Consider the following 72,089-nt stretch of genomic DNA (forward strand, 5'->3'; position numbering starts at 1 on the left):
ATATGAAAGCTGTATGTATGTTAAACTTGAATTTAACACCTGCAGATCAGGAAAATACAGTTTTTTGACAAAAAAGTGTGTTTTTCAAACCCCAGAAAATGATGGGTGTATTTCTAGCTTAAATTGCACACTGACTAATCCAGATGTTGTAGATTGCCCAAAATGTGTTTTTTTTGGTAACAGAATATGAAAGCTCTATGTATGTTAAACTTGAATTTAACACCTGCAGATCAGGAAAATACAGCCTTTCAAAAAGCGCCAAGAAAGCGCCGAACACTGAACCCGAACCCGAACTTTTACTTAAATGTTCGGGTTCGGGGTCCAAAAATCCTAAAGTTCGGTACGAACCCGAACTTTACAGTTCGGGTTCGCTCAACCCTAATTATATACAATATATTACCAGGGCGGCCATTGAGGGCAGACAGGCACTAAAGGAACTTAGGCAGCAGACGGAGTCACACAGGCCGGCGCTTTCTCCCCTGCATTAATCCCGCTGGGGAGGTCACATGACGTAGCAGCTACTACCCAGGCAGCCCCTGTGCTAGCCTTAAAGGACCCTTTCACCCTGACACTGCACTGGTGAGTGGACGGACTGGTGAATAAATTGTATCAGTGAATAAATTGTGCTGCCACCGGCGGGATGGAGGGGGGCGCGTGCGGACCCGCAGCGCTTGTAGTGGGTCGGCTTGGGCAGTGCTGTCTTTAATATTGATTGGACCCTGGGCGAGAATTTACTTGGGCCTCCTGGATCCCGCCTTCCCACACCCTAGCAGGCAATCACGCCCTCCACCACGATATATAATATAGCTTACAGTGAATGACTGTAAATACTTACAGTTCTGAAGACTCCAGCAGGATCAGTGGGCACCACTGTGCAGGAAGGAGACCGGGGCTTAGCTCACCCTAGCGTTACAGTGCACCCCAGCACCCCACAGTATGCAAGTATAGCACCCTATAGTATATAGCACCCCACAGTATGCAGTATAGCACCCTATAGTATACAGCACCCCACAGTATGCAGTATAGCATACAGTATAGCACCCCACAGTATACAGTAGAGCAGTATAGCACCCCACAATATACAGCACCCCACAATATACAGTAGAGCAGTATAGCACCCAGTATACAGCACCAGACAATATACAGCACCCCACAGTATACAGTAGAGCAGTATGGCACCCAGTATACAGCACCCCACAGTATACAGTAGAGCAGTATAGCACCAAAGTATACAGCACCCACAGTAAATAATCTCATATAGCAGCTCCCAGTATATAATCTCATACAGCAGCCCCCCAGTATATATGACCCTGGGTCAAGGTGGCCAGTTAAAGGTGAGCTCCTCTTTATTTCTGAGGCGTATAGTGGCCTTTTTGAAGACTTTGTAATGATTCCGCAACTGTAGCCTGAGATCAAACTTTTTACTGTATGGCTCATATTTGTCTTCTAGAATATTTTGAGATATGTTGAGTATTGTTATTCTTCTGTCTTAGCCAGTAAGGTGACCTATTTTTGTATTTTACTTCCGTTTCTTTTAGCCTCTTCCCGAGACTCACCATATATGTACAGAGCCAAATAATAGTAATAAACTTCCTCCACTACATAGTTGACTATGATTTTTAGTTCCAGCATCGGCTTCCAGCAATGGAGCTAAATCCAAACATCTGATCGGCGGGAGTACGAAGTGTTGGACACCCGCCAATAAGCTAGTGATGTCCGACCCTGAGGATAGGCCATCACTTACTAAAGGCTGGATAACTCTCGGACAATCCCTTAAATTATAGATCAATTTTAAGAGATGATAATGCTCCTTAAATGTAATTGAACTAATAAATATCACTTTCAGTTATCATAATTTTTTTTTATAATAATACCAAAAACAAACTAAATTTATTTAAAAAAAGCTATGAACACAAAATTTAAATATTTAAAGTTCAAAAAAATAATAATATATATATATATATATATATATATATATATAGTTACTGTAACCCTCTTGGATAAACAGCCATATTTACAGTGTTCAAATATATGTGAAGTCTCATATACACAATAAAAATTAAGAACAATGAAGAGAAAGTAAGGCTACTTCATTATAGGAATCTCAATTTTCTGAAAAGTAATATTTCCAGTTTTCTTTATCAGGGTGCCACTTGACTGTAAAAAGTTTGTAAAATAATTAAAATTTGATTTTTTTTTAACTTAATCTGTAGTAGGACACAGTTACAGTAAATGACAAAGCATTCTATTCTATGAAACAGTAGGTGAAGGCTAGCACAAAACAATTTTGAATTTTCCATGGAAAATAGTACTAGTGTAGTTTGCAAATATTTTGTGTAAGGGTACCACTTTAAAGGGAATGTGTCATCAGAAAATGACTATTGTTTAAATCAAGTTTTTATGTTAAATAGATTAAGGCTGAGAAGTCAGCCTGCATTTGTGGGAGTGGCGCAGGCACCCATAAAACAGAGGCACGCCCTCATCTTACTTGCGTTCGTTTCCGGTGCCATATTGCCTCCACGAACGTCACGTCCTTTGCAGCAGCGCAGCTCGTCAGGTAAGTAGGGCCCGTCGGGTCCCTCCGGTCCACCGTCTTCTTCATCCTACCTACCGGGTAAGTAACACCCACCTCCGCCTTCCTTCGTTCCCCCACCACGGCACAGTGTAACCTCAGTCACTCACCTACTCCCGGCTGGGCTCCACCATGGTTCTCGCTTCCGGCGCAGAGCGCAGGGGGGTCACATGGGATGTCAGGCCTGAGGATCGCCGTGTGGTGTCCCAGTTGCCTCGGCAACGAGGTTAGCGTACCGCCCTGCTGTCACGTGGCCCGGCTCCCTCTCTCAGCTCCGGTCTGCTCTTCATTCCGGCTCCCATCCCGTGCAGCGTCACCATAAAGTGGCCTGGGAAAACCATTGCGCTAATGTAGTGGTACAGCCTGACGCAACAACCACAGCATCACACAGTGGTCTGCACCTATTCTCCAGCAGTCCACCACCTCAACAGAAGGGAGTTGTGTTTCCTTACCAGCTCCTGCTCATCCTCCTCCTACTCATCGTCACTCGTTTCATGTGATTAAATTGTGAATGTAGTTTACTTCATTCTTTTTGCTGGTTTAGAATGTGTAAAATATATGAAAAGCTTCTTTGCCTATTGTGCTAAGGTGGTGTTTCTATTTAAACCATTAACTCATGGTTTTCCAAAATCTGTATCTATATTTTTTTTAAGAATGTTCTTGTGGTTATGTTGACCATGTAGGGTGTGACTGGCCACCAGCGTACCAGAGGATCCTCCAATTGGTCCAATCTCTCACATAGTAATAGGCCCCTTATAAAAATCCAGTGACTTGATGAAAAAATTCCCACGCCGGAAAAGTAGGTTCACTGCTTACTCATGGCCACTCTGCCATCCTGCTGGCTCAGCTGCTGACTCACGCGCAAGCTGTCATCCTCTTCTCCTGATGATGATGAGGCATTATGGGTGCTTCCTCGCTCCCCGGCTTCTTACTTCCTCATTCTAACATGTGCACTATCCATTTTCGAAAAAAAAAACGATCCATTACCACGAAGTGTGAGGAAATTAGACTTGAGGACTGTAATGGACCGTTTTAGCAGACAAGGGGTTAAAATCCGTTCAGGCGATGTGTCCCTTTCTGAGAGACAGGCCCAGCTACTGCAGGACACCAAATTCCTGAACTGGATACAAAGTAGCACTCCAAACTGGAACCTCACGAATAGCTGCTAGCAGACGAACAGGAATCAGCTTACACTCCTGGCAATCAGTCGCTAACAGCATACAGCGGATCCCCCCAATAACGAGACAAGGCTCCGTGTTGAGGGTCAAGCAGTGGTCTGAGGTTCTGGCACACCCAGCCTGGTTTTTATTACAGTTGTTGCAAATACAGGTCCGCCCACAGGGGTTTGAAATACAGCCAATCAATATGTTACAACACATACAATGTAAGTACACGCCCCTAGGGGACCAGAAGGAAGACTTGTGACATAGGACAGATATGCAGCACTGTAGGATACACAGAGACAATACATCCCCACAATGCATCATGGTTTCCTCCTCTCTGCCCTGGAGACACCCGAGGCGTAATCCAATTATCTCTCAAGACAAAGAGAAGTCACCAATACACATGTGCAGACAATAGGACAGACATCACCCTTTAAACACACAATGGGACAATGGCACAATAGAAACACACCCAGCATTTTCCTCCCAAGCTGACAAGTTACACTTATTATAAATTGTTACAACTTTGTGAGTTTACATTGGCCATACATATAACTTACATCAATTTAAACAGTATAACTTGGGGACAAACCTATCCAAAATTCACTTGAATAGGTTCAGGGGTTTAAAAGTTAGTATATGGCCCATAATCCTGGGGCAAGAGGCCAGCAGCCAGGCCTCTCCAAAACCCAGTGGCGAGGTTGGTTTCGCCACACATCTCCCCCCCCCCCAGGGAAGACTAACCAGATACCGGACCTCACGCCGGTCGGTACCTGAGTTAGTCTGGCAGCCCACCCACAACCCAATACTGGACCTGTTGGTAGCCTGTCTCTGTCCAGTGAGTCCACCAAAGTTATGTTGGAAGCTGGTACTCCCGGTCTCTGTGTTGCTCCCTGGCTTAGAGTCTGGTTGTTGGAGGGGGAGACCGACTGTCTCTACCCCCTGTGCTGTATGTGCAGAGACCACGGTCCCATCTGCACTGTTGTGGGGCTTACTGTCTCCCCCTGGTGCGTTAAGCTGCCGCTGGGGAGAGGGGGTAACGAGCTCCTCTCCCATACATACTTCCAGCCGCTGGGGAGGGCGACCGACCCTCTCCGCTCCCAATACAGTGTCCTGCTGCTGGGGAAAGGAGACTGGGCTCTCTATTCCCTGCTGGACACTCTGCCGCTGGGGGACAGGACCGACTGTCTCTGCCCTCTGTAACTCCGCCTGCCGCCTGGGAATGGAGACTGGGCTCCCAATTCCCTGTACATCACACGGCCGCTGGGGAATGGAGACTGGGCTCCCAATTCCCAAAAAATCATGCTTCTGCTGGGGGGCAGGAACAACTACCTCTGCCCCCTGTAACTCAGCCTGCCGCTGGGGAGGGAGAACGCTGCTCTCCTCTCCCTGCATTTCACACTGCCTTCCCGGCATATCACTCTGCTGCTGGGGGGCAGGAACAACTACCTCTGCCCCCTGTAACTCAGCCTGCTGCTGGGGAGGGAGGACGCTGCTCTCCTCTCCCTGCATTTCACACTGCCGCTGGGGAATGGAGACTGGGCTCCCAATTCCCTGCAGGACCGGTGGAGAGACCTCGGTCCCATCTCTACCGGCCACCTGGGGTCCTTCCCAGTAACACTCTACAATATCTGCCCAGCTGAATGGGTCTGGATCTGGGTCTGTCACCTTACCGTCCTGCTGAGCCTTCCCAATGGAGTGGAAGAGATCTCGGTAGTCCTGCTCCAGTTCCCACTCCAGGGTTGCTAGGTGAGCCAGGTCTTGCTCTACCTCATGGGGGTCATCCCACTCATGCCTAGCCTCCCTCTCATAGAAAATGTCCTGAAGTATGGACTGTGCAGGGCTCCCGAAGTCAGGCTCTGCAAAGGACTCCCATAACAAGCCAGGACCATCAAACGCCTCTCCCTCTGGCTTGTCATGTTCGGCTGTCCAGGGTATATACTGTGCCATATACCACCAAAGCGCCTGGTAGGCATCCTCCAGCCATAGCTCCTGCCATACCCGGTGCTCTAGATCCTTCACCCATTCCTCCAGGGGCTGCTCTCCCAGGAAGGGCATCCGCAGGGCCACTTGCTTCTGCAACCGCTGCTCTTCACTGGGGAGACTCTCACCCCGCTGGTATTGTACATTATCCAGGGCCTGGTACCAGATGCCTTTCCTTAATGCATCCCGGCCATCCAGGTCCTCCTCCTCGTATAACACTGCTGGTTCCATCCTGTTGCTTTTAGGGTCGCTGTACTAAGACATGCGTTGCCCTTAAGTTGTAAAATCCAAAGAAATGGTGTCTCCTGTAGCTGTCCTTCTGGCTGTAGGAACGATCCCGCTGCTTGCCACCAATGTAACAGACCGTTTCAGCAGACAAGGGGTTAAAATCCGTTCAGGCGATGTGCCCCTTTCTGAGAGACAGGCCCAGCTACTGCAGGACACCAAATTCCCGAACTGGATACAAAGTAGCACTCCAAACTGGAACCTCACGAATAGCTGCTAGCAGACGAACAGGAATCAGCTTACACTCCTGGCAATCAGTCGCTAACAGCATACAGCGGATCGCCCCAATAACGAGACAAGGCTCCGTGTTGAGGGTCAAGCAGTGGTCTGAGGTGCTGGCACACCCAGCCTGGTTTTTATTACAGTTGTTGCAAATACAGGTCCGCCCACAGGGGTTTGAAATACAGCCAATCAATATGTTACAACACATACAATGTAAGTACACGCCCCTAGGGGACCAGAAGGAAGACTTGTGACATAGGACAGATATGCAGCACTGTAGGATACACAGAGACAATACATCCCCACAATGCATCATGGTTTCCTCCTCTCTGCCCTGGAGACACCCGAGGCGTAATCCAATTATCTCTCAAGACAAAGAGAAGTCACCAATACACATGTGCAGACAATAGGACAGACATCACCCTTTAAACACACAATGGGACAATGGCACAATAGAAACACACCCAGCATTTTCCTCCCAAGCTGACAAGTTACACTTATTATAAATTGTTACAACTTTGTGAGTTTACATTGGCCATACATATAACTTACATCAATTTAAACAGTATAACTTGGGGACAAACCTATCCAAAATTCACTTGAATAGGTTCAGGGGTTTAAAAGTTAGTATATGGCCCATAATCCTGGGGCAAGAGGCCAGCAGCCAGGCCTCTCCAAAACCCAGTGGCGAGGTTGGTTTCGCCACAAGGACGAATCGAACTTTTCCTGAAATTCAAATTGAATTCCACTTCGTCAATGTCGATTCGCTCATCTCTAGAGGCATATGTCTTCATATGTCTTTATTCTCAGACTACGGGAGCTTTGGATATCACTAGGCTTCCATTAACCACCCAGACCCTTCACTGGTCACGTATACACAGCACTACTGGAAGAGTTTATAAAATACTCTATTAGTGACTCACCACAAAGAACTAATGACAGTGATGCAATTCGATATGTGAATGTCTGCCCCCTGCGCAGTGGGTAACAGCTGAACATACACTTGTGAAGGTGAGATATAGATAGTGTTTTTTTTTTTTGACAAGTACAGGTCCTTCTCAAAAAATTAGCATATTGTGATAAAGTTCATTATTTTCTGTAATGAACTGATAAACATTAGACTTTCATATATTTTAGATTCATTACACACAACTGAAGTAGTTCAAGCCTTTTCTTGTTTTAATATTGATGATTTTGGCATACAGCTCATGAAAACCCAAAATTCCTATCTCAAAAAATTAGCATATTTCATCCGACCAATAAAAGAAAAGTGTTTTTAATACAAAAAAAGTCAACCTTCAAATAATTAAGCTCAGTTATGCACTCAATACTTGGTCGGGAATCCTTTTGCAGAAATGACTGCTTCAATGCGGCGTGGCATGGAGGCAATCAGCCTGTGGCACTGCTGAGGTGTTATGGAGGCAGGGTAATGAGCCCCGTCCTCCACACCATAGAGCAAAGTGTGCAGATACTGCAGATGTCTGGAAAATGTAATAAAAAGTTTGTGAAAGGAAAAAAAAAAAGAAAACCTCCCTGAAATGAGATTTTGCAGGTTGGGATGTCTGTAAAAGCCAAGTCCAAAGATCAAAATTGAAAGTAAAAATACAAACATATACTGACCAATATAGAGTCCACAATCACAGCAACATCACCAGTCCACTCCCCGACGTGCGTTTCGCGGTTTGCTTCCTCAAGGGGTAGTGACTGGAATGGTGGTGGTACAAAATTTATATAGGGCAGAAATTGGGAGTAATCTGACCATGTGGTCAGTTGTTATCCAATAGACTTAGCTCATTTTGAAAATGATAGGTGGGATTTAATTGGTTGCTATGGGAAACTTGGGCAGTTCTCTTTTATAGCAGTTTAAGAAATCCCCCAACTACATTTCCTTATGCAGAAGCTGATACTACACTAGTACAAGACGTGTGAGGTAATAATACTTCCATATATGATGTAGAAGCTGATACTACACTAGTACAAGACGTGTGAGGTAATAATACTCCCATATATGATTTAGAAGCTGATACTACACCAGTAAATGATGTGTGAGGTAATAATACTGCCATGTATGATGTAGAAGCTGATACTACATTAGTACAAGACATGTGAGGTAATAATATCACCATATATGATGTAGAAGCTGATACTGCACCAGTTCATGATGTGTGAGGTAATAATATTCCCATATATGATGTAGAAGCTGATACTGCACCAGTACATGATGTGTGAGGTAATAATACTCCATATATGATGTAGAAGCTGATATCTCAAGGTTTAAAGGGTTCGGACGAGATATAGAGAATGTGAAGAGAACAAAATTAATGAACGTGAGGAAAGGTATCTTTAAAATAGAAGGGACCAACCGTGAATTTATAGACTAAGATTTAGGAAAACCCCCAAAATTATATGAACCAAAAATAAGTGTTATATAGGAAGATCAAACATGCTGCAGTGTCTCCGCAACGACAGCTGAATTGCCCACATTCTAACTTGTGCTGATTACTTGGTGGCCACGCTGCTGGATCCCCGTTACAAGGACAACGTACCTTTCATTAATTCCCTCACTGGAGCGTGATCATAAGATGCGCAAGTACAAGCGCACGCTGGTAGACGTGCTGCTGGTGGCATTCCAACCTGACAGCGGGGCCACAGTGGAAGCACAAGGCGAAGGCAAAGGATGAGGAAGAGGTCGCCGACGCATCTGGGGCACTGCCAGCACTTCAGAAGGCAGGGTTAGCATGGCCGAAATGTGGAAAAGCTTTGTCAGCACACCACAACAACCAGCACCACCAGCTGATATGGAACGTCTTAGCAGGAGGCAACATTTCACCAACATGGTGGAGCAGTATGTGTGCACACGCCTACACGTACTGAATGACGGGTCTGCCCCCTTCAACTTCTGGGTCTCCAAATTGGGCACATGGCCTGAGCTTGCCCTTTACGCCTTGGAGGTGCTGGCCTGCCATGCAGCCAGTGTGTTATCTGAACGTGTGTTTAGCACAGCAGGGGGCGTCATCAGAGACAATCGCAGCCGCCTGTCCACAGCCAATGTGGACAAGCTCACGTTCATTAAAATGAACCAGGCATGGATCCCACAAGACTTGTCTGTACCTTGTGCAGAATAGACATGTATACCGGCCTTAACCAGCCATTGTTATACTACAGCACAATTGCTCATTCTTGTATTTTGGATATCTCGCACTCTTTTAGAGTGTACCCTAATTTTTTAAAATTAAAACCAAAAACCAGTGTTGGCTAACTTGTCCTCCTCCAACGCTGCTTCCACATACAACGCTATGTCCACCACCTCCTCAAAATCCTACTCCATATGGACCTCAACCTCATAAATCAAATTTTATTTGTATGTATTTTATTATTTTTTATGTAATTTCACTACTTTGTCTGTTATACCTAGTAGACAGGTAAAAAAAAAATCACAAATTTATCTGTTACATTTTTTGGTGAAATTCACCAATTTTTAAGTGTAATATACCCCTCCTCTACCTAGTTGACAGCTTAATAAATTTCAATAATTTTCCTTTTACATTCTTGGGTTGACATTATACAATTTTATACGTGAATAAACCCCTGCTCTGCATAGGTGACAGGGAATAAAATTGTATAAATGATTCAGTAATTAATGCGCACCACATCCTTACATTCAATGCTTAAACTTTGAAAAGTTGTCACGTTTATGCTTTAATAATTTCTCCCATATTTCAACTCTAATTTTAAATTTGGTCTCTTTTTCTCACGCTCCCTCTCTGGCCTGGAACTCTGATTCCCCGCCACCCATAATCACCGTGGTAGGCACATAAAAGAACATCGAAAGTTGATAGATCAGATATCAAATTGGATCGAGAACATCACTGGGACGTGCGACATGGTGGGGCAGTAAGTGTGCACACGCCTACACGAACTGACTGACAGGGTCTCCAAATTGCAACTTCTGGGTCTCCAAATTGGGCACATAGCCTGAGCTTGCCTTTTACCCCTTGGAGGTGCTGGCCTGCCCTGCAGCCAGTGTATTGTCTGAACGTGTGTTTAGCATGACTGGAGAGGTTATCACAGGTTATATTTCACAGTGTTTTGGGGTGTACTCTAATTTTAAAAATAAAATGTAAAACCAAAAACCAGTGTAGGCTACCTCCTCCTCCACCGCCGCTTCCACTGACACTGCCACATCCACCGCCTCCTCAACCTACTACTCCATATGGACCTGGTCCTCCTAGATCAAGATTATAATTTTTTATTTTTACGTATTTTATGTTATTTAAAGTCATTTCCCTATCCATGTTTGTTTGCAGAGCACTTGCCATGCTCTTAACCACATTTTGACGCCATTTGCAGCCCTCTAGCCCTTTCCATGACATTTTTACAGCCATTTTAGTGCTCAAAAGTTCGGGTCCCCATTGACTTCAATGGGGTTCGGGTTCGGGGTCAAGTTCGGGTCCTGAACTTGCACTTTTTTCCGAAGTTCGGCTGAACCTGTCGAACCCGAAATATCCAGGTGTCCGCTCAACTCTACCTGTGAGTAATTAAGTCCATTGTGTTTGTTAAATATATCACAGGCTGAGTCCATTGTGTTTGTTAAATATGTCACAGGCAATGCCATTGTGTTGTTAATTGCATCACAGACAATGCCTATTCTGTTATTGATTGCGTCACAGGCAATGCCATGGTGTTTGTTGATTGCGTCACAGGCAATTCCATTGTGTTTGTTGAAAATATAGTTTTGTATTTAAACTGTAAAACTGTAAATGATTGGCTGCTATGTTATGTCCTTAGTTCCCAACCAGGTCCACGGGGGTGGTATCCTTGTTGGAAAATGTGTATAAAAGGCAATGCTTGTGTGGTCAATAAAGAGTTCCTGTTTTACATTCAACATAGAGCCTCGTCTCATGTGTGTGGGGATTGCTATACGCTGTATACTCCCCTGGCTATAACTCCTAGCTCTTGTAAGAGCTATTCATGTTCCTTGTTCCTGTGGTGGTTACGGTGTAGAGCGGAGTGCTTGGAGTCCTCTGGAAGCACAAGGAGCATTTATTAACGGAGGTACCCAGTCGGGGTGCCAGGAGATCCGTTACAGTTTGCAATACAACAGCTTCAACCAAATATTTATTAAGGTCTTTGATATACCAGCTTCCAGCAAAATCTCATTAAAGGGTTTCTATATACCTGTTTCCACAAAATGTTGATAGAGGGGATTGATATACCAACTTCCACCAAATATTGATTGAGGCCTGCGATAATCCGGCTTCCACCAAATATTGATTACGCAGTTTTATATACCAGCTTCCAGCAAATACTCATTAAAGGGGTTTTCTCATCTCAGACAATGGGGACATATCGTTAGGATATGCCCCCATTGTCTTATAGGTGCGGGTCCCACCTCTGGGACCCGCCCCGAAAGTGAAGAAGGGCGCACTGTGCATGCGGAGCGCACTCCATTCATTTCTATAGGGCCACTGAAAATGGCCGAGCACTAGCTCGGCTATTGCCGTCTGCCCTAGAGAAATGAATGGGAGCATGGGCCGCGCATGTGCGACACGCTCCCATTCACTTCTATGGGAGAGGCGGGGGTTAGCGCTTGGTGGTTGATGGACCACGGGAAATCTGGGGTCCTCCAGCCACAGCGCTCCCCGCTCCATTCTCGATATAGGTGTGGGTCCCAGCATTAGGACCCGCACCTATAAGACAATGGGGGCATATCACAGTGATATGCCCACATTGTCTAAGAAGGGAATACCTCTTTAAGCGGTTCTATATACCTGTTTCCACAAAATATTGATAGAGGGAATTGACATCCCGGCTTCCACCCAATATTGATTGAGGCCTGCGATAAACTGGCTTCCACTAAATATTGATTAAGGAGTTTGATATACCAGCTTCCAGCAAATACTCATTAAGGGGCTCTATATACATTTTTCCACAAAATGCTGATAGAGGGGATTAATATACCGGCTTCCACCAAAAATAGATTGAGGCCTACAATACACCTGCTTCCACCAAATATTGGTTAAGGGGTTTGATATAACTTCTTCCAGCAAATACTCATTAAGGGGTTCAATATACAGTACCTGTTTTTACAAAATATTGACAGAGAGGATTGATATACCGGCTTCCACCAAATATTCCACCAAGCCGTTGAGGAGCAGGAGCTGGAAGATGAGGAAGTCGCGATGCTGAATGAATTTTAGTGATGGCTACTCCATCTGAGACAAGTCATCAGGAGTCTGAAGAGGAGTCAGAGGAGGATGGTGGCTGGGGGGAGGAGGAGGAGGAGGAGGAGCAAGAAGCGTAGGCTTTGAGGGGGACTTTAAACTTTTCGGGAATCCCTGGAGTTGTCTGTGGATGGGGGGAGGAGACCGAGGATGACATTCTCCTGGGCGATGAGCAGGAGACAGGGCGCTCCACCGCTTCCAATTTAGTGCAAATGGGGGCCTTCATGCTCCATTGTTAAAGGGCAAGGACCAGTACTGGGCGACAATGCACTTAGACCCCCAATACAAACATAAAATGGCGGACATGTTACCAGCATCACAGAGGGCTGGCAGAGGAAGAGGGCGGTTTGAAGATGTGTTGGTCACTTCGAATATAAGATCATTCCTGCAATCAACCCTTCGACAGCTGCTGTCACGAGGGTATCAAGAGCCACGTCTGACTCCGTTATACCCGGGGTCAGGAAGTCGCAGCGGGTGGCTGCGCGCTCTATATCTAAAGATCACGTTGTTTCTCAGTGATTGTTTTCTGTGTTTGCCTTGCTATCCTTTTTGTCTCTCTCAGGGATCCGTAGCTTCTCCTCCTCAGCTGTTTCTTGTCTGCCACTCCCTACCTCCTTATAGTCTCCCCTCACACTTCTCTAGTTGCCAGTTATAGAGCTTCCTGCCTGGACATCTATACTGACCCACTGGAGTGGTTAATCCTGGTTGTCGTTCCTGAATGCTACCCTCCGGATCCCTGTTGGGCTTATTGTTGTCTCCTGTTGTCACCCACCTGGGAATATATGTTGAGTCTGTGTTGTCTGTCCTCCCCTTGGTGTTTTCCCTTAGAGTCAGTGGTGCGGACTAGTGTTCCCATCGCCCTGTTCACTACCTAGGGCTCAACTCAGGGAAAGCCAGGGCTTTAGGCACGTGATCGGCGTACGGGTGAGGAACCCGTCTAGGGACGTCAGGGCAGCCAGGTGCCAGCCGCCAGGTGAGTCAGGGGTCACCATCTTCCCTCTCACTTGGGCAGGGCCTTCCTCGTTCCCTCCCTCTGTGTCACGTATGTGATAGCCACGCCGACCGTGATAGCTGCCCTCCAGATCCAGCCGCAGGGACCGCCTAGACCAACAGGTCTCCGACTACATCTGGTTAACGGCCGATGTGGACGATCTGAGAAGAGAGGAACCCCTGGACTACTGGGTGTGCAGGCTTGACCTGTGGCCAGAGCTGGCACAATTTGCAATTAAACTCTTGGCTTGCCCCTCATCAAGGTTTTTGTCCGAAAGGACGTTCAGCATAGCAGGGGGGATCGTGACCGATAAGCGCACTCGCCTAGCTCACGATAGTGTGGACTACCTTACATTTCTAAAAATAAATGAGGCATGGATCTCGGAGGAATTCAACACTTATGACGATCACATATAATTGAATTTACTCATGCCAGCCAACACAAATCCGCCACAACCCAGAACAAAGAATTCTCCTCGTCTTATGTATACAGGGAGTGCAGAATTATTAGGCAAGTTGTATTTTTGAGGATTAATTTTATTATTGAACAACAACCATGTTCTCAATGAACCCAAAAAACTCATTAATATCAAAGCTGAATATTTTTGGAAGTAGTTTTTAGTTTGTTTTTAGTTTTAGCTATTTTAGGGGGATATCTGTGTGTGCAGGTGACTATTACTGTGCATAATTATTAGGCAACTTAACAAAAAACAAATATATACCCATTTCAATTATTTATTTTTACCAGTGAAACCAATATAACATCTCAACATTCACAAATATAAATTTCTGACATTCAAAAACAAAACAAAAACAAATCAGTGACCAATATAGCCACCTTTCTTTGCAAGGACACTCAAAAGCCTGCCATCCATGGATTCTGTCAGTGTTTTGATCTGTTCACCATCAACATTGCGTGCAGCAGCAACCACAGCCTCCCAGACACTGTTCAGAGAGGTGTACTGTTTTCCCTCCTTGTAAATCTCACATTTGATGATGGACCACAGGTTCTCAATGGGGCTCAGATCAGGTGAACAAGGAGGCCATGTCATTAGATTTTCTTCTTTTATACCCTTTCTTGCCAGCCACGCTGTGGAGTACTTGGACGCGTGTGATGGAGCATTGTCCTGCATGAAAATCATGTTTTTCTTGAAGGATGCAGACTTCTTCCTGTACCACTGCTTGAAGAAGGTGTCTTCCAGAAACTGGCAGTAGGACTGGGAGTTGAGCTTGACTCCATCCTCAACCCGAAAAGGCCCCACAAGCTCATCTTTGATGATACCAGCCCAAACCAGTACTCCACCTCCACCTTGCTGGCGTCTGAGTCGGACTGGAGCTCTCTGCCCTTTACCAATCCAGCCACGGGCCCATCCATCTGGCCCATCAAGACTCACTCTCATTTCATCAGTCCATAAAACCTTAGAAAAATCAGTCTTGAGATATTTCTTGGCCCAGTCTTGATGTTTCAGCTTGTTTGTCTTGTTCAGTGGTGGTCGTCTTTCAGCCTTTCTTACCTTGGCCATGTCTCTGAGTATTGCACACCTTGTGCTTTTGGGCACTCCAGTGATGTTGCAGCTCTGAAATATGGCCAAACTGGTGGCAAGTGGCATCTTGGCAGCTGCACGCTTGACTTTTCTCAGTTCAAGGGCAGTTATTTTGCGCCTTGGTTTTTCCACACGCTTCTTGCGACCCTGTTGACTATTTTGAATGAAACGCTTGATTGTTTGATGATCACGCTTCAGAAGCTTTGCAATTTTAAGAGTGCTGCATCCCTCTGCAAGATATCTCACTATTTTTGACTTTTCTGAGCCTGTCAAGTCCTTCTTTTGACCCATTTTGCCAAAGGAAAGGAAGTTGCCTAATAATTATGCACACCTAATATAGGGTGTTGATGTCATTAGACCACACCCCTTCTCATTACAGAGATGCACATCACCTAATATGCTTAATTGGTAGTAGGCTTTCGAGCCTATACAGCTTGGAGTAAGACAACATGCATAAAGAGGATGATGTGGTCAAAATACTCATTTGCCTAATAATTCTGCACGCAGTGTATACAGCAGCATAAAAGGCCTTTTCTGTTAGGTGAATGCCTAATTTTTGGGGCCTGTATTGGCCTACAATAAAATTGTTATTAAGTGAGCGCCTAATGTACCTCCAGCCACATAATCACTTGTTCTTTTCTGTCAGGTGAATGCCTAATTTTTGGGACCTGTACTCCACTGGCCTAAAATAAAATCTTTCTAGGCTCCAGCGGGAACATTTTTAAGTGTTTCCCTTTAAGACGCATAAAAATGGCCCCTGATTAAAATACATATTTTTTGTGTGGGAATTTTTGTTATTCATCCCCCTCTGGTATGTCACTGTCCATGTTGTGGGACTATTTGTGCACTTCTAGTAAGTATTTGGTGCCTGCAAATATGACCTGAAGGTTTTTCGGTTCGCCTGCCATTAAAGTCAATGTGGTCCGCCGCGAACGCGCGGTTCGCGAATATTTGAATCGTCCCGCCCAATGTTCGTCCATTACTAGAGTCCAGTGCTAGAAGCATAGGGGGCTCTTAAATCAAATTAATAAAGCATCTCATGCTGGCTGTCTTTCCAGACATAAAGCCAATTGTTCCAGATTTATCAAACTCAGGAGTCCAAATCAAGGAGTATAAAGGTATAAGCCTGATGTTCACTAAAACATAGGTTTTGCTATTTATTTTTTGGCTGGTTTAGGCAATATTATAAGTAGGACAGCCAGCATCTGATTTACAAATGTGCAATCTAAAATGCTCGAGTTATGTAAAGCACAAAAAATGGTAAAATAATTTGGTTAGTAAGTGTATCTGATGAAAATTTTTGGTGTTGTTACGATGGTGCCCATGTCCGCTGTTGCCTTGCGTCTCTTAAGCCACTCTGCATCTTGCCTGCTCTGCAGACCCATGTGCTCTCCTCTGGAGCGAGTCTGGATGCCAGTGGTCCATGTGCCCATTAACTCCCTACTCCTCTGTTGTAGGCCACAGCCTGTGCTTTCCTTTCAGGTCCTCTGCCTTAGGACTTACACCCAGGCTCTAAAAGGGACAGCGCACTTGCACGCTTAATCTTCCTGTGTTGTTGTAGGTAACTTTGGGGTATTTAAGTTGCCCTCCCCTAGAGAAGGATGCCTAAAGTTTAGGTTCCTAGCTTGCTATTCTTCCAGTGAAGGTGTGCTTATCTGTTTGCCTGTTCCAAGTCAAACAGGTTAGTTGGCACTGTGGGTCCACACCCATTGCCTGTTACAGGTGAATTAGAAATTTCATGGCTTTATCTGTTTCCTCAATGGTAAATTATACTGAACAATTATATACTTTTGTTTACTGAAAGCAGTCATTGAGTTTTAAAAAGCATTCATTGCCTCCCTTTAGGGCTGGGGAGGTACTGGTGTCATCAATTCATTGATATGTGGAGAATAGATGTGAGCTGGTAAATATATCCCTGCACTTGTTTATCATTCATTCATTTCATAGTGAATAATAGACTGTTTAGATCAGTGTGGAAAAGCAGGAGATTAGTTTTCTGGCCACAAGGAAGCTTTGTTCCCCTGGCCACGTTCTGTAAAATTCGAGCATGCACATTCAGGCATGAGGACACATTGTGGTTTGTAATATGCAGTTTTCATTTATCCAGACTTTTATATATAGCACTTTAGTTATAGTTTTTATTGCTAATAAGTTGAATAGTTTTTGGTGATACACCTTTTTTGTATGATATATGACTTTTTAAAAACATGGTCAACAGAGAAAATGGTATCTAAAGGATTTATAGTCAGTAACCTATCATCAGCCCCCTGTTCTGTCTTCTGAGGGTGCCAATGTCTTAATGAAGATCTCCTTGTCTGCCATCTTTGGTCAATTATTAGACAAGCCAGAGGCAGTACCTAATACAATGTCAATTTGCCAGCTATAATACCCTGCAAAATCAGGATTGAAGCGCTGATGAGGTTTGTTTCAGGTTGGCATAATTTTTCAAAAAGTTTGGTTCAGACCTGAACCAGTTTCGGCCAAACCAGATTTGTTCCCATTGCCTGGAAATTAGTATATTAAACCTTCTAGTCTCCTAGGACTAGAATATTTAGGAAAATGTGTTATTTTTTTGTTCCTTTTTTAAATAAATGTTTGCTTCACCCCATCCATAAGCTCTTGAACGCAATGACAGCAATAGTAAATCATGTCCAAGTGATACATACATGGCTATAGATAAACAAATGTTTGACCCCGTTAACAAACAGTGTGTTTAAAAACACATCTCGGTGGCTTGTTGGGAATCAAGTATCCAAAAATTCTTGATGGGGTCAGAATGCTTGCTCATATGATACACACAAGAGATGTCTGGAGAAAAAGTGGCTTGTTATGAACAAGCCTATAAAATTCTCCATTATAATTGGGAGCAGCAGCAGTGCAGGGTGGATGTGGAAAGGGTCGGGTAATAATAGGCACAAGGTATCAATAGTAGTGGCAGCAGAAGCAGCATATCATGGAACATACAAAGCAGTAGGTTGCTTATCTATGAGTAGTAGTAATATTAGTGGTAGTAGTGGCAGATGTATAGCATTAATAATGCTGGTAGTAGCCGATTAGCAGCGAGGAACAGCAGCTGAGGTGACAGCAGCAGCCTTAAGCCCCTTTCACACAAGCGATTTTTCCACGCGGATGCGATGCAATGAAGTGAACGCATGGCATTCACACTGAATCCTGACCCATCCATTTAAAAGGGTCTATGCACATGAGCATTGCTTTTCATGCATCATTTCTGCATTGTGTGAGAATCGCAGCATGTTTTATATTCTGCGTTTTTTACCCAGCTCTGGCTCCATAGAAGTGATAGGGGCTTCAGTGAAAAATGCATTCCATCCGGATGTACTGTAATCGGGATGCAGTCCGAGTGCAATGCCTTTTTTATGGACGGTTGCTAGGAGATGTTGTTTGTAAACCTTCATTTTTTTCACATGCGAAAAAAAATGCATCAAAACTGATTGCACCGGCGTTTAAAAAACTGAAACACTGAACGCAATTGCTGACAAAACTCACTGAACTTGCTTGTGAATTCGCGTCAGTTTCAATGAACGCATCATGAAAGATCCGTAACGCTGGTGTGAAAGGGATCTTATGGAACATGTTGGTAGGCAGGTAGCAGCAGCATGATGGAGGCAGCAGCAGTTGTATGGAATGATTTGGTAGGCAGGCAGCAGCAGTGGTATGATGGACGCAGTGACAGGATGGAAGCAGCAACAGCCGTACAAAAATTATGGTAGGTAGGCAGCGGCTGTGGCATGATGGAGGCAGCAGCAGCTGTACGAGACATGATGGTAAGCAAGCAGCAGGATAGGCATGAAGGCGGTAGCAGCATGAAGATGGCATCAGATGTATGGAACATGTTGGTAGGTAGTCAAAAACAGTGGCATGAAGACGACAGCAAGATGATGGAGTCATCCGCAGCCTTACAGAACATGATGGTGGTCAGGCAGCAGCAGTTGCATGAAGGCAACAGGGCCATGATGGAGGCATCAGCAGCCATACAGAACATGATGGTAGGCAGAGCAGCATGCAGTGGCAAAGTGGGAAATTGTCAGCAAGGCCATCTGCCTCAGCTGCAGTACTGTGAAAATCCTCTTGAATCCAAGCTTGGTTATTGTTGAGAATAAAGAACTGAAATAAGGCAATGGCTCACTCTTCCATACCCAAGGGTTGGTGCTCTAGTCCAATTGAATCACCCTTTCAAAAATTGGTCCAGTGAATTTGTGGACATTTTGAAATATTTCCTCAATTGCAGGAATGGTATAGTTCGTCCATATGTGCATCAATGGGTGCGGCTTATATTCCCAGTTTCTTTGTCACAGACACTATATCGTATGGTCTGTTGTATAGTCCTATTGTCAATCTTGAATCATACCGCTTTTTTTCAATTGTTGTGTATGTCCCTTTAATGGATATTTGGGCTAATATATGCCTGCTTGGGTGAATTACTTACAGTTCCGTCGGTCAGCCCGCTGTGGCGTCCCACTTCAGTGGGCTACCTGGCGCTGTGAATAGTAGCGATATGCTAGATGTTGGCGTGGGGGTCCGGATGTTAACATAAAAGTCAGATGTGTACATAAAAGAAATCGGATGGTAAATATTTAACATGACAGAGTACTTGTTCACACATATAAATCTGTTTAAACATACAGTAAAGTGTAATAAAATTCCCTGGTATATTGGTGCATCATTTATAATTCAAGTACTCTGTCATGTTAAATATTTACGATCCGATTTCTTTTATGTACACATCCGACTTTTATGTTAACATCCGATTTTTTTAATGTAAACATTAGAATATATTTTCGTGTAAATACAAGAAACAGAACTGGATCGCACATCCTCAATACTATGCTTTTATCTAACTGCTTCTCAGCGTAATTTATTGTATACCTACCCCTATGCTGCATGCTAGACATGAGGCATTAGTATACAATTTTAATCAAAAAGAATAGGCCCACTCACCACGACAAGGTTACCTCTTTGAATGGGACCGTATTCTAGATTTGCCTCTGACGCCGCAGCACCACCCCAGCAGGCAGCGGGACCCAACAGTCAAACAGAGCCCCCGCTGTATGACAAAGCCACCATGGCACTGGGCCCCACCAACCCACCAGGACGGCACCCAAGCAACAATGGCCGCTGTGCAGTACTGCACCATGTGAACAGGTGTGGAACCAACCCCATCACATACTCTCACCATGTGAATAGGTATGGAACTCCCCCTATCACATACTCTCAGGAACTCCAACTGAGAGGTAGTAATATATACCCTTATGCAGTCTCCTGCTAATTAAGAGCACCTGGGCCAAATGGGGAGCAGTGCTGATACCAGAAGGGAAAAGAGCACAGAATCTACAATACATGTGTAAATACAATCGTTACTATTCACAGCGCCAGGTAAGCCCACTGAAGTGGGACGCCACAGCGGGCTGACCGACGGAACTGTAAGTAATTCACTTAAGCGGGCATATATTACCCCAAATATCCATTAGAGGGACATACACAACAATTGAAAAAAAGCGGTATGATTCAAGATTGACAATAGGACTATACAACAGACCATATGATATAGTGTCTGTGACAAAGAAACTGGGAATATAAGCCGCACCCATTGATGCACCTATGGACGAACTATACCATTCCTGCAATTGAGGAAATATTGCAACATTTCCCCAAATTCACTGGACTATAGCATACCCTCACATCACTGCATAAAGAATATCATATTGGCAGCTAAATATGCGTTGCGGTTTATGATCCATACAGAGTGGGGTTGCTATTCCTTTAGTACATACACCTATGTACATGTTTTTAAGTTGTATGTTAGAGTTTTTAGATGTTTTAGATGTGTTAATTGTATGACTCCAATAAATGTATAGTCAACTATTTACATTGCATCCATTTGATATCCATATGTTGGAGTGCCAGTCCATTTTTTTGAGATTTTATACTAATGTTGAGAATAGTGATGTTTTTGTCACTGGTGGAGGACAACGGTCCTTTTATGTGTCACCACACATCCTGCGGCACTGAAAACCCTCTCTGGGATGACACTGGAGGATGGCCAAGAAAGGAGTATGCCGTGCCAGTTCAGGTCACTGTTTCAGTCTGCCTGCCCAGAAATCCATGGGGTCAGGGAACAGTGTATGCACCGGAGACAGGCCAGCGTGTAGTTAGGCTTTAAATTTGTAGCTGAGGCAAGAGGTCTCAGCTTGCTGATTAGCCCCAGCCTGGTGTGGCACAGGAAAAAAATCTATGTTGAGAAGACTGAACAGGCTGCTGGTGCTTCTGTGGCTTCTGCTGCTTGTAGAAGCCAGAGGGTGGGGGTAAATCTGTGGAGAGAGCAGAGAGGGCCTCCCTTTTCTGACATGTAGTCTGCATGCCAAAAGATACGGCAAGCTGCATACACAGTTCTTCCTGGTTATAACATAATTTTGCCTCCCTATCATAGGGAGGAAAACATTCCCCCATTTTGCTTTTTATAGCGAGGATCTAAAACCATGGGTATCGAGTAAACACCAGACAGCTTGATGTCAATAATATGCCTGTCACGGTAGCAAGCAAGTGACTGTGCAGCTCAACATTCTTGTCAGTGTGCTAAAAGAGACAGCTCTTTCCAACTCTGCCCCCCAATGTAGACAATTGAGTTTTGTGGCCGGTATCGCCATCATAATTAATTTATTTCGCCTTCGACTCCGATTCCTCCTCCAGTGACCTCTCCTTTCCACATCTTCTTCTTCCTCCACCTTGTGAGTTTCTCCTTGTGGGATTCCAACAGCTACAGGTTGGACAGCAAGATGCGTTAGCTCTTCTTCCTCCGTCGCCCTCTGCTGCATGAGCGTCAGCGTATGTTCTAAGGTGCATATGAGGAGGATGAGGGACAAATGCTACATGAATAAAAAAAGCTGCCACTGCCAACCTGGAAACAACACCAGGAAGAAGGATGAGTGGGAGCAATGCTGGGCTTTGCTGCTGTTAAGGACAGGAGCTTGTCCATGGAGGAGGTGGAGGAGGCAGATAAGTGCCTGCTGTGGGAGTCAGCCTGATGTAATCATGGGCCGGTGTCAAAAAGAAATGGCCATGTTGCATGGAGTGCTGCCTCTCCGCTCCCACAAAAAACATTAACCCAGTGGGCTGTGAAAGAAATACTGTGCGTCTCTGCCCATAGCAGCTGCTCCAGGTGTCCACCGTGGAGTGCAGGTTGCCACAGAGCGAAAACCACAAAGACCTGCCGGATTCTCCTCCACGTGAGAGTACAAGGCACTGCTACAATGGTATGACAGCAACTGCACCATCAGCAACGTGGCCAGATGGGATTTTGGTTTGTAGACAAGCTAATTGCAGGTGGAGAAAAGGTTTTTCATGGCCAAACTTGGCCGTTATAGAGGTCTCACGATGAAGCGGAGGGCAAGGACGAGGAGGAATTTTAGCATGAGAAGAAGAAATTGATGAAGGCAAAGGCAGTGTATTGCTTGGGGATGCGGGTTGGCTGTCACAAAGAGGAACAGGAGAAGGTGGACAGACTTGTTCTCAATGGGAATGCTGGTCAGTTGTATTTTCCCAAAGGATTCGGTGATGCCACCTCATTTGCTGAAATTGAGCACCGTTATCTGTGATTTTATTGGCACACTGTAGAAAGGCACAAGGGACTATCGTAGATGGAAGATATGTGTCACCAAGGTTCCTGGCCTAAGTGAAGTAGGAGCCAGTAGTGCATAAGTCTGCAGCAGTTGCTGATGGACACTTTAGTAGTTAACATAGCTGTGAAAAGCTAATCCGGGACGGCTCTTACTGGGAGTAGCCATAGTGCTGGGTGGGTGGCTACTCCCCACAGTCCAGGCCGGGTTTTGACTGGCTTACAAAAAGTCAGCCAGCAGGGTCAGGTGGGGTGTGTGTGATTACCTGGCTGACAGTGGAGCTCTAGATAGCTGGGTGTTTTTTGAGCTGAGGGAAAGCCGGAGGGTCTCTGCTGAGAGACTGAGGACAAAGCAAGATCCCCCTCCACTCCGTAGGGATTAAGGTACTGTGCCTTAATAATTCCTGTGTGATGTCACCAGATACGGGACTGGTACGGGAGTAAGCCGATCACTGCTGCCTGTTAACTTGTTGTGTGCCAACAATAAAAGACATTTATTACTTAAATTTTCACCAACTAAAGGCTGCTGTGTATTTATCTGAAGGCTACCATTTGATAAATCCCTACAACGCCTACAACTTATTTTATTCTTGCAGGTCTTGGACTCTGCCTTTGGGAGAAAAACGTCATACACGAGTTACTCACGCAGAGCTAGAAGCAGCTGAGCTTATCTTAGCTATCGCATGTTTTGGGCCTAACAAACCCACAGTGTCAGTGGTATCATTAGATCCTGTAGCAGACATGGGCCTGGCTGTTCTTTGGGAGGTACTTTTCGTCTACACTTTATTGCTGGTGCTGTCACCAATTCCCTCCTCCTCTGATGTTGTCTCCTCAGCACCCCTATCCGACTCCCAGGTCTTGGCTAGCACACATTCGGAGTCCACACCCTCCCTTCCACTTTTATCAGACTGTGAGATATCATGATGGGCTCTTTTTGGCCCCTCCCCTGCTATGTATTTGCCCTGACTGCCACTGTCGCTACCCATAACGCCAATGTTGTGGCTACAGGTGCCACTATTACCACTGTCAACACAGCTATACATGGGGTCCCTAGCCTCCTCCTGAACCTCTTTCTCAGTGCAGCCCAAATGATGACTGCTCGAAGACAAGTCATTAGCAGGAAGACTCTCTTGACTGTCTGCTATAGGGCGTGGTGGGGTTTATTTGTTACTTCTTAGGAAAAATGAAGGAAGGGGTAATGCTGTGCTTTTCCCAAACCAGCAGGAACAACAGAATTTCCATGGGAAATTTTAAATAGTTTTGTGCTAGCCTGCCTCTACTGTTTCATAGAATAGAGTGCTTTGGAATTTACTGTAACTGGGTCCTTCTACAGATTAAGTAACAAAAATCTAATTTAAATTATTTTACAATCTTTTACAGTCAAGTGGCACCCTGAAGAAGAAACTTGAGATTCCAATAATGAAGTAGCCTTACTTTCTCTTCATTTTTCTTAATTTTTATTATGTATATACTGAGACTTCACATATATTTGAACACTGTAAATATGGCTGTTTATCCAAGAGGGTTCCAGTACCAATATATATTTTTTTTATTTTGAACTTAAAATATTTAAATTGAATGTGTTCATAAAAATAGCTTTTCTGTTAAGAGATATTTTGTTTATTATGCTTTTGGTATAATTATGAAAATGTATGATCACTGAAAGTGATATTGATTAACTATATTTAAAGAGCATTATCATCGCTTAAAATTGATCTATCATTTAAGAGATTGTCTTTCAGTTATCCAGCTTTTAGTAAGTAATGGCCTATCCTCAGGGTCGGACATCACTAGCTTATTGGCGGGTGTCCAACACCTCGTACTCCCGCTGATCAGATGTTTGGATGTCGCTCTATCGCTGGAAGCCGATGCTGGAACTACAAAGCATAGTCAACTATGTAGTGGAGAAAGTTTATTACTATTAGGCTCCATTCACACGTCCGCAAAATGGGTCCGCATCCTTTCCGCAATTTTGCGGAAAGGGTGCGGACCAATTCATTCTCTATGGGGACGGAATGTGCTGTCCGCATCCACATTTGCGGATCCGCACTTCCGCATCCGTGCTTCCGTTTCCGCAAAATTGCGGACAAGAATAGGACATGTTCTATTACACTGTGTACAGAATTATTAGGCAAATGAGTATTTTGACCACATCATCCTCTTTATGCATGTTGTCATACTCCAAGCTGTATAGGCTCGAAAGCCTACTACCAATTAAGCATATTAGGTGATGTGCATCTCTGTAATGAGAAGGGGTGTGGTCTAATGACATCAACACCCTATATTAGGTGTGCATAATTATTAGGCAACTTCCTTTCCTTTGGCAAAATGGGTCAAAAGAAGGACTCGACAGGCTCAGAAAAGTCAAAAATAGTGAGATATCTTGCAGAGGGATGCAGCACTCTTAAAATTGCAAAGCTTCTGAAGCGTGATCATCGAACAATCAAGCGTTTCATTCAAAATAGTCAACAGGGTCGCAAGAAGCGTGTGGAAAAACCAAGGCGCAAAATAACTGCCCATGAACTGAGAAAAGTCAAGCGTGCAGCTGCCAAGATGCCACTTGCCACCAGTTTGGCCATATTTCAGAGCTGCAACATCACTGGAGTGCCCAAAAGCACAAGGTGTGCAATACTCAGAGACATGGCCAAGGTAAAAAAGGCTGAAAGACGACCACCACTGAACAAGACACACAAGCTGAAACGTCAAGACTGGGCCAAGAAATATCTCAAGACTGATTTTTCTAAGGTTTTATGGACTGATGAAATGAGAGTGAGTCTTGATGGGCCAGATGAATGGGCCCGTGGCTGGATTGGTAAAGGGCAGAGAGCTCCAGTCCGACTCAGACGCCAGCAAGGTGGAGGTGGAGTACTGGTTTGGGCTGGTATCATCAAAGATGAGCTTGTGGGGCCTTTTCGGGTTGAGGATAGAGTCAAGCTCAACTCCCAGTCCTACTGCCAGTTTCTGGAAGACACCTTCTTCAAGCAGTGGTACAGGAAGAAGTCTGCATCCTTCAAGAAAAACATGATTTTCATGCAGGACAATGCTCCATCACACGCGTCCAAGTACTCCACAGCGTGGCTGGCAAGAAAGGGTATAAAAGAAGAAAATCTAATGACATGGCCTCCTTGTTCACCTGATCTGAACCCCATTGAGAACCTGTGGTCCATCATTAAATGTGAGATTTACAAGGAGGAAAAACAGTACACCTCTCTGAACAGTGTCTGGGAGGCTGTGGTTGCTGCTGCACGCAATGTTGATGGTGAACAGATCAAAACACTGACAGAATCCATGGATGGCAGGCTTTTGAGTGTCCTTGCAAAGAAAGGTGGCTATATTGGTCACTGATTTGTTTTTGTTTTGTTTTTGAATGTCAGAAATGTATATTTGTGAATGTTGAGATGTTATATTGGTTTCACTGGTAAAAATAAATAATTGAAATGGGTATATATTTGTTTTTTGTTAAGTTGCCTAATAATTATGCACAGTAATAGTCACCTGCACACACAGATATCCCCCTAAAATAGCTAAAACTAAAAACAAACTAAAAACTACTTCCAAAAATATTCAGCTTTGATATTAATGAGTTTTTTGGGTTCATTGAGAACATGGTTGTTGTTCAATAATAAAATTAATCCTCAAAAATACAACTTGCCTAATAATTCTGCACTCCCTGTATGTCGGCAATGTGCGGTCCGCAAAATGCGGAACGCACATTGCCGCTTTCCGTGTTTTGCGGATCCGTGACTCCGTGTATCCGCAAAACACATTGCGGACGTGTGAATGGAGCCTTATGGGAACAGAACTGCAGTGACGATCTCTGTCCACAACAAAGTTGATGGTACTGTGTAGTTTTGGCTCTGTACATACAGGGAGTGCAGAATTATTAGGCAAGTTGTATTTTTGAGGATTAATTTTATTATTGAACAACAACCATGTTCTCAATGAACCCAAAAAACTCATTAATATCAAAGCTGAATATTTTTGGAAGTAGTTTTTAGTTTGTTTTTAGTTTTGTGATGGACGCGTGTGATGGAGCATTGTCCTGCATGAAAATCATGTTTTTCTTGAAGGATGCAGACTTCTTCCTGTACCACTGCTTGAAGAAGGTGTCTTCCAGAAACTGGCAGTAGGACTGGGAGTTGAGCTTGACTCCATCCTCAACCCGAAAAGGCCCCACAAGCTCATCTTTGATGATACCAGCCCAAACCAGTACTCCACCTCCACCTTGCTGGCATCTGAGTCGGACTGGAGCTCTCTGCCCTTTACCAATCCAGCCACGGGCCCATTCATCTGGCCCATCAAGACTCACTCTCATTTCATCAGTCCATAAAACCTTAGAAAAATCAGTCTTGACGTTTCAGCTTGTGTGTCTTGTTCAGTGGGTGGTGGTCGTCTTTCAGCCTTTCTTACCTTGGCCATGTCTCTGAGTATTGCACACCTTGTGCTTTTGGGCACTCCAGTGATGTTGCAGCTCTGAAATATGGCCAAACTGGTGGCAAGTGGCATCTTGGCAGCTGCACGCTTGACTTTTCTCAGTTCATGGGCAGTTATTTTGCGCCTTGGTTTTTCCACACGCTTCTTGCGACCCTGTTGACTATTTTGAATGAAACGCTTGATTGTTCGATGATCACGCTTCAGAAGCTTTGCAATTTTAAGAGTGCTGCATCCCTCTGCAAGATATCTCACTATTTTTGACTTTCCTGAGCCTGTCGAGTCCTTCTTTTGACCCATTTTGCCAAAGGAAAGGAAGTTGCCTAATAATTATGCACACCTAATATAGGGTGTTGATGTCATTAGACCCCACCCCTTCTCATTACAGAGATGCACATCACCTAATATGCTTAATTGGTAGTAGGCTTTCGAGCCTATACAGCTTGGAGTAAGACAACATGCATAAAGAGGATGATGTGGTCAAAATACTCATTTGCCTAATAATTCTGCACGCAGTGTATATGGTGAGTCTCGGGAGGAGGCTAAAAGAAAAAGGAAGTAAAACACAACAATAGGTCACCTTACTGGATAAAGACAGAAGATCATCAATAATCAACATAACTTGTAAAATTATAGAAGAAATATATATAAAACTTTGATCTCAGGCTACAGCTGCGGAATCATTACAAAGTCTTCAAAAAGACCATTATACGCCTCTTCAGAATTAAAGAGAAGCTCACATCCAACTGGCCACCTTGACCCAGAGCCTTAAACCAATTCAACTAAATATTTATTTAGCATTTTAGACCAATAGAATAAAATTAAAATGGCCATCAAAAATCCAAAAAGTATTATGATACAATCATGTAGAAATTTTAAACCCAGCGCCATTCTTGTGACTAGGAGACAAATTTTTTCACCTTTTGCTACGGAAAAAAGAAAAAAGTAAACCCATGTGATTGAAATATATCACCACTGAAGACTAAGAAGAAAGCCAACAATTAAAATGATTAGCACGTTATTTAAGAACATTTTGCATAACTGTCATCTAAAAAATACAGTAATGTGGTTTGGAAAAAAACTAATAGAAGATGAAAGACTCCTGGGCACCAACAGAACCACATATGCTTTACTGAGCTGGCCAAGCACCTACTAGGAAGGGGGATGAGGAGCTTCTTGTGGACTGCATGCTGTGCCTGTGAGCCCCGTCATGTAAGGAGATATTGTACTTGGTCGGATTTGAACCTAGGACCCCAGCACTGCAGTGCACCAATGCTATCCTTTAAGCCACATTCTACTCTATCATATATTTCGCTACAGATGAAAATAATACAGTTGTCCTCCCAAGTAGAGGTTGTAAGTTTAGCTGTCACAAAAAACACTTAAAAGTATTAGTAACAAGGCGTAAAAAAAAATATGGTTTTGTTTTCTTCATATTTCACCCACTAACGAAATGATCAATGGTCTAAGAATTATCAATGGTATAAAAATACCACCATGAAACATACCGGCAAGGTTGAACGAATTGGAAAACATCTCCATTGTAGTCACCTGGCGGTCCCATATAGAGGTCATTCTAAAAGGCTCCAGGCTCTTATTTTGACCATTACAGATATGTTTCGTTCTGCTTTGTGATTGGTAGAGGTCTATGATTTATTGGTATATAAGGCATATACATTGAGCACTAATCTAGACCAGGAAACAATCTTCCAATACTGTAGCTGTATCTTAATAACATGGGTGAGAAGATGTATCTTCTTCTACTGCTTTTAGTGGTGGAGCCTGTAATGAGTGCTCCTCTAGCTCCAGCATTACAGGTAAGGTCATTTCCTATGTCTCTAGTAGAATAGTATCTTGTCAAATGTCCTTCTAGTTTACGCACGTGTTCGAAGGGCAGAAGAAAACCAATTTTCAGAAGTTTCTGCAACATCTCTGCAAAAATCCTGCTATATAGAACTATATCCTAAGTCATCTGTGATATTACCAATCCACAGTCTGGAAATTGTTTGACAGGTTTCAGTTATGGAACATTAAGACAATTTCTTATTTTGTTTGATATAATTAGCACATGCAGGCTTTTATATCTGATGTTTCGGTGAAGTAGTTTTTTTTTTTTCATGCTAAAAATTTCATTCCATTAGAATCCATCTCAGAAATTTTACAGCCCTTACTTCTCAGTAAGCATTTTTGGTATAGATCTGTTATATTGCACATATATCCATATTAATGTGTTACTAATAATCACATATGTTTGTTTTCCAGCTTTCCGTACCTGGATTAAAGGAATATGGTAAGAGCACCTTCGTGTTATTTGGGCTGTTCTGTAGTGCCTGTGCTTCTATTTTTCAAGTGTGTCTTTAGTTTCTGGTATGAGTTTTCTGGTATCATACCTACTATTCTAAAATTCACTAAAATATAACAGCAATAACCAGACCTTTTCATTTGCAAAAATCATATCCTCATAAGTGCTTTTTATTTTTTTATTTTTAAGCAGATAAGGTTTTCTGTGCATTGTGGGTGGAGTTTATCAGTTCAATACACCATTGGGTGATCAGTAATAACGTTTCTCCCCCTCATCTCATTGACAGGCTCTAAAATTTCAGAGCAGGTAGTAATGACACAGTTAAAGTCAAGGGCACTGAAAGGAACACCCCCACCTATAGGGCACCAAAAAAAAATGTATTTGCATAAAAAAAACTTTTTTCAGGATTAGAATAATATAGTTACCTTTTGGAGTACCTACAGAGACTAACTACCCTTAGACCATACAGGGGAATTTCTTATTGTGCCAATGCCCAGGGTGGCACCCGAGCCCTCCTAATGGCTGCTATCTAGGTATATAATGATCTGATGCTCTCAGTAATAATTAGTTCTAGGAGCATAAGGTAAGGTAATTGCGCATCAGGTACTTATGCACACAGCCAAAGGTGGCTTCCTGAATTAAATTAAATCACTGTCCTCAGTATGGTGATAGGGCAGTATATTATTTTGCTCTCTGTTTTTAGATTTTGCTGGGGCAGTATTTTGTGCTGCACTATGATATTGCTATCCCTGCTTACATCTTTTTTTCCTGCCTATTTGTGGCTTGTGTTGCCCACATTGTGTCAATTTGGACTCACCTATAGTCACTTTTAGACTTTTTTCCGGGGCCACTTTAAGTTCCCAGTTCACCCCTGAGTACCTACATGGTAATATACTGTAAGGGGTAGCTCTCTTTCACTGGGGTCGCAACCACACACTTCTTCACAGACACCACGATTTAGGGGCCAAACTGTGCTTTTTTGTGGCACATGGCATAACGACAAACATACAAAGCCAAAATAAATCACCTTGCCCGTCTGGGCTCTACCTAAACACATAGGTTTCCCTGACTCACCTCTAAGTACTGTTTAAGATCAGGGTCTCAGGCTCCAAGCCTTAGCAGTTTCCGCTCATCAAGCGTCAGTCCACACAGGGGAGAGATCAGGCTTCGCATAGCCTTGTGGCCCCTCAGCCCTCCTGACTGAGACCACATACAGAGCCTCTGATTCAGGTTCAGAGACACTCCCCCTCGACTGACACACTGAGGGTGGATTTATGCTAGCCTGATTAGGGTAGGCTTCACCTGTGATCACCTTCCTGCTAGGGAAGAACCTGCCCCGGACTGGGGGGTGGATAGAGAGGTCACACTGCCAAAACCTACCATCCCAATCCAAGTAAAATACAGCCCGGAATAAATCAAGAAAATAGCTCCAGCAACTAAATTTACTGAAGCCAGCGTCATTCTGGATTTCACCCACCTCAGCTAGTTGAGGAACCTTGGAGAGATATACCCCCTTCCGGGACTTTCCCATGCATTTTACAGTTCACATCGCCACAATACCTATGTTTATATTTGGAGGGCACAGACTCTCTTTAAAGGAAATTGGTCACATTGAACATAGTGTTTGGGATGTAGGCAAGATGTTATAGAGCAGGAGGAGCTGAGCAGATTTATGTATAGTTTTCCGGGGAAATATCCAGTAAAAGTTGTAAATTTATTCATTTAAAATATCTGCACATTCGGAGCTCAATTGCCATGTTGGTAGTGCTTTCAGTGATGGACAGCTATCTCTATCAACATACTGACAGACAGAGGGTCATCATTGACTGAGAAGACCTCCCACATGATTCCAGAGATTAAATTAAATAAAAGTTTTGCTGTTTCTTTCCCTGGAAAATGATATATAAATCTGCTTATCTCTTCCTGCTCTATAACATCTTGCCTGCAGATTGCTCTGCATTTTTCAGTAACAGGTTTCATTGAAATAAAGTATAACAGTTGGAAATTTGCAGAGTGTGATAAAACAGTACATTTGTTTTTGCACTCTAACACATGAATCCATGTGCAAATCAGCTATTAAGTGCACTCTTGCTCTGCCGATATTTATTTATTTTATGCACTTATATAGCGCTATTATATTCCGCAGCGCTTTACTGACATTAGCATCCAACTGTCTCCAATGGGGTTCACAATCTAAAGTCCTTATCAGTATGTTTTTGGTGTGGGAGAAAATCCCATGCAAACACGGGGAGAACATACAAACTCCATGCAGATGTTGTCCTTGGTCTTATTCGAACCTAGGACCCCAGCGCTGCAAGGCACCAGTGCTAATCACTAAGCCACCGTTATGATATTGTCCTAAACCCTTTTCTTTTCCTGTTTAATGGACAGAGCCAGATATTGGAATCTAAGTTCAGTACAATTTTAGGATGAGCGCATTGATTCTACTAGTTTTGAATTTGTTCTGAATTTCCCAAAAAGTTTGAATTAAAATAAAGCCAAATTTTTTGCAATTCCTTTGAGATGAACTGGGGTGAGAGAGTGAGACAGGAGGTTTGGGTAGAATCTATTTGTGTCCGGCCCAAATTTTTTGAAAAATTCAGTTAACCTGAAACAAAACGAATCTCCAAATGTTCACTCAACCCTAGTACAATTCTTTATTCCCACATTACAAAAAAAATCCTAATCTTCTGGCCACAAGTTATTTTACTCATCAATATACTTCTCTTTTATGTCAACAGAAAATACGCTAAAGGTTTAATTGTTTGTTCTAAGTGTGTAAAGTGTCTTATTCTATATTACAATTAATATCAATGGGATGACATGTATAAATGCCATAACAATCTGGGATTCATGTTTCCATTATTTTTCCATTTTTAGTTAACTATTAAGGTCACAGATACATAATAATTTTTTTCCCGTCTGTGACTTTATTAGTTAATTAACAAATGGGGCAAATAATAGAAAAATAAATCCCATTAATATAAATTGTTATACAGAATAAGATGATTCAGTTTCTGAGCTTTCATTGAAGGGGCAGTATTCTAATTGATGGTAGAATTATAACGAATAGTAATAGATAAATATGTGACATGATTCCATCATTATATACATGCTTTTAGCTACAGATTCTAAGGCATCAGAAGAACCTGAAGGAACCTTTGCCAAGATAATCCAAGCCAACAAAGGTAACAGCTTAGTTATGTTTCCCGATCAATATAAGTGATGAGTTATAGAAATCACAAAGGTAATTCTCAAGCATTTAAATGAAGAAATAATTTTAGTTTCCTACTGCTATAGTGTACTTGGCATGTGGAAAGTATTTTCATTCCATTATAACAAGAGTCCTAGACTTAAAATATATGTCCACCAATGAACAGCAATTTATATTCCAATTAGAAAAAAAATTTGTATAGAAAGTTAAAAAAAAATGCTTCCAAAGGGGCATAGCCTTTATTATTGCTTTCTACTCATTTTGAGCGAAAAATATATATTTTAAATTTTCTTTATTTAAAAATAAAATCGACCCCTTCTCTGTACAACCTTAGTATTATCTAGTTCTAGTTCTGTGTTTATACTGTTAAAAACACTCATTATAGCTCAGTAAGAAAATAATATGGCTGCAGTAAGTTTTTGTGAGCTGTTAGTAGTTCAAAAATAAGGGATACACATAACCTTCAGCAAAAAAGTCCATATGGATCCAGCGAGTAAAATCACTGATTCTTTATTTGGTTCATAAAAAAAAAAAAAGTATAAACAAGTAATCGTCCTGCATAAAATCAACGTGTTTCAACCACAAGACAGGTATTCTTCATGGATTTATAATATAAAGTATACTTTATACTATGAATCCACGAAGAAGAGCTGTCTTATGGTTGAAACGTGTTGATTTTATGCATTACTTGTTTATACATTTTATACACTTTATACACTTTATACACTTTTTTCAAATGAAAAATAAAGAATCATTGATTTTAATCTCTGGATCCATTTTGACTGTTTTACTGAATCTACGTTGGGTGCCCTGATCCGTGCAGAGCAGGTCAGAGCACCTTCACCACTTGATAGCTGGACTTTGTCCTATCTACAATACACATAACCTGCAGGTAATGACTCAAAGTGAAAGTAAAAGTAAGATGCTTACAGCTACGGTAGGCAAAGAGTACGACATGCAGTATTTTTAGTCCAGCTGCCGGTGGCACACAAGAACTAGCGGCAGGACAGAACAGCCTGCCGGACTCCCCTGCCTCTAGTGTGAAACTAGCCTTAGCCCTTTATGACAAAAACTGCTAAACATTCTAATAAATACCAAAAAAAGAAATTATTTTAGGCCAAAATTAGTAAAAGGTAGCCATAATAAAATTACTCACATAAACGCATAGATTATTACATTACTTATTTGGCAGTTTGTGGCCTATACTCATGGGTCCAACACCTCCATCCCTGCAAAGCAGCTGTTTTGCAGTAGATCCGATGCCAGCAGGTGGTGGTAGAACTACAAATCGACATCCGTTTCCATATTGGATGTACCTGGCTACTGCAGACCTTCTGCAAATTCAGTAAAGGTGCCACTTAGACAGGTTTTACAATCTGATAAACTTTAAGTCCAAATTAAAGGTTCCTTAGACTTTTGTATGTATGTTGCTATGTCATTACGTAAAATGCATTAGGACAGGTTGACTTCTCATGTATCAGATTAAACTAAATGCCAGGTATAGAAACTACACCTTACAAAATTGAAATCATAAAGAAAATTAACTAATATTACCAATATGGAGAGAATATTACAGGACCTTATTGAGAATACAATGAAAAAATTACTCCGTATGGAGTAGTTTTTAAAATTCAAACATAAATAGGATATGCTACAGTAGTATTGTACATAAGTTGGAAATTTGATTATAAATTTTCAGTCTTACTTCATGACTTCATCTCTCAATGTTGACCATGAGTTTGTAAGACTACACAGGAAATATTCAGGTCGAAGAGCTTTCTAGTTTAAAGTATATATTTATACAGAATTTCAAATGTCACCATCTTTTTCAATTAGAAAATGCCATGGATGTACATCAAGGTGACTTGTTAAAAACAACTGGACGCAGCGCTACGTCCTGCACAGGGTGCTTGTGGCCCAAATCTGCCAATGGAACGGTTATTGTGCCTTATTCTTTTTCTTCAAATTATAGTAAGTTTTTTTTTTTCTTTCTGTTTATCTCTAAGTTGGCCATACTAACTGGAAAATAGATTCCTCATATTAATTTTCTTTAAACCCCAGGTAGTTTGAACCTTGCCTTGTTTAAGACGTCGATGGAGGATTTCGAAACCCTTACTTGTATTAGGTTTGTGCCTCGGACAACGGAGAAGGACTACATCAGTATTGTGTCTTCACAGGGGTAGGTTCTTCTAGTCAGGTTTCTTCAAGTTTAATTTACTAAAAGTTTATCTATAATATTGTAATCTATGATTACAAGTTTGAAGCAAGTGAAGAAATGGAAACCAATGTCTACTATTGTGTGTGTGTGAAGCTTGATAAACCTAAAGTAACCTAAAGTTACATTTTCTAATGTAGTCTTCGTCTTTTCCAACACTTACCAATAGCATCTTTATTTCATCTTGGACATGTATTTACATAGTAAAAAATTGTTCTCTGCTTACGACTATCTTTCTTGACACAATTTTTAAATAACAGGAAGTTAAGATTGGTGTTTAACCAAAACCAAATTTTTTATACTAAAGGGGTTCTCAAGGAATGATTTAAAAAGGCCTCTAGCAAACTGTCCTTGAATATGAGTAGGACTTTGTTGCCTCCACTTGCAGAGCTGCTTAGGAGGGTGAGGTGACAGGGCTTCACTACATAATACGCTCTAGCACTTGCATTTGCTGTACATTGGTAAGTGTTCCTGTCAGGCTGGCTGATAAGCCATGATGGCATATCATAGGCAAGGTCACATCATTACTATCTATACTAGAGCAGTGTAGTAAGGTTTCTGGCAGCCATTTGAAATGATCTAGAGAACCCCTTTAATATTGCGTGTCCAAGATGACATATAGAATAAAAGGTTTCATTGTAGAATGCTATAACATATCTAAAGTGAAATATCAAATTAATAGTAATTATCCCCCATTTCTGTTCAGGTGTGTATCATATTTGGGAAGAATAGGTGGAGTTCAGATGGTTGGACTAGATATCAATGGTTGTATGTTCAGAGGAACTATACAACATGAGCTAAACCATGCCCTGGGGTTCTACCATGAGCATACAAGGAGTGACCGTGATGACCATGTCACCATCATGTATCAAAATATAGCACCAGGTAAAGCCCTCACCATGAATACTTGACACTTATTTTCATAGTGTCTTTCATAGCCTTTTTTTCGGAGATGCATGTGAACAGGGTTCTGGAAACCATATTCGATTGCATTTGATACAGTTTTCTCACAGATTTAGGCCCAATACACATGCCAAATACTCCATGATATCTGAAACACAAGCTCATAGAGATCCATTGTCTTACAGCTTACACTGAAAGTTTTGACAAGCAAAACGCTAACAATCTTGGTCTGGAGTACGATTTTGGATCAGTGATGCATTACAACAGGTAAGTTCATTGTATATTAATATGTGGTTACTACAAAGACTAAAACGAATACAATTCTGAAATACTGTACGCTGTTCTATGATATATCATAGGGTCACATTATCCTATTTCCACCTTTTTTTTTGTCTATTGTATCTGTCAGGTTTGCATTCAGTAACACCTCAGGACAACCAACTATTGTTACCAAACCTGACCCAAACATCCCAATTGGACAAAGAGATGGACTGAGTGTTCTAGATGTCTCTAAAATCAACCGGTTGTATCAATGCAGTAAGCTATTACAGGTCTACAGTTTTCAAAAAGTTGCATACAAGATCCATCACAGTCATTGATTAAATTAAAATTAAATTTTCCCTTTCAGATGTCTGTGCTTATTTGCTTAATGAGAAGAATGGAAGTCTAACCTCTGCCAACTACCCATCAGCCTACCCTAATAATGCCAGCTGTGTTTGGCGGATCAAAACATCATTAGATCAGGTATTGTACCGAAGAGGAGAAACTATAGACAAAAGAACCAAAACCTTTTTCATTTTTGACACGGGGCCATATTTTCTATCATGATTTAACATCTAACATATCAGGAAGTTGATCTATATCATGATACATGGTCCACACAGTCTGGAATAATTATTGACATTATGTTACATATACAGATTAAATTATCCAACTTTTATCAGCATTTTGGCATGAACTAATCCTATATCAGAATTGCTATGTATAGTTTCTATATAAACCATCACTATGATATTGGTTATTCTCCAACTTACATCATATTTGTGTTTCTTAATGTTGGTGTTCAAGACTTATCTTCCTAACACATATAATTTTCATTACTCATGATTCAACAGACATCCGGTCATTGTGGTCTACAGTATCTACAACTGTTTTGTCTGTTTTTCTTTTATATTTTTTAGGTTACATTGAACTTCCTTGCCTTTGATGTCCAGTCATCTCCCAATTGTATATCGGACTATATTAGGATTTATGATGGTCCCACTAAGAGAGATACCCTGTTGTTGGACAGAACTTGTGGCACTGGCTTGATCCCTCCAATTATTGCATCTACTAACCAGTTATTGGTTGAGTTTTCCACTGACAGCAGTGTTACTGGGGTAGGCTTTACAGCCTTATACAGCTCAGGTACAGTATTATATTGATTAAAGTGGTTAAAAAAAAAAACCTTGCAAAATAAAAAAATAAAATCTTAACATATCCTAAAACATGTCAAGAAGTCAAAATCTGTAGAGATCACTTTTTAGCAGTCATCTCATTATCATCCCAAGCAGGAAAACAATCAATATATGACCTATATATGGATAACACAAGAATGATCTTTTACAATAGGAGGTGGTCACAGCTCATCTCTTTACAGCGACCTCTGCACAGGACATAGGGCACATCTCATATAAATCAAAGAGTCCCCTTCAGTTTATTGAGCCTACTGCCCATGTGGCTGCTGGAAAGCAAACCTCCAAATGCTGTTAACAACACTCAGACAAGATGGCCACCTCTATGTATTACTGGAAAACGTGTTTAAAATGGAGTTACAAGATTTTTATGTCAATGGCTTATCTTCAGGATAGACTATTAATATGTGATCAGAGAGGGTCTGACACCCTGTGCCCATGTTGATCAGCTGCTCATGAGTAGGTCTGGCACTGGAACTACAAATCACCATAAAATGTGTAGTGGGTAGAACTGGTTACAGCCAATCTTACACTATATTGACAGCGTCTCCTGAGGATAGGTCATCAATCATAAAATCCTGAAATACTCCTTAAACGGTTTATCCAACCAGATACTTCAGGATTTTGGTCTAGAAATCTCACACAACATGTCAATTGAGACTTTGAAAACCGGTAGATCTCCAAAATATCACAACGTGGTCTATGTTTTAGGCAGAAAAGTGAGATTAGACCTTGATTATGGCTCATTTACTGTCTGCAACACTTGAAATGTCGCAGAAAAGTCACATAAAGTCGCATTCTACTCCAGGCTGCCGTTTGGTGTCTTTTTTTAAGGGCTAAACCATATAATGTTGCACCAAATATATAAAAACTGTGCAACATTTTAAAAATTTGGTGCAACCACACAATGCAAAACCAGACTTAAAAGTAACATGAAAACAATTTCAAATGATAAGTAACCCCTCAGGGGCGTAGCTAAAGGCTCATGGGCCCTCGTGGAAGAGTTCAGCTTGGGCACTCCTTCCCTCAGTGCTTTGTGGCCACATTGCCTTCGTACTGCCTGAGGCAGAAATTGAAACGGCAACCCCACCCAATGCCAAATACTTGACCTAAACCCTTCCCTCCAGTCAGAGGTCTAACTTGAACAACATGCATTTTCTATAATACTGGTGTCTTCATATGCAGCACAAGGGTCGTTGGGCCCCCTCAGGCTCCTGTGCCTGGTAGCGACTCCTACCTCTGCACCCCCTATAGCAACGCCCCTGTAACCCCTTACGTGGCTCAGAGTTCGATGGTTTTTATTTAAAAAAAAATCTAAAATTCTTTTACATTTATTTTTCTTTTAGTTCTAAAGACTACCCTTTTAAATGCAATGGCCAACTTTAAAGCAAATGTAAAATACACTGCTCAAAAAAATAAAGGGAACACAAAAATAACACATCCTAGATCTGAATTAATTAAATATTCTTCTGAAATACTTTGTTCTTTACATAGTTGAATGTGCTGACAACAAAATCACACAAAAATTTAAAATGGAAATCAAATTTTTCAACCCATGGAGGTCTGGATTTGGAGTCACACTCAAAATTAAAGTCGAAAAACACACTACAGGCTGATCCAACTTTGATGTAATGTCCTTAAAACAAGTCAAAATGAGGCTCAGTAGTGTGTGTGGCCTCCACGTGCCTGTATGACCTCCCTACAATGCCTGTGCATGCTCCTGATGAGGTGTCGGACGGTCTCCTGAGGGATCTCCTCCTAGACCTGGACTAAAGCATCTGCCAACTCCTGGACAGTCTGTGGTGCAACGTGACGTTGGTGGATAGAGCGAGACATGATGTCCCAGATGTGCTCAATTGGATTCAGGTCTGGGGAACGGGCGGGCCAGTCCATAGCATCAATGCCTTCATCTTGCAGGAACTGCTGACACACTCCAGCCACATGAGGTCTAGCATTGTCTTGCATTAGGAGGAACCCAGGGCCAACCACACCAGCATATGGTCTCACAAGGGGTCTGAGGATCTCATCTCGGTACCTAATGGCAGTCAGGCAACCTCTGGCGAGCACATGGAGGGCTGTGCGGCCCTCCAAAGAAATGCCACCCCACACCATTACTGACCCAATGCCAAACCGGTCATGCTGGAGGATGCTGCAGGCAGCAGAACGTTCTCCACGACGTCTCCAGACTCTGTCACGTCTGTCACATGTGCTCAGTGTGAACCTGCTTTCATCTGTGAAGAGCACAGGGCGCCAGTGGCGAATTTGCCAATCTTGGTGTTCTCTGGCAAATGCCAAACGTCCTGCACGGTGTTGGGCTGTAAGCACAACCCCCACCTGTGGACGTCGGGCCCTCATATCACCCTCATGGAGTCTGTTTCTGACCGTTTGAGCAGACACATGCACATTTGTGGCCTGCTGGAGGTCATTTTGCAGGGCTCTGGCAGTGCTCCTCCTGTTCCTCCATGCACAAAGGCGGAGGTAGCGGTCCTGCTGCTGGGTTGTTGCCCTCCTACGGCCTCCTCCACGTCTACTGATGTACTGGCCTGTCTCCTGGTAGCGCCTCCATGCTCTGGACACTACTCTGACAGACACAGCAAACCTTCTTGCCACAGCTCGCATTGATGTGCCATCCTGGATAAGCTGCACTACCTGAGCCACTTGTGTGGGTTGTAGACTCCGTCTCATGCTACCACTAGAGTGAAAGCACCGCCAGCATTCAAAAGTGACCAAAACATCAGCCAGGAAGCATAGGAACTGAGAAGTGGTCTGTGGTCACCACCTGCAGAACCTCTCCTTTATTGGGGGTGTCTTGCTAATTGCCTATAATTTCCACCTGTTGTCTATCCCATTTACACAACAGCATGTGAAATTGATTGTCACTCAGTGTTGCTTCCTAAGTGGACAGTTTGATTTCACAGAAGTGTGATTGACTTGGAGTTACATTGTGTTGTTTAAGTGTTCCCTTTATTTTTTTGAGCAGTGTACATAGTATAGGATTATTTATGTACTTCAATAACAATATTAAAATGTATTTCCCACAGTGCAATGTGGAGGAACATTCTATACTCCTGAAAGAAACGTTACATCCCCCGGGTACCCCTATTACTATCGTCCAAACATGAATTGCAACTACACCATTACAGCTCCTGTAGGAAAGACGGTAAAGTGTTTTTTTTCCCGTTTGTCCAAGAAAGCCCGAAAAATATTTCCACTTTATTTTTTTTCGTTGTTGTCCTAGAGTCTATCAGTCTGTTTGTCAAAAATCTTGAAACTGTTAAAGTGGCAGCACAAAATGAATGCATAGCTCTTCCACATGATTTTTGCAATCTACACAAATTATCACTGTCTCTCATTAACTCCTTAGTAATAATTCATATGTTGTAGTCTGATCCACTTGCGTTATAATGAGATTACAATGTATTCTTCTGCTATTTACAGATTTCCTTCACGGTTACTGATTTTCTGACAGAGAGTAGTCAGTTCTGCCTACATGACTATTTAGAGATCCTGGATGGGTCCACCTTTAAAGGTCGATTCTGTGGGAACAATACAATCCCCTCTTTTACTTCGCAAGGCAATACACTGTGGCTGAGATTTGTTAGTAATGGCAGAGTTCAGTCTAGAGGCTTCAAGGCATCATATAAATTTGGTGAGTACCACAGCCTTGTCTTTACATGTTCTTTACAATACATGGCACATTATATCTATAGGTCGACTATACAAGTGCAATCATATATTCATAAATAATGGTATCATCCAGGAAAGAGCATGGTATGGTCTAATTGTATCAGTTGTCATACCCATGTGTTTGTTGTTGAGCAGGACAACAGTGATGAGCAGACAGTACTCGACAATGATGATGTAGCTGATAACACTTGTAAGCCGGGTGAATTAGGGGCTTCATCATTATCGGGATAAGAGGGTGGCAGCTTGCCCGTGACGCAAGTCGGTAGCATGGTCGGGAGTCAGCAGGGTGGCAGCAGTGGGAGGTCGGTAGCCAAACATGCCTGGTAGAGATGAGCAAATTTTTGATTCGGCCGATTCGCTGATCTTTTCATAAAAATTAGGTTTCATCCGAATTTATTTGCGGCAAATTACATTAAAAAAACGGCTATTTCCCGGCTGCAGAATGCCTTTATATTGGTGTAGAGCACTGTGCCTTGCAGTAACACGCATAGGAAGTCTGCTGTGGTAGTAAAATAATACTGTGAGTCAGTATGATATGCAGATGAAAGGGGTCACTCTTAGAATCACTGCATACTTCACTTATTTGGGCAGTCATGGGGCCAAAACTGACCAAATAACTGAAGTATCAACTCAGTCTAACAGGAAGCTGTTAGCGTCAAGAAGAAGCACACTCCTTTTACACCCCTGTCAGCTGATTCCACATAGATGTCTACAAAACCTGTTCTATTAAACGCTTATACAAGTAGAGCTCCAATGACAGAGTAACATAGTAACATAGTAACATAGTACATAAGGCCGATAAAAGACATTTGTCCATCCAGTTCGGCCTGTTATCCTGCAAGTTGATCCAGAGGAAGGCAAAAAACCCTGTGAGGTAGAAGCCAATTTTCTCCACTTTAGGGAAATAAAAAATTTCTTCCCGACTCCAATCATGCAATCAGAATAACTCCCTGGATCAACGACCCTTCTCTAGTAGCTATAGCCTGTAATATTATTACGCTCTAGAAACACATCCAGGCCCCTCTTGAATTTCTTTATTGTACTCACCATCACCACCTCCTCAGGCAGAGAGTTCCATAGTCTCACTGCTCTTACCGTAAAGAATCCTCTTCTATGTTTGTGTACAAACCTTCTTTCCTCCAGACGCAGAGGATGTCCCCTCGTCACAGTCACAGTCCTGGGGATAAATAGCTGATGGGATAGATCTCTGTACTGACCCCTGATATATTTATACATATTAATTAGATCTCCCCTCAGTCGTCTTTTTTCTAAAGTGAATAACCCTAATTTTGATAATCTTTCAGGGTACTGTAGTTGCCCCATTCCAGTTATTACTTTAGTTGCCCTCCTCTGAACCCTCTCTAGCTCTGCTATGTCTGCCTTGTTTACAGGAGCCCAGAACTGTACACAGTACTCCATGTGTGGTCTGACTAGCGATTTGTAAAGTGGTAGGACTATGTTCATATCACGGGAATCTATGCCCCTTTTGATGCAACCCATTATCTTGTTGGCCTTGGCAGCAGCTGCCTGACACTGGTTTTTGCTGCTTAGTTTGCTGTTTATTAAAATTCCTAGATCCTTTTCCATGTCAGTGTTACCGAGTGTTTTACCATTTAGTATGTACGGGTGACTTGCATTTTTCCTTCCCATGTGCATAACCTTACATTTATCAGTGTTAAACCTCATCTGCCACTTATCTTCCCAAGCCTCCAATCTATCCAGATCCCTCTGTAGCAGTATACTGTCCTCATCAGTGTAAATTACTTTACATAGTTTAGTGTCATCTGCGAAAATTGATACTTTACTATGCAAGCCTTCTACAAGATCATTAATAAATATATTGAAGAGAATAGGGCCCAATACTGACCCCTGAGGTACCCCACTAGTGACAGTGACCCAATCTGAGTGTGTACCGTTAATAACCACCCTCTGTTTTCTATCACTCAGCCAGTTACTTACCCACATACAGATGTTTTCTCCCAGTCCGAGCATTCTCATTTTATATACTAACCTTTTATGCGGTACAGTGTCAAATGCTTTGGAGAAGTCCAGATATACGACATCCATTGATTCGCCGCTGTCAAGTCTAGAACTTACCTCCTCATAGAAACTGATTAAATTAGTTTGACATGACCGATCCCTCACGAAGCCATGCTGATATGGCGTTATTTGCTTATTTCCGTTGAGATGCTCTAATATAGCATCTCTCAGAAAACCTTCAAACAGTTTACCCACAACAGATGTTAAACTTACCGGCCTATAGTTTCCAGGCTCTGTTTTTGGCCCCTTTTTGAATATTGGCACCACATATGCCACGCGCCAATCCTGTGGGACATTCCCTGTCAGTATAGAGTCTGCAAATATCAGAAATAAGGGTCTGGCTATGACATTACTTAATTCCTTTAGGATACGGGGGTGTATGCCATCCGGTCCTGGCGATTTGTCTATTTTAATCTTTTTAAGCCGCTGATGTACTTCTTCCTGGGTCAGACAGGACACTTTTAATGGGGAATTTATTTTTGCATTCAGCATTTCATCTGACAGTTTATATTCCTCAGTGAATACATTGGAGAAAAAAATATTTAACAGCTTTGCTTTCTCCTCGTCGCTCCCCCCTCATTACTCTTTAAAGGGCCAACACCTTCAGCTTTATACTTTTTAACATTTATATAATTGAAGAACATTTTAGGGTTAGTTTTACTCTCTTTGGCAATTAATCTCTCGGTCTCTAGTTTGGCCGCTTTTATTTGTTTTTTACATGTTCTATTTTTTTCCTTATAGTTTTTCAGTGCTTCCGTGCAACCCTCCTGTTTTAGTGTTTTATATGCTTTCTTTTTGTCATTTATTGCTTTCTTTACAGTTTTATTTATCCACATTGGTTTCTTTTTGTTCCTTAACCTTTTATTACCATACGGTATGTACCTCTCACAATGAGTTTTTAGGATGTTTTTAAAGATATCCCATTTTGTGTCTGTATTTGTGAGGACTTTGTCCCAGTTAGTTTGGCCTATGGCCTCTCTTAGTTGGCTAAATTTAGCTTTTTTGAAGTTTGGTATTTTTGTTCCTCCCTGTAGAAACGCTCTTTTGAATGATAATTGGAAAGTTATTACTTTATGGTCACTATTTCCCAGGTGTCCCCCGACCTGCACGTCTGTTGTTCTGTCAGGTCTATTGGTTAATACTAAGTCCAGTATGGCCGTGGAGTGGAGAGGGTAACATAGTAACATAGTAACATAGTACATAAGGCCGATAAAAGACATTTGTCCATCCAGTTCGGCCTGTTATCCTGCAAGTTGATCCAGAGGAAGGCAAAAAACCCTGTGAGGTAGAAGCCAATTTTCTCCACTTTAGGGGAATAAAAAATTCCTTCCCGACTCCAATCAGGCAATCAGAATAACTCCCTGGATCAACGACCCCTCTCTAGTAGCTATAGCCTGTAATATTATTAAGCTCCAGAAATACGTCCAGGCCCCTCTTGAATTCCTTTATTGTACTCACCATCACCACCTCCTCAGGCACAGCGTTCCATAGTCTCACTGCTCTTACCGTAAGCAGTAAGTCTGTGTTGACGTCACTAATTAACCACTTCCCATCTGGGCCATTTGCCACCTTCCTGACCAGGCCTAATTTTGCATAAACTGATCTCACTTTATGTGGTAATAACTTTGGAACGCCTTTACTTATTCAAGTCATTCAGAGATTGTTTTCTCGTGACACATTGTACTTCATGATAGTCATAAATTTGAGTCAATATATTTCACCTTTATTTCTGAAAAAATCTCAAATTTACCAAAAATATTGAAAAATTTGCTATTTTCTAAATTTCAATTTCTCTGCTTTTAAAACAGAAAGTGATACCTCATAAAATATTTATTACTTAACATTCCCCATATGTCTACTTTATGTTGGCATCATTTTGATAATGTCATTTTATTTTTTTAGGACGTTAGAAGTCTTAGAAGTTTAGAAGCAATTGTTAAAATTTTTTAGAAAATTGCCAAAACCCCCTTTTTAAGGACCAGTTCAGGTCTGAAGTCACTTTGTGGGGCCTACATAGTGGATACCCCAATAAATGACCCCATTGTAGAAACTACACCCCTCAAGTTACTTAAAACCGGTTTTACAAACTTTGTTAACCCTTTAGGCGTTCCACAAGAATTAAAGGAAAATGGAGATCAAATTTTTAAATTTCACATTTTTGGCAGATTTTCCATTTCAATCCAATTTTTTCTTTAACACATCGATGGTTAACAGCCAAACAAAACTCAATATTTATTACCCAGATTCTGCGGTTTACAGAAACACCCCACATGTGGTCATAAACTGCTGTATGGGCACACGGCAGGGCGCAGAAGAAAAGGAACTCCACATGGTTTTTAGATGCCATGTCCCATTTGAAGCCCTCCTGATGCACCCTTACAGTAGAAACTCCCAAGAAGTGATCCCATTTTGGAAACTAGGGGATAAGGTGCCAGTTTTATTGGTACTATTTTTGGGTACATATGATTTTTTGATCATTCATTATAACACTTTATGGGGCCAGGTGACCAAAAAATTTGTTGTTTTAGCACAGTTTTAATTTTTTTTACAGCATTCACCTGAGGGGTTCGGTCAAGTGACATTTTTTAGAGCAGATTGTTACGAACGTGGAGATACCTAATATGTATACTTTTTCTTATTTATTAAAGTTTTACACAATAATAGCATTTTTGAAACATAAAAATTGTTTTAATGTGTCCATGTTCTGAGAGCTATAGTTTTTTAAAAAATTTTAGAGAATTTCTTATGTAGGTGCTCATTTTTTGCGGGATGAGGTGACGGTTATATTGGTACCATTTTGTGGGACATACGCCTTTTTGATCACTTGGTGTCGAACTTTTTGTGATGTAAGGTGACAAAAATTGCTTGTTTTGACACAGTTTTTTTTATTTTATTTTTTACGGTGTTCACCCGAGGGGTTAGGTCATGTGATATTTTTATAGAGCTGGTTTTTACGGACGCGGCAATACCTAATATGTATACTTTTTTTTATTTATTTCACTTTAACACAATAATAGCATTTTTGAAACCAAAAAAATGATGTTTTAGTGTCTCCATGTTCTAAGAGCTATAGTTTTTTTAGTTTTTTTTTTAGAGATTTTCTTATCTAGGGGCTCATTTTTTGCGGGATGAGGTGACTGTTTTATTTGTACCATTTTGTGGGACATACGCCTTTTTGATCACTTGGTGTTGCACTTTTAGTGATGTAAGGTGACAAAAATGGCTTTTTTGACAGTTATTTTTATTTTTTTATGGTGTTTATTGGACTGGGTCGATTATGTGATTATATATTTATAGAGCCGACCGGCACGGATGCGGCAATACCAAATATGTCTATTTTATTTTATTCTTTCTATTTTTAACATTTTTTTTTATTCCTTACTTGGGGATTTTTTTTTTTACATGTGAAACCTTTTTTTTATTTTATTTTTTTAACACTTTATTTTTAATTTTTTTATTTTACCCTTTTCGTCCCCCATAAGGGGGACATTTAACTTCAATTTTTCTTTTTTTTTAACTGTTGATTTCTCCTGTAACTGGGGCTGACGGGAGGTGGTTAATTTTCCCCATTCTCTGTTCCGTCAGAACAATAACCCCCAAAAAACGGATCCTGTCTGTGGAGCATACGCCTTCACTCGGTCAGCATTTGCTCAATAATCCATCAGTATTGCTAATGCCAAAAAAAAAAAAAGTGATTTGCCACAAATAAATTTGGATCGAAGAAATTATTTTTTTTAAATACTGCGAACGGTCTGAATCGAATTTTTGAAAAATTCTCTCGTCTCTAGCTATAATCATTGCGGAAACCTGACAACAATAAAAGTGTTCAGTTTGTCTATAGCACTATCAGGAGGCATATTGGGCATTACACAATGCCCTTAAGCTCAAAGGCTTGTCAGTGTGAACCAGAACAGGTCCTCCAGACATATGGATGATCTTGCAGCAGATCTCTATTGTGGTAAAAAGTTGAGAATCCTGGAAAGTGGATCTTTCTTTAAGTAAAATTTACTAAAAGTCTCTATGAAAATATGTTTTTTATTCTTAGCCTATCCTTCTTTGTTAGGGTTTATTCACTGGGCATTCTTTGCCCTGAACATGCACTGATTGATGATATATAAGTTGATCAACAATAGTTTATTTTTTAAAAATTCAATGCACAATGAATGAGGATGAATTAGCACTACTATGATTGTTTGTCCCCCATTCAGTTTTCACATTGTTGGCAGAACATTCCCAGTTTACACAAGACCATGCCCTGCCAAGTACTTTGGGTGAAAAATGTGATCACCTAACAAACAATTCCTGATAATCGGCCTATGTAAAAGTGCCCTTAGGACATTACATTTGTCAAATTTTGAGCCATTGCTGAAACCTGCAAGGGTTAGCTGTTAAATGTGAGGCAATACAGCTACAAATATTCCTTTTTCTATAGCACAACTGCAAAGAAGCATTACATAGTTTCAAATAATTAGATTCCTCTTTAATTTCCGATTTTAAAACATTTTATATAATCAGATAAACCCTATTGTAAAATGCTTTTTATGTTTTATTTTCTAATTACTGCATTGCTTTTCTATTGGTAATAAAAATGAATTTGGTGGATAGAATTTGACAAATCTATTTGGTTTCTGAATCCATCTTTGTTTCTTTTTCTCTGCAGTGTAACTGAAGATGATCAGGCCCCAGATTATAGTGCAGTTCTACCAGTTCTCTCTACATCATCACTAACATTTTTGTTTACGTAACATTCTTGACTTTTTTTTACTTTAGAAAATTGTAGTTAATGTTAGTATAGAGATTAAGAAATTCTTTCATATGATTTTTCAGTCCTTTATATAATGCCCTCTAATTAAAAAAAAAGTCTTACAAATAAAGTTACTAATTGCATCTTCTATAATGTTGAATATTCCTTTTTTTTGAGTAAATGTGTATGTGATATTGTGAAGATATGGGACAATGGCTGCTGTATTAATGTCTGTCTGCTAATGTGACCTGAAGAAGGTATTGGTCCAGCACATAGCATAGATGATCAATCTTTTCAAAAAGTTGACTGTGTTAACAAGCAACATGTTTAAAAACACACTGCACAGTCATATGCATCATGCTTTTATAATATTGGAAAGCTTCCAAAAATTGTCCCTTAGCAGGGACAGATGGTATCTAGACACACACAGTATTATGGTCAAAAACAGTGGCTTTTTGAAATCAAGCATCCAAAATACAAATGTTATCATAAAAAAGAGTGACTTGTTCTGCATAAGCATCCAAAAATTAATGTCTTAACTAGGGAAGAATGCCTTTCCATATTTCTACACACACAAGTGCTAATTGTATGTTGAAAGAGTGGCTTGTTCTAAACAAGCCTTAAAATATTCTCTCTTTAAATTAGCAGCAGCATCAATTTAGTGTAGATGTGGAAAGGGTAATGTGTCCAATGTGGCCTCAATAGTAGCAGCAGTAAAAGCAACATATCATGGAACATACAAGGATGTAGATGTATATGCGGTGGTTTAGGGATAGTAGTAGTAGTGTATAAGTGGTGGCTATCTATCAGAAATTGTGGTGGCAGTAGGGGGATTAGTAGCAGGGAGTTGCAGCTGGGGTGGCAGAAGCAGCAGCTATATAATACAGAACATGATAGTAGGAAGACAGTGGCAGTAGCATTATGGTGGCAGCAGCAGCCAGGCGATAGAGAACATTATAGTAGGAAGTTAGACAGAGGCAGTGGCATAATGGCAGAAGCCATACAGTACAGAACATGATTCTAGTCACGTAATTTCGACAAAAGTGATGTTTTGGACACTGGTGAAGGACAATTACACCAAAGGCTGGGCAAGAGAAAACAAAGAGGGCATATTGAGCAAGTATAGGACAGTGTTCCAGTGTGCCTGTCCAGAAGTCCATGGGAGCAAGGAACATGGTATGAACTGAAAAAAGGCCAGAGTACAGGTAGTACTCATTATTAGTAAACAATAACAATATCCTGCTTGACATAAAAAAGTTGATAACAATAAATGCTTACTGACCAGTCTCCCACTCATAAAATTTAGACAAAGGGCCATATTTGTAAAGACAGGAGTTTTAGAGAAATTAAGAGGCACGTATCTCTCCATAACTTTCAGTTACAGTTCAAAATGTAAGACAGCTTCCGAGCTATCTTACATTTGGACCATTTTCTACAGCTAAAACAGGCGTAGAAAATGTTGAATGAGATGGTCCTGCCAGTCCATCTCCTTCCCGCCCACAATTTTAGACCTGACATGGGCTGGGCAAAGCTGCAGATAGCGGCGCAACTAACCATTGCGCTGCCATCTGTGCCTAAAATATGTATAATTTAGGCATATTTCAGCTTAGTAAATGACCCCCAAAATTCATAGTTCCCACTTTGATACCATCTCACACCACTCAATATTTACATATCTACTACTCTACAAATTATACACTGTCCCCCCACCTTCATAACACCATTTTTTAAAAATTGTTTAAAACCATAATATTTATAACCAAATGGTTAGCTGCTCACTGAGCTAGCACTCTATGGGGTAGATGTGGGGGAGAGTTGTAGCAAGGAAGCTCAGGAAAGTGAGGTAGCTAGCTGGATAACAGTTAGAAAGCGGGGCAGAGGGAAGAGTGCTAGGGAGGCTAGCCCTGATCTGACACACCCCAACAAGTTTGCAAGGTTGGCAGATGAAGACGATGTCAGTTCAGGGAGAGCACTGCTGCAGCCGGACATTTCCTCTGCCAGTCAGCACCAGTGAGCAGGGGACAAGGAGAGCAGGCCAGACAGATGCTGGTAGTCGGAGACTCAATTATTAGGGGTACAGATAGGGCGATCTGTCACAAAGACCAGGATCATCGAACGGTGTGTTGTCTTCCTGGCGTTCAAATTTGACACATCACGGATCGGGTTGACAGATTACTGGGAGGGGCTGGAGAAGATACAGCAGTCATGGTCCATATTGGAACCAATGACAAAGTTAGAGGTAGGTGGAGCGTTCTTAAAAATGATTTTATGGATTTAGGTCACAAGCTTAGGGCAAGGACCTCAAAGGTAGTATTTTCCGAAATACTACCTGTACCACGAGCCACACAAGAAAGGCAGCGGGAGATTAGGGAGGTTAACAAGTGGCTCAAGAACTGGTGTAGGAAGGAGGGGTTTGGGTTCCTGGAGAACTGGGCTAACATCTCTGTCGACTACAGGCTCTATCGTAGGGGCGGGCTGCGCTCAATGGGGAAGGGGCAGCTGTGTTTGGGGAGAAGATGGCTAGAAGGTTGGAGGAGTGTTTAAACTAGGGACTGGGGGGAGGGTAATTACATTATAGGATGGGAAGTGCAGATAGAGACCGGGGAAAGATAATGGGACTGGAGGAGAAATGGAAGGAGGGAATAGAACAGCTCAGAAGGAAAGGTGTAGGGTAAAAAATATACATAAACCTCTTAATTGTATGTATACTAATGTCAGAAGCCTGACTAATACTGGTGAACTGGAATTAGTGATATGTGTGAGGAGGACTATGACATAGTGGGAATAACTAAGACATGGCTGGATGATAGCTTTGACTAGGCAGTTAATGTACAAGGTTACAGTCAGTTTAGAAAGAATCACAAAAAACAGAGAGGGGGAGGGATCTGCCTTTATGTAAAGTCCTGTCTAAAGCCCATAGTCCGAGAAGATATAAGTGATAGGAAATACATGGAGGCAAAAACAATAATAAAATACTAATAGGAGTTTATTATAAACCACCTAATATACCAGAGTCCACAGAAAATATGCTACTAAACTAGATAGACGAGACGGCAGATCATAATGAGGTCGTTATTATGGGGGACTTAAACTACCCAGATATAGACTGGGAAACTGAAATCTGTATATCTCATAAAGGAAACAGGTTTTTGACAATAACCAAAGACAATTACCTTTTCCAACTTGTTCAGGACCCGACTAGAGGGACAAGCATATTGGACTAGGAATTAACCAATAGACCTGACAGAACAACAGATGTGCAGGTTGGGGGAGACCTGGGAAATAGTGACCATAAAGTAATAACCTTCCAATTGTCGTTCAAAAGAGTGTTTCTTCAGGGAGGAACAAAAATACCAAAGTTTAAAAAAGCTAAATTTTGCCAACTAAGAGAGGCCATAGACCTAACTAACTGGGACAAAGTCCTCAAAAATAGAAATACAGACACAAAATGGGATATTTTTTTTAAAGCGTCCTAAAATCTAATTGTGAGAGGTATATACCTTATGGGAATAAAAGGTTAAGGAACAGGAAAAAAACTATGTGGATTAATAGAACTGTAAAGAAAGCAATAAATGACAGAAAGAAATAATTTAATTCACTAAAACAGGAGGGTAGTGAGGAAGCACTGAGAAACTATAAGGAAAAAAATTTAATATGTAAAAAACATATAAAAGCAGCCAAACTAGAGACCGAGAGATTAATTGCCAAAGAAAGAAAAACTAACCCTAAAATTTTCTTCAATTATAAAAATGGTAAAAAGTATAAACCTGAAGGTGTCGGCACTCTACAGAGTAATGAGGGGGGGGGGGGTTGCAGAGAGCAATGAGGAGAAAGCAAAGCTATTCAATATTTTTTTCTCCACTGTATTCACTGAGGAAAATAAACTGTCAGATGAAATGCAGAATATAAAAGTAAATTCCCCATTAAAAGTGACCTGTCTGACCCAGGAAGAAGTGGAGCGGCGTCTTAAAAAGATTAAAATAGACAAATTGCCAGGGCCAGATGGCATACACCCCCGTATCCAAAGTGAATTAAGTAATATCATAGTGAGACCCTTATTTCTTATATTTAAGGACTCTATACTGACAGGGAGTGTTCCACAGGATTAGAGCATAGCAAATGTGGTGCCAATTTTCAAAAAGGGTCCAAAGACAGAGCCCATAAGCTATAGGCTGGTAAGTTTAACATCTGTCGTGGGTAAACTGTTTGAAGGTTTTTAAAGTGATGCTATCTTGGAGTACCTCAATGAAAATAAGCAAATAATGCCATATCAGCATGGCTTCTCGAGGGATCGGTCATGTCAAACTAATTTATTCAGTTTCTATGAGGAGGTAAGTTCTAGACTTGACAGCAGCTAATCAATGGATGTCGTATATCTGGACTTCTCCAAAGCATTTGACACTGTACCACATAAAAGGTTAGTATATGAAATGAGAATGCTCGGACTGGGAGAAAATGTCTGTATGTGGGTAAGTAGCTGGCTCAATGATAGAAAACAGAGGGTGGTTATTAACGGTACACACTCAGATTCGGTCACTGTCACTAGGGAAGTTCCTCAGGGGTCAGTATTGGGCCCTATTCTCTTCAATATATTTATTAATGATCGTGTAGAAGGCTTGCACAGAAAAATATAAATTTTTGCAGATGACACTAAACTGTGTAAAGTAATTGACACGGAAGAGGACAGTATACCACTACAGAGGGATCTGGATAGATTGGAGGCTTGAGCAGAGAAGTGGCAGATGAGGTTTAACACTGACATGCATGCACATGGGAATGAATAATTCAAGTCAGCCGTACATACTAAATGGTAAAACATTGGGTAACACTGACATGGAAAAGGACCTAGGAATTTTAATAAACAGCAAACTAAGCTGTAGAAACCAGTGTCAGGCAGCTGCTGCCAAGGCCAACAAGATAATGGGTTGCATCAAAAGGGGCATAGATGCCGGTGATAAGAGCATAGTCCTACCACTTTACAAATCACTGGTCAGACCACACATGGAGTACTGTGTACAGTTCTGGGCTCCTGTAAACAAGGCAGATATAGCAGAGCTGGAGAGGGTCCAGAGGAGGGCAACTAAAGTAATAACTGGAATGGGGCAACTACAGTACCCTGAAAAATTATCCAAATTAGGGTTATTCACTTTAAAAAAAAGACAACTGAGGGGAGATCTAATTACTATGCATAAATATATCAGGGGTCAGTACAGAGATCTATCCCATCATCTATTTATCCCCAGGACTGTGACTGTGACGAGGGGACATCCTTGGCTTCTGGAGGAAAGAAGGTTTGTACACAAACATAGAAGAGGATTCTTTATGGTAAGAGCAGTGAGACTATGGAACTCTCTGCCTGAGGAGGTGGTGCGTTCACTAAAAGAATTCAAGAGGGGCCTAGATGTATTTCTGGAGTGTAATAATATTACAGGATACAGCTACTAGAGAGGGGTCATTGATCCAGGGAGTTATTCTGATTGCCTGATTGGAGTCGGGAAGGTATTTTTTTCCCCTTAAGTGGGGATAATTGGCTTCTACCTCACATGTTTTTTTTTTGCCTTCCTCTGGATCAACTTGCAGGAAAACAGGCCGAACTGGATGGACAAATGTCTTTGTTTCGGCATTATAAACTATGTTACTATGTTATAATAATCATAATATAATAACTAAAACCCTAACACCCTTACTGGAGCCCAACCTACACTATCTGTTAACAAAATAAACATTACAAGAAACATTTTATCATCCTATTACAAAAGAAACATATTATGCAACATATAACAAAACAGCACAAAGATACATATTCCTTCACCAGCTATGGTTCAGTAGCCTGTAAACCTTTTCATACCTTTTTCTCAATAGTACAAAATAAATTATAATGTACTGTAAATATGGAAAATCAGCCCTCTACCAGGAAAGAGTATTCGTCAGGGTACCCCTAAACAAAAGCTCCTCCACAGGCCAGAAGCCTTGGGGTCAATGAAGTTTTCATATTACTTAGAATGCACCTTCACCAGGTCAACCCAAGATGTTCCTATATACCACACCCACCGGTAGGATTTTATGACTTGTCAAAACTAAGCACTGTGCACTCCATGTGTGGTACGTAATCACTATGCTGACTAGAAATAAAGTGCGATGGTCCCTCCCACCCAGTTCTCCGAATGCCCTATAGGCACACTCCGCATAAGATAAGGCAGTCAGTCTAGGCCAATCAATGGAAGTTCCCAACCTACTGTAGACTTCTATATTAAAAGGAATGCATCATCAGAAAATTATCTATTATTTAAGTCACATTTTTAAAGAAGGCTGGATGATGTTATTATATTTTATTTTTTCATGTCCATATCTATATTTAAACAAAAAGCATAAAATTCTGCAGTTTTTGCACTGGCCACTAAGCCTAGTAATAGGTGCCCCTTCTTGGTCCGTACAGATCACTTTACTGCAGTTTCCTGCTCATCTGTCATTTGAATCCTTCCTACAATTATATCATCCCTATGTATAGATAAGACAGGATCCACCACTCACAATAGTTGATTGTAAAAGCTTATCTATACTTTCTTTGTACAATGACTACTGCATAAGTCACAGAGTATGCCTAGACTATCTTGTTTGGACTGGCAGATAAAAAAAATTGTGACACGCTTCTTTTAAAAGAACAGTGAAGTAAGAAATGGTCCATGCTTTCTAGCACATCACCACACTCCTCCCAGGGACAACCCCTTTCCTCTGAGTCCTTACACTTCAGATTGTCCATTACATATAGCTTTCTGTGTAAGCAGCGCTAAGTTACATCCCAAATTTTCTTAGGGATCCTTGCTGAGTTCAACAAAAGCAACTCAAAATCCTGATTTGAGCAATCCATCAAGGCAAATGGTGTCTTGAAGCGAGAAGATAAGACCCTGCTTTTCAGAATGTCCTTGGCATAGTCTCCATTTTCACTCGCCCTCCTGTCTCCCATTCCTGGCAGAAAGTCATAAACCATTTGCGACAGGAGACTACACACAAAAGAACCCTCTCTTTCTAGAGGTTTGCAATGTTTATCTTTAAAAGGGTATTCATTAGGAACACCACCGGGGTTACCATATTCAACCCCCCTAGTCTCCTTGTGCGGTAAGTCACCTCTCCCTTGATTAGGTTTAACCTGTTCCCCCATAACTTTTGAAAAATAAGGCTGTAGACCCTCACCCAGAGAGATTCTGACAAGACACAGACACTGACCAACACAGGAATTCAATAACACATGGATCAAGTAAGCTTTGCTAAATGAACCCTTTCCCTAAGAGATAAAGACCATCCCTTTTATTGGTCCATCTTTTGGGCGACATCTTTTGGTCTGCTTTCCCAATTGTTTTGATGGTAGTCCTCCTGTCCAAATTTTAAGACGAGAACCTTCACTGTCTTCTGAGGCTCTGGGAGAGTGTCCTGGAGACTAAAATCAGGTTTGCCTTCACCCAACTAGAGGGTTTCACATTTGTCCCGGTTCATCTTGGATCCAGAAATCTCTGAGTAGCAGTCTACTTCTGACATCACCCAACTCGCCTCTTCTTGCGAAGACACAAAAATAGTGACATCATTTGTGTATGCCATTACCCTCAACGAAAAACTAATCAAACAGTAAACAGCGAATTCCACTTTCTCAACCTGTAAAGTCGAGAAAATCGCTTCCCCCTTTAAATTAAACCTGTCTACTCTACATCTACTGTTATCCCTATGAAAGGTGAAATCCACGCCACCTGGCTTGTGCCGAATGTGGACATTCACCAGGTGAGCTTCAGAAACTATTCTCTTCAAGGCAACGGCATCATATTCCAGCCCACCTCTGGAGCCTCCCCTATTAGAAACTCAAGTTACACTGTTAAAGGCTCCTCCAAATATAACCTGTCGGCTGATAAAAAGAAATGGTTTGGACCTCATGAGAAAACATTTTTCTTCCCACTTTCTCTGTGGGCCATAGAAGTTACTAAGCCTCAGCTCTTGTATTCCCATGAGGACATCCAGGACCAGGAACCTTTCCTTTTCCAATTAAATAATCTGTGTGCATTCCACTATTTTAGTGATTTTAAAAAGGCCCGCTACCCGCTACAAGGCTCGGATGCAAGAAACCAGAAAGACGGGCCATATCTTTGCTCAAGTTTAGCTTTCACCAGCAGCATGGTATCTGTTAACTCGGTCTCCTGCAAAAACAAAATATGAGCTTCAATAAAGCTGAACAAATTCAAGGCCACAAAATGAGCCACATTGGACCTTATGCTGTCAACATTATTACTTGCCAGCATCAACGGGATGAGTTCCGCTATCAAGGATAATTAAATGAGACAGCTCTCTTTTTTCCTCCCCTGCCACCAGTATGTCAAAACTTATATTTTTCTTTTCGCCTTTTCAGGCACAATGAAACATCTATCTTGTTTTTGATTGGAGCATCTGGTTTAGCCTCTCCCCCAGAGGACACTTTTCCCACTGAAAGGGAGGGCCTAGCAACCTTCGAGGAAGCCCTCTTATTGGCATGTCACTCTACCTCCCCTGAAGCGGCTCAGAAGACATCACCAAGGGCTTGGTACCAGTTGGAAAGGTCAACAAGAGGGCCCCTGTCAATCTCTACTTTGGTACCTGGTCTGACAGGTCCAATTCCAGAGAAGGCCATTTCCCTTACCTCTTCCTCCTCTTGCTTTGTTTTTTTCCTCTTCCAACCACTCTCTGGACTCCTTATCCATGCTTTTGTTGTATGAGGAAGCCGTAGCAGCAGATAGGATAGCCTCTTTAATTGAATCCTTAACCTCCTTGCTATCGTCTCGGTACCCTGGATCATCACATCTAGGATCCTCAGCCACAGGACCAGCTGTGGCCTACTTTCTGGCTTTGCGGCGCTGTTCCTGCCACCTGATTTTATATGGAGGACATTTGTTTTTTCACCCCGACCCTGCCTGCTTCCTCCAGCTCTAGTTCCTTCCAAAAATTACCCAGTCCCTGCAGCAACTTCAGCGCCGCCCGCAGGTTCAGCCTCACATTTTTCCTCAGCCTGGTTCTGAGTCTTGTTGGCAAATGCAAGCAGACACTGACTAAACGGATGGGCTAGATCCCCAAACAGGTTACAACAAATCTGTCAACAAGATGCGGCAAGATGGCCAATGTCACCACACATTGCACACTTGAACATCACATTGTGCACTGAAATGTGTGGGACATACTTGTGACAGACCTTCAGCTGCCCCTGATAGAAAATCATAATCCTATCCCATCCTATAAAGGTAGAGGAGGCAATATGAGCAATAGAGTTTTCATGAGCCCTCAGTTTTACACTGAAGGTCCAGGCTCCGCTCCATATACCATGTTCATCCAAACAGGAAACTGCTCAACCTCACCATAATGACTTAACCAGATCATAATGTCCACACTAGATAAACAATTCAAGTCTTCCTTTGGAGTCTGCTTCCATATGGCAGTGATGCTGTGATGCCCCCCAGTTGTTCTTTCTTGCTACCCTGTTGAAAACGAGTCCATCCAGAAAGGTGAAGTGGTGTGCAGCAGCCAAATTGGCACCTTACTTTTGCGCTACAGGCTGTTGTTCCCTTGCACAACAGCACAAGGTAAGTCGCTATCCCTTCCACCCATTTCGTCCACTTCCCACACTCAATTGAATGGAGCGAGTACTTGTCATTAAACCGCACTTCTGAGACTATCGAGGATAGGTTATCAATATAAATCGCTGCACAACTCTTTTAAAACCATCACACTCTTTAGAGCCATCTGGTGGGTTATAGCCTAGACAGAAAAATGCTGCCTTGCTGGGCTGATTTTTGCAAATTTATATCTAGACCAAAGAACTCAAGACCCTCTGACCTAACAAAACTGACATTAAACATGGTGGTGCCTTAAACCAACCAAGCATCTTTTTCCATCCTAAAATCTATTCCATACACTGGCCCCTGATAGGGGATGTAACAGGGATTAAACTGATAGGAATAGTACTACTTAACATACCACTCATATCGGGTAGCACAGTACATTGCACGGCGCACGCGCAGTGCCCCAAATTGGAAGTAAGAGGACCGACCAAGCATCTTTTTCCATCTCCCGGTTCTTAAAATCTATTCCATACACCACACCAGCCCCTGATAGGGGAAACTGGTAAGAACAGATTTTTTTAATAAAAAAAAAAAAGAGCCTCTGCGGAGCTGGGTATTTTTTGGCCGCGTTACTGAACGCTCATGCACAATGGCTGTAGGCTCATGCGTCCTTTTGCGGAGGTGACAAACCTGATCAGTCAAACCCAAGGCAGCATCATCGACCTCATCCCATATGCGTTTTTTCTGGAGCGTGCCCTGCGAAGAGTGCTGGATAAGGCCGTAGATGAGCATGAAGAGGAAGAGTTGTGGTCACCATCACCACCAGAAGCAGCCTTGTCGTCGTCAATTGCTGGACCTGCGGCAACGCAGAGAGAGGAGTCTGAAGAAGAGGAGTCAGAGGAGGAAGGTGGCTTTGAGGAGGTGGAAGACCAACCACAGCAGGTGTCCCAGGGGGCTTGTTGTCACCTTTCGGGGACCCTTGGTGTTGTACGCGGCTGGGTGGAGGAAGAGACCTTCAATGATGTCCGTGAGGACATGGCTAGCTTGGTATTCAACCTTGTGCAAATGGGGAGTTTGCGGTTGTGCAAATGGACTGTTTGCGGTTGTTTGCGGTGGGTTAAATGGGGAGTTTGGTCTGTCAGAGTTTGGTCTGTCACTGTGAAGCGGGCGTAACCCTTACACTACCTGATCGATACAACATCATACCTGATCGTATACACACACTGGATGTTTTAAAGCACGTTATTCCAAATAATTTAGGAATGTTAGGTGATTTATGCCCTTTATGGATTAAAACCCGACTCTGCGTCAACTACGTAATTTTCCTTGGGAGTTTTGCTATGGATCCCCCTCCGACATGCCACAGTCCAGGTGTTAGTCCCCTTGAAACAACTTTTCCCTCACTATTGTGGCCAGAAAGAGTCCCTGTGGGTTTTAAAATTCGCCTGCCTATTGAAGTCTACGGCGGTACGCCCGGTTCGCCCGTTCGCCGTTCGCGAACGGAAAATTTTATGTTCGCGACATCTCTAGTTGTGGGACAATTTGTGCATGTCTACTTAGTATTTGGTGGCTGCAAATGTGAGCTGAAGGTTTTACAGGTTCGTCAGCCATTAAAATGAATGTAGCCCGCCGTGAACTTGCTGTTCGCGAACATTTGATCGCGTTCGCGCACCGTCCCGGCTGATGTTCATCCATTACTAGAGACTATCTGGATCCCCATGTAATGTTTCCCTGCACTTATAAATCGATTGTTTTCACAATGAGGATTTTACTATAACTCTCCCTAGCATCTGCACACATCTCTCCCTGCCTGTGAAATGATTCCTCTCACTGTCCTTTCCCTGCACTTGTAAATAGCTGGTTTTCACAAAGAGGAAATTCCGATGACTCTCCCTACTAGCATCTGAACACATCTCTCCCTGCCTATGAAGTGATTCCTCTCGCTATCCGTTCACTGCACTAGTAAATCGCTTCTTTCCTTTTTTTTTTAACAATTAGTTTTTTTTTTCACTCTCCCTAGCGCCTGCATACACGTCTGTCCCTGACCAATGTACGATGGTGAATGGCAGAATCTAAGAAGGCCGCCATATTTATAGGGCTGTGACATCACTAGGCTGGCTGGCTGCTGATGGCATTATGGGTCATCCCACCTTCCCTGAGTTCCTTGACCCATGTCCTCACACATGTAGCCGCCGTTTAAGACACCATGTTACCTGCCCGACATTGTAGGAAATAATGTGATTCGTTACCACGAAGCGTCAGGAAATTCGCATTCGTTCAGAATCAAATTTTTCCTGATATTCCCAACGAATTCGACTTTGTCGGCTTTGATTCGCTCATCTCTAATTTAGAACTTGATGCAATTTTTGAAGTGAAATGTGATTGAACTACACAATCTGACGCAATAATACCAGTTTCAATAGCCAAAGGCTATCATGATTGTATTATCACATATACAATATAACTTTTATTATTTCATCTTTTAAAATGAAAAAAGAAAGAAAGAAAAGTGCCCTTAGTGTGCTAAAAATACCGAATGCACTTAGTTATATTTTTTATATATATTATTCCTCTTTTTGATTGTCACTCTAGAGATTGCAGCTTAAATGCAGTTCTGCTTTATCCTATCCACCTGTTATCCTGCAGCAATGTACAACGTCACAGCTATAATGCACTAAGATGCCTACAAATTATAATTATAAAACAGGTTTCTAGAAAAAAACGGTTTAATTCCTTAGTGCTTGCAAGAATGTAATTTGTGTGGATATGTAGAAAGAAACTATTTTTTTTTTAAATGCCTGTTTTGCAGGAATATGTAATTTAGAACTAGTTGATAAAAGTTAAGCTGATTGAAGCCTGCCAGTTAATTCACCGGATAGTGACCAGTTATCAATCCCTAACTCTCTTTTCCAGGCTACATTACAGTTTTAAACCCCTTAGTATACCTATTCGCTCTCTATATTCCCCCCTTCCCCAATCCGCCGATCCAGGCTGTTTGTCAGTCTCTGAGCCAATCAGGGCAAACCTTCCCTCTCTTCCTCCCAGTGTCATGTGACCATCCTTCTGTCTTCCTTGTGGTTCTGCACACCCATATGAACAGTAAAATGTCATAGCATGTCGTTTTACATGATTTGTCTAAAGCCAATCAGGAAAACTTCAGATTTATTTGGTAGACAAATTTTGTTGAAATTCATAACGAATCCATAAAAAAGTAACATCTGGGCAGTCACTGACAATTGGGTCAATTGAAAGCAATTTATTGATACAAATAAAATAAAATAAATAAATACCATTAAAAACAATAGACAATAAAGATGATATGTGCAATAGGTAGCAGAAATCCTGTATTGTAGAACCTTCAATGATCAGAAAAAAAGGTCTTAACAAAACCATACAGTGTGTTACTAAATGCATAAGATCGAATGTCCTATATTAAAATTCCTCTAAAAGTATTACACCATGGTGTTATTGTTACAACTCACGATTTGGCGTCCTCACCGCTCCTCTCTCCCAAGTTGGCTAGCACCGCACTCTGACCTCTATCTTCTGTTCCGGTGGCGGTTCGCTATATGACCAATGCCGTCTTGTGCGCAGGTAAATCTGCATCGGTCATATTGGGAACCGTCACCAGGACACAGATAGAGGTCAGAGTGCGGTGTTAGCCAACACGGGAGAGACTGCCTCCATGCACCTTTGGAGAAAGTTTAATATAGTGCATACGATTTTACACACCTAGTGATACACCATACGGTTTGGAGGAACCCTTGTTTCTGACCACTGCTGGATTGCTGCTACCTCTCTTAAATCGAACTGTTCTCAGATGTATTTTTAGAGGAATTTTAATATAGGACATTCGATCTTATGCATTTAGTAACACACTGTATGGTTTGTTAAGAGCTTTTTTTTCTGACCATTGAAGGTTCTACAATGCAGGATTTCTGCTACCCATTGCACATATCATCTTTATTGTCTCTATTGATTTAATGGTATTTATTTATTTTGTTTTATTTGTATCAATAAATTGATTTCAATTGACACAATTGTCAGCGAGTGCCCAGATGTTACTTTTTTATGCAAACTTTATGTAGAGTGGGTGAAACTATTCAACTGTGAGCAACACATTTATGGCTATCTGACACATTAGTGCAGCTTCACGCAATAAATTTTTTACTCTTAACGAATCCAGTTTATTATAAATTTATTCACTCATTCTTCATGTAAGCATTTGGGTTATGTCTTCTGTTTTTGTTGATGGGGTAATAGTGAGAGCCCAATGATTACTGTACAGGCATATTCATCTGCTCCTCTGCACCTCGCCAAAGGGAAGAGAGATCATCGATATAATGGTGATCATAAGTGAATTATCCAATAACGAGTCTGGTATAGCCATATTATAGGTTAAATTAATTTAATCCAGTTATTAAAAATAGTCTCTTGAAGAATTGATGAAGTAGATACAGCACATGGAAAAAAAATAAGATTGATGAATAAAGCCAGTAGTGCCAATTTTATGAATCCCATAAAGCAAAATTTTCTTAGTAGTTTTGGGTTCAATGAGTCCAGTGCTAGAAGCAGAGGGGGCTCTCTAAATCAAATTAATAAAGCATATCATGCTGGCTGTCTTTCCAGACATGAACATAGTAACATAGTACATAAGGCCGAAAAAATACATCTGTCCATCCAGTTCGGCCTGTCATCGTGCAAGTTGATCCAGAGGAAGGCAAAAAAAACCTTGTGAGGTAGAAGCCAATTTTCCCCACTATAGGGGAATAAAAAATTCCTTCCTGACTCCAATCAGGCAATCAGAATAACTCCCTGGATCAACGACCCCTCTCTAGTAGCTATAGCCTGTAATATTATTACGCTCCAGAAATACATCCAGGCCCCTCTTGAATTCTTTTAGTGAACGCACCATCACCACCTCCTCAGGCAGAGAGTTCCATAGTCTCACTGCTCTTACCGTAAAGAATCCTCTTCTATGTTTGTGTACAAACCTTCTTTCCTCCAGACGCAGAGGATGTCCCCTCGTCACAGTCACAGTCCTGGGGATAAATAGATGATGGGAGAGATCTTTGTACTGACCCCTGATATATTTATACATAGTAATTAGATCTCCCCTCAGTCTTCTTTTTTCTAAAGTGAATAACCCTAATTTTGATACTCTTTCAGGGTACTGTAGTTGCCCCATTCCAGTTTTTACTTTAGTTGCCCTCCTCTGGACCCTCTCCAGCTCTGCTATGTTTGCCTTGTTCACAGGAGCCCAGAACTGTACACAGTCCTCCATGTGTGGTCTGACTAGTGATTTGTAAAGTGGTAGGACTATGTTCTTATAACCGGCATCTATGCCCCTTTTGATGCAACCTATTATCTTATTGGCCTTGGCAGCAGCTGCCTGCCACTGGTTTTTGCAGCTTAGTTTGCTGTTTATTAAAATTTCTAGATCCTTTTCCATGTCAGTGTTACCAAGTGTTTTACAATTTAGTATGTACGGGTGACTTGCATTATTCCTTCCCATGTGCATAACTTTACATTTGTCAGTGTTAAACCTCATCTGCCACTTATCTGCCCAAGCCTCCAATCTATCCAGATCCATCTGTAGTAGTATACTGTCCTCCTCAGTGTTAATTTCTTTACACAGTTTAGTGTCATCTGAAAAAATGTATATTTTACTATGCAAGCCTTCTACAAGATCATTAATAAATATATTGAAGAGAATAGGGCCCAATACTGACCCCTGAGGTACCCCACTAGAGACAGTGACCCAATCTCAGTGTGTACCATTAATAACCACCCTCTGTTTTCTATCACTCAGCCAGTTACTTACCCACATACAGACGTTTTCTCCTAGTCTGAGCATTCTCATTTTATATACTAACCTTTTATGTGGTACAGTGTCAAATGCTTTGGAGAAGTCCAGATATACGACATCCATTGATTCGCCGCTGTCAAGTCTAGAACTTACCTCCTCATAGAAACTGATTAAATTAGTTTGGCATGACCGATCCCTCATGAAGCCATGCTGACATGTCGTTATTTGCTTAATTCCGTTGAGATGCTCTAAGATAGCATCTCTTAGAAAACCTTCAAACAGTTAACCCACAACAGATGTTAAACTTACCGGCCTATAGTTTCCAGGCTCTGTCTTTGGACCTTTTTTGAATATTGGCAACACATTTGCTATGCACCAATACAGTGGGACATTCCCTGTCAGTATAGAGTCCGCAAATATCATAAATAAGGGTCTGGCTATGACATTACTTAATTCCCTTAGGATACGGGGGTGTATGCCATCCGGTCCTGGCGATTTGTCTATTTTAATAGTCACTGTTGTACTTCTTCCTGGGTCAGACAGGACACTTTTAATGGGAAATTTATATTTACATTCTGCATTCCTCAGTGAATACATTGGAGAAAAAAATATTTACTAGCTTTGCTTTCTCCTCGTTGCTCTCTGCGACTCCCCCCTCATTACTCTTTAAAGAGCCGACACCTTCAGATTTATACTTTTTAACATTTATATAATTGAAGAACATTTCAGGGTTAGTTTTACTCTCTTCTATTTTTTTCCTTATAGTTTTTCAGTGCTTCCGTGCTACCCTCCTGTTTTAGTGATTTATATGCTTTCTTTTTGTCATTTATTGCTTTCTTTACAGTTTTATTTATCCACATTGGTTTCTTTTTGTTCATTAACCTTTTATTTCCATACGGTATGTACCTCTCACAATGAGATTTTAGGATGATTTTAAAGATATCCCATTTTGTGGCTGTATTTTTATTTTTGAGGACTTTGTCCCAGTTAGTTAGGCCTATGGCCTCTCTCTAGTCGGGTCCTGAACCAGTTGGGAGAGGTAATTGTCTTTGGTTATTGCCAAGAACTTGTTTCCTTTATGAGATATACAAGTTTCAGTTTCCCAGTCTATATCTGGGTAGTTGAAGTCCCCCATAATAACTACCTCATTATGATTTGCTGCCTTGTCTATCTCGTTTAGTAGTAGATTTTCTGTGGACTCTGGTATATTAGGTGGTTTATAGTAAATTCCTATTAGTAATTTATTATTGTTTTTAGCTCCATGTATCTCTACCCACAGTGACTCCACATGTTCATGTCCCTCACTTATATATTCCCGGAGTGTGGGCTTTAGACAGGACTTTACATAAAGGCATACCCCCCTCTCAGGTTTTGACGATCCTTTCTAAACAGACTGTAACCTTGTACATTAACTGCCCAGTCATAGCTATCATCCAGCCATGTTTCCGTTATTCCCACTATGTCATAGTCCTCCTCACACATCACTAATTCCAGCCAATTCTTTAAGATGTATCAAATTTAGGAATCCCTTTGTGGGAGTATGAGCCTAACGTTTATTGGAAGATATATTTTTCATTTTTTTCTTTGGCCGGTTTAGGCAATATTGTAAGTAGGGTGGCCAGCATCTGTTTTTTTACTAATGTGCCATCTAAACTGTTTGAGTTATGTAAAGCACAAATAAAATGTAACATATTTTTGGCATGGACGTAACCGAGACATACGGACGTTCCTGCGACAGGTGGCAGGAGATCTGTGAGACTGGCAACACATGATTTGATCTGAAATGTTTTCCTTTTGGATCAAATTATGTCTGTGTTGTTTCTGGTGCTTGCCTTCTTTCCGAAGATAATGCTATTATGGTTATTTAACCTTCTCTTTTTATTGTTGTTTCTCCCACTATGCTATGTGGTTTATAACTTTATAACTAGCTTGTAGACTCAGTCCTGACATTAGTTCCAGGGTCCTATAGGGTGAGATAGGATTCTAGGTATCCGGTGTATGAACTTGCCTACCTTTGGGGCCTATTCATACTAGCAGTCTGTCAGGACTGGAGTTAGAGTTTTCTATAGCAGGTGTCCTTTTTCCTTCCCTAGTTTCCAGGCCTTATTCAGGTATCCCATTTTCCATCCTATGCTCGTTGTGGTGTTTCCCTCCCACACAGGAGCATTACAATTTTTGGTTGAGTATCTGATGTTATCTGTATAATGGAATTTTTTGGGGTTGTGGCAATGCTGGCCCATGCCCACTGCTGCCCTGCATCTCTTAATCTACTCTTCATCTTGCCTGCTGTGTGGACCCGTGTGCTCTCCTCTGCAGCAAGTCTGGATGCCAATGTTCCATGTGCCCACTAAATCCCCACTCCTCTGCTGCAGGCCACAGCCTGTGCTTTCTTTTTAGGTCCTCTGCCCTAGGGAGCACCCACTCCAGGCTCTTAATAGGACAGCGGGCTAGCACCATTACTATTCCCGTATTATTGCAGGTAACTTTAGGTTGTTTAAGTTGCCCTCCACTAGAGGAGAATGCCTGAAATTTAGGTTCCTAGATCGCTATTTTTCCAGTGAAGGTGTGCTTATCTGTTAGCCTGCCCCAAGTCATACAGGTTAGTTAGCACTGTGGGTCCACACCCATTGCCTGTTACAGGTGCATTTGAAATTTCATGGCTTTATCCGTTTCCTCAATGGTAACTTATACAGAACAATTATATACTTTTGTTTACTCAAAGCAGTCATTGAGTTTTAAAAAGCATTCATTGCCTCCCTTTAGGGCTGGGAAGGAACAAGTGTCATCAATTCATTGATATGTGGAGAATAGATGTGAGCTGGTAAAGATTTTTCTGCACTTGTTTATCATTTATTTATTTCATAGTGAATAATAGACTGTTTAGATCAGTGTGGAAAAGCAGGATAAGTTTCCTGGCTACAAAAAAGCTTTTTTCCCCTGTTCATGTTCTGTAAAACTTGAGCATGCACATTCAGTCATGAGGACACATTCTGTTTTGTAATATGCGGTTTCAATTTATCCAGACTATTATATATAGCACTTTAGTTAGAGTTGATATTGTTAATAAAATGAGACAACATAAAAGGAGTGCATGACTCACCAATGTAGAAAAATGCAAATTAATTTTATTAATATATCAATAAAAGATGTACATGATGCATGATACATATAGGTAAATAAGCAGGGACTATCACAATCCTACATCGCCCTGCTGTCAGCCCAGATATTGCGATGCTAATATCTCTATGCGTAGTGCAAACAAATAGCCAGATATCCAATTGGATATAATGCTGTAAAAAAACTGAGATCTATTTAAACAGTGTATGTGCCTCCAATGACTAGTCAGCAGTACTATCTGGATCAAGGACACCAGGTCTAAATGCCAGGAGATGCATAATGAACAGAGGTTACATACCGGTAGAGCTAAGGACTGACACCAGGGCAATGGCGCTCCTCGACGCACGTTTCGCGTGTTGTTCGCTTCCTCAGGAGGAGTTAAAGACCAGGATAAGGGGAACAAGCTAATAAAGTGCCGCTTACCAGTCAAGTGTCCATTTCTACGCCATGTGATAAAACACACGACCCCACGTCATCACATGACCAGTCTGCGCCCGTCATGTCAAGCAACTTCCGCCCTTCCTCTGAGGACAGCGGGGGAGAGGGCGGTCGCACATCTTATGATGCTGATCGCCATCGCCACCACCACCCTACGTATAAGAGAAGGGGCGGAAGCGGACGCTCAGGCCCCTTCTCTTATACGTAGGGTGGTGGTGGCGATGGCGATCAGCATCTTATGATGCGTGACCGCCCTCTCCCCCGCTGGCCTCAGAGGAAGGGCGGAAGTTGTCTGACGTGACGGGCGCAGACTGGTCATGCGCCGCCGTGATGACGTGGGGTCGTGTGTTTTATCACATGACGTAGAAATGGACACTTGATTGGTAGGCGGCACTTTATTAGCCTCATCCAGCATGGAGGCAGGGCAGAATGCTGGATGTAGAGTGCTATCACATTTGTATTTTCCGTTTGTATATATATTTCGCCATAGTGATGTGCACCTACATACAGGTTGTGCTGACTCAATCCCCCACATTTTTTCTTTGTAGTATATATTGGAGGCGTGGCGATCTCCTTGGAGTCATGCACACCTGACCAGTCAATCTGTCCTGGAGGCTGGTTTTAAAGTCAGTATAAAACTGAGTCTGCTTATATAGAACCTACCAGTAGCCATTTGGCTCCAGGAGAAGTATATGGTGGGCTCAGCGTGCATGTTGGTACTTGCATCCCTGGATCCGATGAAAGCTGTAATGGCACCGGACGGGGTTAAAAGCAGAGTGTGCTTGGCGTGCACGCTGACCTGCATTCCCTGGACTTTGTGTGGCTGTCATGGCCCATAAACGGGTAGGAACTAGTGTTAGGGACCACTCAAATAGAGGCGGCCTTGCCGTGGTGAGTGGCTTATTACGCTTTGGCCAAAATGTACACTAATGCCTCATCCAGCATGGAGGCAGGGCAGAATGCTGGATGTAGAGTGCTATCACATTTGTATTTTCCGTTTGTATATGTATTTCGCCATAGTGATGTGCACCTACATACAGGTTGTGCTGACTCAATCCCCCACATTTTTTCTTTTCGATGATACACCTTTTTTGTATGATATATAACTTTTTAAAATCATGGTCAACAGACAAAATGGCATCTAAGGTGTTGTTTAGAGTCAGTGACCAGTCCTCAATCCCCTATTCTGTCATCAACAGACAAAATGGCATCTAAGGTGTTGTTTAGAGTCAGTGACCCGTCCTCAATCCCCTATTCTGTCATCAACAGACAAAATGGCATCTAAGTTGTTGTTTATATTCAGTAACCCATCGAAAGTCCCCTATTCTGTCATATGTCTTGATGAAGGTCTCCTTGTCTGCCATCTTTGGTCAAGTATTAGGCAGGTCAGAGGCAGTACCTAATACAATGTCAAACTGACAGCCATAATACCCTGCAAAATCAGTATTGAAGTGCTAAAGAGGTTTGTTTCAGGTTGGCAACATTTTTCAAAAAGTTTGAATTGGACCTGAACCATTTTGGGCCAAACTAGATTGGCTACAATTGCTCAGAAATTGGTATTTTACACCTTCTAGTCTCCTAGGAGTCTGAATATTTAGAAAAATGTGTTATTTATTTTTGTTCATTTTTATTTATTTCTATAGATGTTTGCTTCCCCCTATCCCTAAGCTCTTGAACGCAATAACAGCAATAGTAAATCATGTCCAAGTGATACTCATATACATAGCTATGGGTAAAGACTTGTTTGACTGCATTAACAAACAGTGTGTTTAAAAACACATTTCGGTAGCTTGTTGGGAAATCAAGTATCCAAAAATTCTTGATGGGGTCAGAATGCTTGCTCATATGATACACACGAGATGTCTGAAGAAAAAGTGCCTCGTTATGAACAAGCCTATAAAATTCTTACTTTTAATTGAGAGCAGCAGCAGTGCAGGGCGGATTTGGAAAGGGTAGGATAATAAGAGGCACAAGGCCGCAATAGTAGTGGCAGCTGAAGCAGCATTTCATGGAACATACAAAGCAGTAGGTTGCTTATCTATGAGTAGTAGTAATATTAGTGGTAGTAGTGGCATATGCATAGCATTAATAATTTTGGTAGTAGCCGATTAGCAGCGAGGAACAGCAGCTGAGGTGACAGCAGCAGCCTTAAGCCCCTTTCACACAAGCGAGTTTTCCACGTAGATGCGATGCATTGAAGTGAACACATAGCAACCGCACTGAATCCTAACCCATTAATTTCAAAGGGTCTGTGCACATAAGCATTGCTTTTCATGCATCATTTCTGCGTCACCTGAGAATCGAAGCATGGTTTATATTCTTCGTTTTTTACCCAGCCATGGCTCCATAAAAGTGATAGGGGCTTCAGTGAAAAATGCATTCCATCTGGATATAATCCGGATACAGTCCGGGTGCAATGCATTTTTCATTGATGGTTGCTAGGAGATGTTGTTTGTAAACCTTAAATTTTTTTCACATGCATGAAAAACGCATGTAAACTGATTGCACCGGCGTGGAAAAAACTGAAACACTGAACGCAATTGCTGACAAAACTCACTAAACTTGCTTGCGAAATCGTGTCAGTTTCAATAAATCCTGAGAGATTCCACAACGCTCGTGTGAAAGGGACCTTATGTAACATGTTGGTAGGCAGGTAGCAGCAGCATGATGGAAGCAGCTGCAGATGTATGGAATATGTTGGTAGGCAGACAGCAGATGTGGTATGATGGCGCAGTGACAGGATAAAAGCAGCAACAGCCGTACATAAATTATGGTAGGTAGGCAGCGGCTGGGGTATGACGGAGGCAGCAGAAGCTGTATGAGACATGATGGTAAGCATGTAGCAGGATAGGCATGAAGGCAGCAGCGGCATGACAATGGCATCAGATGTACAGAACATATTGGTAGGTAGTCAAAAGCAGTGGAATGAAGATGACAGCAAGATGATGGAGGCATCTGCAGCCTTACTGAACATGATGGTGGGTAGGCAGAAGCAGTGGAATGAAGGCAAAAGGGGCATGATGGAGGCATCAGCAGCCATACAGACCATGATAGTAGGCAAGCAAAATGATGGTAGGCAGAACAGTATGCAGTGGCAAGGTGGGACATTGTCAGCAAGGCCAGATCTAGTAATCTGCCTCAGCTGGAGGAGTGTAAAAATCCTCTTGAATCCAGGCTTAGTTTATGTTGAGAATAGTGATGTTTTGGTCACTGGTGAAGGACAACGGTCCGTTTGCGTGTCGCTACGCATCCGGCAGCACTGAAAACCCTCTCTGGGATGACACTGGAGGATGGCCAAGAAAGAAGGAAGAGTGTGCCATGCCAGTTCAGGCCACTGTTTCAGTCAGCCTGTCCAGAAATCCATGGGGTCAGGGAACAGTGTATGCACCGGAGACAGGCCAGTGTGTAGTTAGGCCTTAAATATGGAGCTGAGGCAAAAGGTATCAACTTGTTGACAAGCCTCAGCCTGGTGTGGCACAGGAAAAAAAAATCTATGTATGTTGAGAAGACTGAACAAACTGCTGGTGCTGCCACTGCTTCTGTGGCTTCTGCTGCTTGTGGCAGCCAGAGGTGGGGGTGGGGTGAGGGGTGGGGGTGACTCTGGGGAGCGGAGACATGGCCATGTTTCTGGGTGTGCTGAATCTCCGCTCCTACAAAAAACATTGACCCAATGCCCTGTGAATTAAATACTGTGCGTCTCTGCCTATAACAGCTGCTCCAGGTGTCCACCGTGGAGTGCAGGTTGCCACACAGCAAAAATCACAAAGACCTGCCGGATTCTCCTCTACGTGAGAGTACAAGGCACTGCTACAATGGTATGGCAGCGACTGCACCACCAGCAACGTGTTTAGGTGGGGGTTTGGCTTGTAGAAAAGCTCATTGCTGGTGGAGAAAAGTTTTTTCATGGCCAAACTTGGCAGTTATAGAGGTCTCACGATGAAGTGGAGGACAAGGATGAGGAGGAATATTAGCATGAGAAGAAGAAACTAATGATGATGAGGACAAGGGCATTGTATTGCTTGTGGATGCTGGTTGGCTGCCACAAAGTGGAACAGGAGAAGGAGGACAGACTTGTTCTCAATGGGAATGCTGGTCCGTTTGCTGCAATTTGCTGCAATAGAGCTCTGTTATCGGTGATTTTGTTGGCATGAATACAGCCTATTTTATTCCTGCAGATCTTGGACTCTACCTTGGGGAGAAAAACGCTATATGGAAGTTACTCACACATAGCTAGAAGCAGCTGAACTTATTCTAGATGCACCAAGAGACTCCTAAAAAGAGGATCTCTGAGCATGTGGCCAACATACGCAGGGGGTATGAGATTCACACTGTGTCCAGGCACTTCAAAATGTGTCACAACAAAGACCCCACTGGCCTGATCTACACGGCACTAGCCAAAGTAGAGCAAGACTGGAGGGGGGTGATCTGATAAAAAAGATGTCCAGATTGGAATCTAAATTGATATTTGACTTTGGCTCACTGGTACCTAATGGGTTAAATGCGGACTGGGAATTATTTGGGTTCCTGTGAGGATGCCGGCCCTTAACGTAGTGGGGGACATGTCAAGTTCTGCCCCCCCCCCCTGTGTTAATGGTCCCCACAAAAGGTACATATGAGGCAACCCATTTAATGCAATTTGTATGGCTGTACTGAGGAATAGATAATGCATTTTATAGAAATTTAACATATTTAATATTTGTATCATATTCATTATGTTTTATACTATGTTTAAGCAGTTATGGTGCATAAAACGCAATTTTATAAGAAAAACCGCACAGCAAACGCACGAAAACCGCAACATGGTAAATCTGGGTTTTGCATGCATCTGTGGGACAGTGTGATTCCGGTACGGCTTTTGATACTCACCTGGTTTAGAGGATAAAAGGAGGAGGGGAAACACTGCAGGGTTACCACTGAGGAAGGGGTCACTGTTACATCCCCGAAACGCGTATGGACTATGCCTTGCACCGGCATGCTGGCAAAGAATCTCTGACGATACGTAACTTTACCGAGCGCACAGCCCGCCGAGGATACAGAGTTTGGATGAGCGCACAGTCAGCTGACATCCGACATATCGCGAATCGCCAAGCCTGCACTTAGACAGGAGAGTATCGACCAGACTAAGGTAACACGGACACACAGTAACCACAGGTCTTCCCTGTGTCATTGAAAAGACTGGTGATTTATATCTATGCGCTGTCACATAGAGTCAGTAGCAATACCATATGGAATTGTGAATATTTAAGGACATTTGTATCAGACAGCATTATCCCGTGAAATAGGGATCCCACATGCAAAGATCTATATATGGATTGCGGTTTGCTGGACTTTAATTATTGCCGCTACTGAATGCAGGAGGAATAGTACATGTAAAGACCCATACATAGATTACGATTTTCCATGGTTGGACTTTAATTATTGCTGCTATTTGATTACACCAATTCACCATTTGCTGAGTATTTGCTGCTATTTTATATGTCGCTTTATGTATTATTGATGCCACTTGTTTTCATGTTGCTATGTCACATTAGATATTGCTGCCATCTATCT

General features: G+C 41.9%; 1 protein-coding gene across 1 annotated transcript; it reads left to right on the forward strand.

The window, feature by feature from the left end:
• Positions 1–32,475: 32,475 nt before the first annotated feature.
• Positions 32,476–47,579, forward strand: LOC120981855 (embryonic protein UVS.2-like). The gene is made up of 11 exons (XM_040411626.1): positions 32,476–32,537; positions 34,400–34,534; positions 34,625–34,742; positions 35,485–35,663; positions 35,867–35,948; positions 36,091–36,218; positions 36,310–36,425; positions 36,863–37,088; positions 40,177–40,295; positions 40,574–40,784; positions 47,523–47,579. Exons 2-11 carry the CDS (start codon positions 34,408–34,410, stop codon positions 47,525–47,527), a joined length of 1,311 nt encoding a protein of 436 aa, XP_040267560.1. The 5' UTR covers positions 32,476–32,537; positions 34,400–34,407; the 3' UTR covers positions 47,528–47,579.
• The last annotated feature ends 24,510 nt before the right edge of the window (positions 47,580–72,089 follow it).

The sequence above is a fragment of the Bufo bufo genome, chromosome 11 (genome assembly GCF_905171765.1).
Source record: "Bufo bufo chromosome 11, aBufBuf1.1, whole genome shotgun sequence".
NCBI lineage: Eukaryota > Metazoa > Chordata > Amphibia > Anura > Bufonidae > Bufo > Bufo bufo.

What these genes read in the sequence shown, in the direction of transcription:
- LOC120981855 (XM_040411626.1), top strand. Translation starts at nt 34,408, where the DNA reads ATGGATGTACATCAAGGTGACTTGTTAAAAACAACTGGACGCAGCGCT. An exon ending in TACAGCCTTATACAGCTCAG is followed by an intron (nt 37,089 to 40,176) that starts GTACAGTATTAT and finishes TATTTCCCACAG; the next exon opens with TGCAATGTGGAGGAACATTC. An exon ending in CAGCTCCTGTAGGAAAGACG is followed by an intron (nt 40,296 to 40,573) that starts GTAAAGTGTTTT and finishes TGCTATTTACAG; the next exon opens with ATTTCCTTCACGGTTACTGA.